We start from the raw sequence: 61,463 nt of genomic DNA, 5'->3' as shown, positions 1-61,463 counted from the left end.
CCAAAAAAAATTAAACATATACAGCCTTATTCTACATAATTAAAAAACTAATCTTTATTTCATGATGGAATAACCTTTGGATGGTAATATATTTTCCTCAAAAAGCATTTTATTAAAAAAATCCGATTTAAATAAAAAAATCCAATTTTTTTGATTTTTAAAAAAAATCATTGATTTTTATCCACCCTGGTATATACATAGTCTACGTTGGACCAATGTAACTATGAAAAAAGTTCCATACCTGGAAATCTTTAACATTCTGGCTCTCTTCTGGGAGATCGCAGAGGATCGCTCACAGGACCTGTAAGACCTTGATGATTACCATAGTAGTGGCAGTTACTACAGGGATTGCCAGCTTCCATAGGGATCCCACAGTTATGGAATATGTACTGTGTACTTACATCAGTCTTAGTTAGACTAATGTATCTACGCAAAAAAAAAACACACACACACATACCTGGAATTCAGCTTCAATGTTTATGATCTCTTTGAAATGTTCTACAGTTTTTCAACTTAATAAAAAATCTAACATCTGAATAGATCAAACCTGCCCTACCTGCTGGAAACGTCACGGAATTCAGAGACTTTATAGCAGTGATACAAGAACACAAGAGACAAGTTCAAGTTTTCTTTAACATATTTTATATCATTTGAGTTTTGGAAACATTTTCTACATGGTACATTTAACTCCATATCAACATCCACTGAACTGTTGTTAAAATGTAACCTACAAATACTTTTCTTCTCCAGCAAGAAGGGTTGTGTGAAATAAACCAGTGTTCTACTTTACTCTAGGAGCGGAAAATGATTGTTGTCAGCATATAGCCCTGGTTCTACATATGGCTCCATGCCAAAAAGATCAACACAGCTGCTGACATAAAGAACAATTCAAACTAAACCCTTCACAGGAAGCATCACTCCTAACCTTTCCCCAGAGGACAGGAATGTTGTATAATGGAAATTGATACATCGGGAAGGAAAAAATATCCATGAATCAGCAAAACTCCATTATATGCTCACCTCCTACAACAACAAAAAAAAAATCAATGAAGACTGGAAAATTATCTCTGTAGTTTAAAGAGAAACGTCACCTGACTATAGGAAAACTAAAGGTCAGCAGCTACAATTACTGTAGGCTCTATGTACACTAGCATTGTGCTCCTAGAAGCTAAATAGTAATATCCTATGTGTTCATGCACACTGCTTCAGGCTCCATGTACACTGCAGCTGATAAACTCACGTTTAGAAGCTTTTCTGCATTTTTTTCAGCAGCCCCTGAACTCTCCCTAATGTTTTCCTATGTGTCCATGTACACATCATCGTTTACAGGCATTTACAGGCAGTTGAGTTTACAGTCGCTTTTTTTTAACGCACCAAACTTGCGTTCAGAAGTAGATTTTATCAGCGTTTCAAACGCTTGTCAACACGGCTAACCACGTTTATAAGCATTTGCAATTTTTCTTTTAACTCTTCCATTTTCAGATGCTGTCCCGAGCCTTTTTTCATCATGAAAAATGCATGCAAAGCGTTTTCCATATACTCAAATGGACCTGGTACACCATACTTTGAGGTTTCGCATGAAAGAAAATATGTTAGACACTGCTGAAATAATTTCTGCACAGAAATGAGCTGGAACACATCCAAACACCACAAAAAAAACAAAAAAAACAGCTAATCTCAACAAATACTGCTCTCTCTGCTTCTGCTCTCTCTATTTCTCTCAAAATGTCTGAAATAGTTCATTTGTTACTGTTTTTCAGTGGATTCTTGGCATTTTGGAAGGTCTCCTGAGGTTATCTTTAAAAAACGCTTCTAAACGCAAACGCTCATAAACACGCATAAACGCAGTATGCAGTGGCGGACTGACAAGTCACGGGGCCCCCGGGCAATAGGGGATCATGGGGTCCCTGTGTCCTTGCCCACACTCAAAGCACACCCAAAAAAGCCTGTAAAAGGTACCAGGGGCATTTCATGGGGCCCCCTACTGACCACCGGGCCATCGGGCAGCGCCCGAGTGCTCGAATGGTCAGTCCGCCCCTGGCAGTATGCAAACGTGGTTAAACAAACGTTTTTAAACCTATGTTTTCCAGCAGTCAGTTTCCATCGTTCAGAAGTGTTCCATGTACATGGAGCCTTAGGCTATTAGCGTTTTTTGAGCTTCAGTGTCTAGGAGCAGAAAAAAAAATTGTTTTTGTAAAGTTTATTGGAGTATTTTTCCAGCCGATTCTCAGCCGGGACTTGGTGATCATTGGCGGAACTGACAGGGGACAGGTCTGTATGTAAACAACACAGATCTCTCCTCTGTCAGCACGAACAGGCTGCTTTGTATTGCTCTGCACAACAGAGCAATACAAAGCAGCTTGTCTCCCTAGTAAATCACACACAGCACACTATGTAAAACACACACAGCACACTATGTAAAACACACACAGCACACAGTTAACCCTTTGATTGCACCAGCTGTTAACCCTTTCCGGCCCAGTGTCATTAGTACAGTCCCAGTGCTTTTTATTAGCACTGATCACTGTATTACTGTCACTGGGGATGTCAGTGGCAGTTTGTTCCCCCCCCCCCCGTGTCAGAATGCCTGACGCGGTCCCGCAATAAGCCGCTGATCACCGCCATTACTAGTAAATAATAAAAACAAAAACTCCAGTATATATACCGCCATTTGTAGATGCTATAACTTTCAGTTAAACTAATTAATTTACACATATTGGGATTTTTTCTTTAGCAAAGACATGTAGCAGAATACATTTTGTCCTACATTTGTGAAGAAAGTTTAATTTTTCCATTTTTTTACTGGATGTTTTATAGCAAAAAGTCAAAAATATTGTTGTTTTTTTTTCAAAATTGTCTGTTTTTTTTTTCTTTATAGCGCAAAAAATTAAAAACACACAGGTGATCAAATACCACAGAAAGAAAGCTCTATTTGTGGGAATAAAGGACATAAATGTAATTTATGTAGAATGTTGCATGACCGCGCCATTGTCTGTTAAAGTAACGCATCGCCATTTCACAAAAAATGGCCTGGTCAGGAAGGGGTGTAAATCTCTTAAGGGCAAGTGGTTAAGAAACAAATAATTAACAGCTTATGAAATCCAGCGCTGTCTTGCATGCACCTAATTCTTCACAAGGCTTCTGATCTTCTGCACTTCCATCTTGGATTTGGGAATTGGCTGCCACTTCTTGATCACTCACAGCCACCCCCTATTGTACATGTGTGTGATCACAGAATGCAGGGAGACTATTCCTGTAAACTTTGCACATTATGGCAGACTTACCTTTTAATCAAAGCTTTCCAGTGGTGTGCTGTTACAGTTTCCATCTTCACCCGGTCTTCCTTTCAGGTCCACGCGCTACAGTCTTTTGATTGTCTGTGCCCTGATGATGTCACTCTCGTGCAAGTGCACGGGAGTCACGATCGTGGCACATCACTTTAAAATGACGGCACACTCCTGTATCCTCATTGCAGAGCACACAACACATGCGCAAGTGATGTCACCAGCAGCTGAAATTTTGAATATTTCCTAAACAGCACAAGTTTAGAGGATATTCACTCTATCTACAGGTAAACTTTATTATTAGCTTACCTGTAGGTACAAGTGAAAAAGCACAGTTTACTACAGCTTTAATAGCATTACATGCCCTTACTGTTGTATATATACACCAAACAGCCATAACTTTATGGCCTCCCACCAAATATTGAGTAGGTCCCTCTTTTGCTGCCAAATCAGCCCTGACCTGTAGAGGTGAGGACTCCCCTACACCTCTGTAGGTATGCTGTGGTATCTAACACCAAGCTGCCAACAGCAAATCCTTTAAGTCCTGTAAATTGTGAGGTGGAGCCTCCATTGGATTGAGGTATGGAGAATTTGGAGGCCAAATCAATGCTTTGAACTCGCTGTTCTGTTCCTCAAACCATTCTTGAACCATTTTTGCAGTGTGGCAGGGCACATCATCTTGCTGAAAGAGGCTGCCATTGGGGAACACCACTTCTATGAAGGGGGATACTTGGTAAGCAACAATCTTTAGGTAGGTGGCTTGTGGCAGAGTAACATCCACCTGAATGGCAGGACAAAGGTTTCTCAGCAGAACATTGCCCAAAGCATAACACTGCCTACACCGCCTTGCCTCCTTTTCATACTGCATCCTGGTGCCATCTCTTCCCCAGGTAAATAAAGAGCATGCACCTGGCCACCCATGTGATGTAAAAAAAAATGGGATTCATCAGACCAGACCATCTTTTTCCATTGCTCTCTAGTCCAGTTCTGATGCTCACATGCCCATTGTAGGTACTTTTGGCTGAGGACATGGGTCAGCATGGCACCCTGACTGATCTACGCAGCTCCACACAAACTGAGAGATCCATTTTTTCTGCTTTTAACACATCAACTTCATGGACAACATGTTTACTTGCCACCTAATATATCCCTCCCACATTCAGGTGCCATTGTAACAACATGATCAATGTTATTCACTTTATTTGTCAGTGGTCATAAAGGTATGGCTGATCAGTGTAATATGTCATCTTTGAGCTTCCTTTTCATACTATCTCCCAGACATACTGCCTGACTCTATACATGTGGGTGCCCCTGTGATTTCTGGGACTTATGGAGTCACATCAAAATATCCACTATGTGTATGCTCCCGTTTAGAACTAGAACCTTAAATGCAGCCATTCCCAGGGCCACACACACAGGAAGAACTAGAGGGACAACCAGGGGTGTATTTACCACAAGGCAAACAAGGCATTTGCCTAGGCTGGCATTTTTCAGGGGGGGCAGCACTGCCCCTTGGGAGAAAAGATGGAAGAAGGGACGGAAGAAGGGACACACGCGGCATGAGGACCTGGTGGGTTTCGAGAGAGGCTGTGGTTTTCATGACGGTGTATGCACAGCCCGACTCTCATTCCTGGGGATGTCTGGAGCTGTGAAAGTGAGTGTTTTTTCCTCTCTTGCCATGGGGGATGGTGGCTGGTGTATGGGGGCAGTGGTAGTGGAAAGCTCAGGAGGAGGGCAGGGGTGTTCTTGGTCAATGTCAGGCTCTTTCTGCGGGCGGTGCACCAATTTTTGTGTTGCCTAGGGCAGCACAAAACCTAAATACACCACTGGGGATAACGAGCCAAAGCCAAAGCATCCTCCTCCACAATAAAGGCTGACAGTCAGATAGACAGTGGCTTTGACCCTGTGTCCTTCTTTGGAATGGCTGAACGCAAGGTTGCAGTTCTAAATGGGAGCACCCATGTAGCTGAGACTTCAGCGGGATTCCGTAGGTCCCAGCAGGCATAGGGACACCCACATACCTGGAGTTGGACGGCATGACAGAGGAAAAAAATTATAATATCAACTGAGTATGTAAGTACTGCTATAAGTGGCTCATTTACCATAAAATGGGCTTATATATAATAATAATAATATCTACAAACGGTGTATAGTAATAAAACTCTATGCACTATCCCTGAACCTGCTGACCTAGGAATTTTACATATTTTTACTCCCTAGAGTTTACAGACAATGGTGAGAAAAATAAAATAAATTCACTGCACGGATATTCTGTGGGTAAAAGACCTTAATGCAGACAAAGCCAAGAAGGGAGAGGAGAATGGGCAGACTAATTCAAGCTGACAGGAAATCCACAACAAATAGCCAATGAACAAAGGCATCTCTCAGTGCTCATTGTGGAAAATAAAGGGTTTGTATGCAATGGATTTGCAGTGTAGGTCCAAGTGCAACATAAGACATAGAGAAGAGAATATACTTTGTTGATATATCTTTATACTTTTATATACATTTAGGGTTCATGTACACTGCAGCTGATAAACTCACGTTTAGGAGTGTTCAGTGTTTTTTTTTTTTTTCAGCAGCCCCTGAACTCTCCCTAATGTTTTCCTATGTGTCCATGTACACATCATCGTTTACAGTCGTTTACAGGCAGTTGAGTTTACAGTAATTTTTTTTAATGCACCTAACTTGCGTTCAGGAGCAGATTTTATCAGCATTTCAAATGCTTGTAAACACATGTAAATGTGGCGTTTATAAGCATTTGCGTTTAGAAGCGTTTTTTTAACTGTTCCATATCCAGATGCTGTCCAGAGCCTTTTTTCATCATCAGAAATGCATGCAAAGTGTTTTCCATGTATTCAAATGGACTCGGTACACCAGCGCAGTCAGTTCCAGGTTTTGCGTGAAGGGAAGAATGGTAGAATGTGCTGCATTATGCTTATGATGGGATCCATAGTGAATACAACCAGAAAAGACAAGTCATCTCAACACATACTGCTCTCTCCGCTTCTGCTCTCTATTTCTCAAAATGTCTGAAATAGTTAATTTTTTACTGTTTTTCAGTGCATTCTGGGCATTTTGGAAGGTCTCCTGAGGTTATCTTAAAAAAACGCTTCTAAACGCAAACGCGCAAAAACACATTATGCAAAGGTGGCTGAACAGACGTTTTTTAACCTACGTTTTCCAGCAGTCGGTTTAGACAGTTTTTAACCTACGTTTTCCAGCAGTCGGTTTAGACGGTTTTTTCCAGCAGTCGGTTTCCATCGTTCGGAAGAGTTTTCCAAACTTCCCGTGTACATGAGCCCTTATACATTGTTTATATACATTTTCAAGAAGACCTGTTCACACCAAAAGTCCTGTATGCCTCATTATAAGTGCACAGAGCTGCAGTTTGCCATTCAAGGCAATATAAAGAAACTCTGCTACATAGATCAAGCAAAGTGCATTAGAGCATTAATTTCATTTCTGGTGTGAAACTAGCCTGATACACAGCCAGGGACAGGGCCACCAATGGGGGGGGGGGTAGAACTGGCCCTCCTGCACCAGGCCCATCAGTTCAACAGGTGCTGGAAAAGGGAGGGGATGTTTTAAATATCTTTGAGTGCATGCATAGTAATCCCACCAGCCATGGCTCCAAGCGATTAAATAACAGTTCCCCGAGCAAAATCAGCTCAGCAGCAGGGGCCATAGGCAGGGAGGGTGCTATTTACTACATTTTCATAAGGGGATGAAACAATTCTCTCTGCTGCAGCTCTTGGAAATTAAATTAAAGTTCTGGCCTCTTCTTCTATATCAATTTGCCAGTACAGGATGGAATTTTAATTAAATTGTTAGGAGCTGCAGCACAGAGGATTACTCTGCTTGATCCCAAAATAGGTAAATAGTCCCCTCTCTATCCCTGCTGCTGACCCAGGTAATTTTTGTTTAATTGCTTAAAAGGCCTGTGGCTGGTGGGAATATTTTGCAAGCACAATTTAATGACAGGCAGGCTGTATGAAACCCCACAGTTTTTCTGGTGGCCCTGGCCATGGACCATGGAGATGCAACAGTGGCCTAGGCTACACTACACTACAGTAGCCTTCTTTCTGCTGAACTACAGCCATTCCCCTTGCTCACTTGTCAGTACTTACACCTTGACAGACCCTTCCGGGACCCAGGGACAAAGGTAAGCAGGGTGGCACTGGACAAGACATGTGACTAACCTTCAGACTAGGAACACTAAGAGTGTTCTGATGAAAAAGGCTCTGCCCTTGAAACGCGTTAGCTGTGCCCTTGAGGATGGGTACCAACTGAAAATCTGAACTGGAATGATTTTATGCTTCCAGTTGTTTGCTTTTGTGAGTATATTATAGTTTTTATTCTTTTACAACAAAATGCTCTGATGATGATGTACTAGGCTGGTGCGCCCATTCTTTGTCTCTGTTTCATCAAGGATCTCCCTTACCTGAAGTGGGCAGCAAGGCCAATGCATTGCAGAGTTGCTTTTTTTTTGTGTGTGTGATGAGATTGAAAAAGGGGCAGTATCTAAGACCGTCTCTATAGACTCATGGACTTGAGATTCCCATTCACCTGTATAGCTGATGTTTGTTCTTTGCTATTTAGAAACACCAAGGGTTAACAGAAGATTATAGAACCACATGGGCTCATGAATACCTGGCCTGAGAAACTAGTAATTAGGATGCTGAAAAACAGCATAACCAATGGCATAGGCATAAATAACTAGGTGATTGCTGGGAGCTACAGGTGAGAATCAGGGTGGATAAAAATCAATGATTTTTAAAAAAAAATTTAAAAAATCGGATATTTTTAATTTAAATCAGATTTTTTTATTTAAATCGGATTTTTTTTAAATAAAATGCTTTTTGAGGAAAATATATTACCATCCAAAGGTTATTCCATCATGAAATAAAGATTAGTTTTTTAATTATGTAGAATAAGGCTGTATATGTTTAATTTTTTTGGTAAATAAATACCATCAATCCATTCACAATGTCATGCTCTTCCAGAGGTTTTTGTAAGATTATTGGGCAGTTTCTCTGCCTACAAGATATTATCACAGATGCTTGGTTTACTTTTGCAGTTCTCAAAACTGAATTTGACTCAGCGGAGATCACATGCCTCTTCTTCACAGCAAAAATGTTATAACATGAACAGAGTTAAGAAAAAAGACCTTAATCCTAACTTCTACAAACCTATGAATACAGAATCAACCCCTTCAGTGCCAAGTTTCAAGAAGTTCAGTGAATAGAATAGAAACAATATTTCTCTGATTGGAGTGGAATAGATCTGCACAAGAAGAAAGTGAAACTAAGTGTGAGGAGGAAGGGGCTGACAGTCTAAGTTTCTTAAAATATATATATTTTGTTTAGCCAAATTAGTTAAGAAACATGGATGTTTGTTTAAGCAAATAACATATGCTGGAATGTTATTGTTTCAGTTGAATAAATCTATTTAAATTGTTATTATTAAGGTAATGATTATTTTTCTCCTTCCTAAGTACAACAGAAAAGTTGTCGAAATATGAATGATTAACCTATTAAACTGGGGATAAAAAAAACTAATATGAAAAGTTGTTATTCTAAAAATCTTCATCTACTTGCATATTAAAGTTATACCAGCAAGAATTAGTCTATGTAGAAAACTAGGATTTAAATCAAGCCTTACTGACTAGTGATTTAAATCGTGATTTAAATCAGTTTGATTTAAATCAAATCCACCCTGGTGAGAATAGAATAGGTCAGACAATCAAGACAAGACTTACAACAAATACAGGACAAATACACAGAGTAAAGCAGCATAGCTTAAAGCTGGCCATAGATGAAGTGATTTTCATTCCTTAAACCAGGGGTTGCAGAAAAAAAAATCACTAGATTTCACCATCAACACATTCAGTGTTGATGGGGTAATCCCTCCCGCAGAGCCATTGTGTTCTCCCGGCGGGGGTGGGGCAGGGGGAGCATGTAAAATCCAACAAGCTGGTACCCAAGTTGATCGATCGATCGATCAACTTGGGTACATTCAGCTTGCCCATACATGGTTGGAATCTTGGTCTGTCCTTGCAGAACCGGACGAGATTCCAACCATTTGCGGCCAGCCTAAAGGTTAAGTTCACCTTTCATAACATATTACATGTTACACCCATATTCAGGGTGTGACAAGTTACGATCAGACCAGCCCCTACTCCTTCATGATCCCCGCTTTGACAGCTATCCGGAGATCTTATCCACCCTCACTAGCTGTCAAATTCTTACAAAAATGTGGCCGTGCAGGGCTCTGTCCACACGGCCACGTCGTTCATTCACAGTCTTCTGTGAATGAGAAACTACAAGTCCGGCAGCCTTAGCAGCTATCAGCTTGCAGTCCTCAATGAGCTACCACGGCATTGTGAAGCACCAGGGTAGTGCATTCATTCTTCCTGTCAGTATATCTGCTTGCTCATACATCCTATATGGGCAAGCACATATACTGACAAATCTGCAGGAGACCTGCATGGCACCAGCGATCTGCTGATTGCTGGTGCAATGGTCTACAGGCTTCTGAAGACAAAAATAATAACTGTACATTTTTTTTACTTGCCAAAAAAATGTGAATTTATTATTTTTTTCTAAAAGGTGAACTTATCCTTTAAGTTGTAGTTTAGTGGTCAGAATGAAAGTACAGGATTGGAAAAGTCCTGACACTAAGAACAGAAAAATGACAGGAACAGAACCACCAAAAATGGACAGATGAAGCCAGAAGGATATTGACTGATCGCAAAGATCTTAAAGGATAGGTTCACCTTTAATAAAAAAATAATAAATGCAAATCTTTTTGCAGGCAAATTAATGTACATTTATTATTTTTTTTATTAGGAGCCTGTAAAGCATTGCACCCATGATCATCAGATCGCGGGTGCAATGCAGGGCTCTTGCAGACTGTCAGTGTAAGCTGTTTGCTCAAACCTTTTATGAGCAGGCAGTTACACACTGACAGGAAGCCTCAATGAACTACCTAGAATGCTCAGCAGCACCTTGGTAGTTCATTGAGAACTACAAGCCGACAGTGGCAAAGGCTGTTGGTACTTGTAGTTCATTCATTGAGAGAAGATCCCCGACCTGCTGCCACAGAGAGTGCGGGGATCAAGAAATGGATGCAGGAGCAGGAACATGTTACATTCTCCTAGATTGTAAGCTCGAAAGAGCAGGGCCCTCGAACCCCTCGTGTATTGTTTTGTTACTGTATTGTCTCATGTACTGTCCCTCACTATAATGTACAGCGCTGAGCAAACTTTTTGGCGCTATATAAACACTGTATAATAATAATAATAATTTTCCACCCTAAAAACGGGTGGAACATGTAACATGTTCCCAAAGGGGAATTTGTCTTTAATTTCTGTAGCACTATGCAGATAGTATGGTCAGAATCCATTCCATCAAGCCAGGCTGCTGGTGGTGTAATGGCATGGTGTATACCTTTTTTGGCACACACTTAGACCCATTAACAAAAGCTGATAAGGTGTGCATCACTTGGATACAAGGGTGCTAGACTTTATTTGAATCCTCAAATAGTTGTCCTTGAACTAGGAATGTTCATCTCTACTAGAATGATAAATATCTGCAAACTGGCATGTGTAAATTAATCACTTTGCCACTTGTTACTGAGATATGTAAATAGAATTATATTATTATTTTTTATACAGGATTCATTTAGTGCCAACAGTTTGTTAAACACTTAAAAAGAAAGACAGTACAGTTACAATACAATTCAAAACAAGAGGGCTAGTTGGGCCCTGCTTATGACGGCTTACCATTTATGCTGGCCATACATGGGTCGAAATTCGACCGATTTTTCATCCGAAAATCGGACCTAAGAATAATCGGCCGATTTCGCTCTGTTAGTGGGTCAATGGCACCGGCCGACTTTCGTGGTTCCTCCCCATTTTGGTGATTGGGCATGTTGGAAAATTTGTGAAAAATTACAGATTTTCGACTCAATGATGGTCAAGTTGTACAATCATTTTTCTGAAAAGAAATGCACGTGAGCCGTGACCTGGAAGGAACAGGAATTTCGTCTGCTACATGGGGTGAACTTTATGACTTGGTTGGCCGATTTTCGAAATCATCGATGGCATCATCGGATTACCAAGCGAACAACGTTTTTCGGTTTTCGGATGAAAAATCATTCGGAATTCGACCCATGTATGGCCAGCATAAAAGTAGTATTTTCATTTGCTAGCTAGATGCAGGATAAGCCTCACTTAAGAATTTTCAGGGATTGCCTAAAGGCAAGCAGGGTAGGAGATAGCCTTAAAGATTGGGACAAGGAGTTCCAGAGGATGAGATAGAGGCTCTGGAGAAGTCCTGTACACAAACATAGGAGGAGATGAGGAGAAAGCTAGAGAGCAAGAGGTCCTGGGTGGAGTGAAATGGATGGTGTGGATGTTATTTGGAGGTGAGATTAGTAATGTAGCTGGGGGAAGAGTTGTAAATGGCTTTGTAAATTGTTGTAATTCTGGAAAGTTCTGTGGATGCTGCTGTAAAGAGCACTGATCACAACTCATCTGATGTCACAATAAGCTGCCACCTCCATATTATTACTCACAGCATATTCCCATGTCACATGAAGCAGCCACTCCTAACCAGGATAAAATACTAACATGATGCAAGCATCCTATGGATCCACATGGTGGAAAATAAGACTCCATTCTCAATTCAGCTAAAATGATGGGTGACAGGCTGCCGAATTTTAATTTAGCAGATGGCAGTATGACACTTTAAAATGGCTCATTTATATACCATATAAGGCCTAATGCACATGGATGGTAAAGGGAGGAAATTATGTCCAGCGTAAAACCCTGGGTGTTCCCCCATACCCAAGAAGCTGTAGGTGCTGCATAAGCCTGCCATGCAAGTGAATGAATGTACACTTGTAACCGTTGATGCTTCTATGCATCGGCATTTACCCATGCAAACACATAAGAGGCATCTTCCTGAAAGCGAAACTCCCACATTTGGAAATTACATCATATATGTATGTGTAGGCAAAAGCCAAAGCACAGCAGTATCAGTGTTTACAGGAGCAGGCTGTACTCCAAAACTGCGGCTCCCCAACCATGAGAAATTGCAAAGCATCGTGGGCGAGGCAATGTGTCTCCTAGATTGTAAGCTCCAAGGATCAGGCCCTCCTATCCCTCTTGTATTGAACTGTATTGTTGCTGTATTGTCTCCCGTTATATTGTAAAGCACTGATCAAACTGTTGGCGCTATATAAATCCTGTATAATAATAATAATGTGTATTCCTTGGACCTGCATCTTGTCCATTTGTACTTGGGTGATCAGGGGGCAGTAAAAATATGGATCACCTGCCTGTTTTTACCACCCCCTGGCAGTTCAAGAACCTTATAGCAAATGTATCCAAAGAAACATATAGGAGCTGACATAGGCTTTAGGCCCCATGTACACGAGACGTTTCTGAACGATGGAAACTGACTGCTGGAAAACGTAGGTTAAAAAACATCTGTTTAGCCACGTTTGCATAACGCGTTTATGTGCATTTGCGTTTAGAAGCGTTTTTTAAAGATAAACACAGGGGAACCTCCCAAATGCCTAGAATGCACTGAAAAGTGGTAAATTATTAACTATTTCAGACTGTTTCAGAGAAATACAGAGAGTAGAAGCAGAGACAGCAGTATGTGTTGACATTAACTAGGTGTGAGTTGCTCATTCACATTTCTTTTGTTTCCAAATGGTGGGAAAGGTGTCTGGTGGAGTGAGTCATTAAGGTCACCTGGCAGGCGGTCTTCCTGAGGAATTTGAGGTGTAAATGGTCATTAACATATCTATTAACATATCTTTTGTTTCCAAGAGTGGGAGAGGTCTGAGGTGTGGATTGTCCATTACCATGTGTGACAAGCATCCTGTATTCAGTGTTTTGTCCATCTGAGCACCTCGAAAACGCTTTGCATGCATTTTTCATGATGAAAAAAGGCTCTGGACAGCATTGGGAACTGGAAGAGTTAAAAAAAATTTAAACCGCTTATAAACGCATTTAGCCGTGTTTACAAGCGTTTTGCATTTGAAACGCTGATAACATCGACGTCTGAACGCAAGTGTAAACTCAACTGCCTGTAAACAACTGTAAACGAAGAGGCGTTCATGGACACATAGGAAAACATTTGGGTGAGTTCAGGGGCTGCTAAAAAAAACGCTGAACAGCTCCTAAACATGGGTTTATCAGCCGCAGTGTACATGAGTCCTTAGTATTATATGAGTTATTGACATGAGTAAGTATGCAGATCAGGTAAGTCAGAAGCCATAATTTGCAGACTAATTTCAAATCAGTGACAAAGTATGGATGCATCTGGGTTAGCATGACATCCATGCAACTAGCCTTTTCATTACAAAATGCCAGCCTCCTTTGTTTTGTTAAAGGATAAATTCACCTTTGGAACATGTTACATGTTCCACCTGTGTTTAGGGTGGAACATGTAACATGCTCCCATAGCCGCAGCAGCGCCCGCTGCCCTCCTTGCCTCTGACAGACAGTAAGGGGAGAAGATTCCCCATACTGTTAGATTTGGCTCCACTCACACAGCCGCATCACCCGTTAACAGTGTTCTGTGAATGAGTGCCTACAAGTCCTGAAAGCCTTATGCAGGCCATAGATGGGGAGAAAACCGGACAATTTTTCTTTAAAAAACGAAAAATCGGTCGTTCAAGCGTCCGATGTTACCAGGAACAGTAAAAAAAAAATTGGCCGATTTTCATCACGTCTACAGCTGGCAAAAAGTGTCCCTGCAGAGAGCTCCGCTATTTCTTTGACAGTTCCTTGACATTTATAGCGGTTGCAACAATGTATCTATTTGTATCCATTTCAGATACAGATGTTTTCATTCGGATACAAATAGATACATTGTTGCAACCGCTATAAATGTCAAGGAACTGTCAAAGAAATAGCGGAGCTCTCTGCAGGGACACTTTTTGCCAGACTGGAATTCTTCTTCTGCTTCATCCTCTTCTTCATCTTTTTCATCCTCTTCTTCATCTTCCTCTTCTTTCTCTTCTTCTTCATCTTCCTCTTCATTCTCTTCTTCTTCTTCCTCTTCATCCTCTTCATCCTCTTCTTCCTCTTCTTCTTCTTCCTCTTCATCCTCTTCTTCTTCGTCATCCTCTTCTTCTTCGTCATCCTCTTCTTCTTCTTCTTCATCCTCCTTTTTCTTCATCCTCTTCTTCTTCTTCTTCATCCTCTTCTTCTTCTTCATCCTCTTCTTCTTCTTTTTCCTCTTCTTCTTCTTCATCCTCTTCTTCTTCTGCTTCTTCTTCTTTTTCCTCTTCTTCTTCTTCTTCTCCTTCTTCTTTTTGTCTTCCTCTTGCAGGTCACTGCTCATGCGCAGACTTTTATCAGTAAAAAGGTCGGCCGATTTGCCCATAATTGCCGCGAAAATCGGCCGATCAGCAAAATCGGCTGATCTTTTTCCAACTTTACCGATAAAAAGAATCTGCCAAAATACCGAAAAACGGCTGAACAATTAGCCCACTAACGATCCGAAAATCGGCCGATTTTATTTTCGGCCGAAAAATCGGCCAATTTTTGATCCACCTATGGCCTGCATTAGACTGCTGGCTTGTAGTTTTCATTGAAGCTTCCTCTCAGTATATCTGCTTGCTCATACATCCTGTACAGCAAGCATATATTCTGACAGGTCTGCAGGAGACCTGCATGGAATCAGTGATCTACTGATCGTTGGTGCAATGCTTTTCAGTCTCCTTTGGAGAAAAATAATAAATGCACATTTTTTTTTACCTGCAAAAAAAATGTACATTTATAATTTTTGTCCAAAAGGTGAACTTATCCTTTAAGGCAGTTTTCCGTTAATTGTGCAGTAGCTTTGATTATGCCATGCTCCTTACAGGCTTTTTTTTTTTTTTTTTTAATTAACCCTTATCTGACAGAATGTCTCATGTTTCACAATGTAAGTCAGATGTTACAATTACATTTGGCTTTTTTATTTATTTATAGGTAGCACGGAGTCTACCATTGCTGAACTTTTGGGAGCATGCTGTGTCCCTGGCTGTCATGTCGATCCCGTGTCTTTAGTACTTTGTAAGTCATTGATTTGGAACAATTATGCAGATTGAACCCAGGCTCACACTGAGGATGTGTGCAAACTAACAGAGGGCGCACGGGCCTAGTGCATTACCTTCTAAAAATGAGATTTATTGAATAAAAGTAGTATACTCACAAAAGAATAAAGTCAAAGGCACATCACAAAAAAGACAGCATGGTCCAATCTCCCTAGATGGTGGCTGTTGGGGGACTGTAGGCCTCCAAATGGCTGATGTGTTTCGAGGCAGAACCTCTTCCTCAGAGCCACTGAGGATGCTGTGTGGCACATCGCATGTGATTCACATAGGATCCACACCGAATTGCTGTGCAAATCACATGCAACGTCTGTGCCATACATTTTGTATAGCTCAAATTGCAATGTATCCACACCAAAAAAGTGCAGGACCCTTTTTTGTCTGCACCAGAATCGGATCGCATGGGTGTTCAAACCCATGCGATCCGATTCTGTACATCGCACCACGTTTTGCAGATTAGTTTTGGGGTGTAAAATATACACCCACAGCGGTTCATATGAGCAGGGTGCGATTATGATACGGTACAGAAATCGCACAGAAATTCTGCACCGCATCAGTGTGAACCCGGGCTTAGGGCCTTGATATACCTGATCTACATACTTTGTCAATTGCAGTGTCGGGGATAGCCATAAACGTCTCATTCAGTACAATTTTTGTAGAACATGCACAAAGTGGTACTAAAATATGCCCTCACTCAAATATAAGCAGGATTTTCTCAATTAAATACAAACGTAATTTTGTAATGCTATCTATACCACTGTTCCAGAATGCAGCAGCATTGCATCTTTAGAACTTTCTATTACCTAAACCAAGACAACAAGCTTAAACAATGCCTATGGAGAGCCCGGTATCTGCCACTCATTGTCAAGATAGATTACATTGCACTAACATTATTGGGCTAAAGCAGTATTGCTGGTTTTGTTGTTACTGAACAGGCTTGCATTGAATACCATGAAAAGCACCTATTCAGTTCAGGAAAACACTTTAGTACCATTGATGTAGATTCATGAGCTTACAACTAAATTCTTTCACAATATTTTTTGGGGGCTTACAACTAATTTCACCTGAATGTTTTCCAGTACAATGCACCAAATTAAAATCATTAAGTGCATTATGTACACTTGATATAGACACATCATGTTTAAAGCTACCCCTCCAAATGTCACACTACTACCAGCCGTAACCTCCGCAACTTTAACCCTGCCCCCTCCACTCTGCAGCTGATCAACTCCATGACAGCATCCTCCCCCTGTCCTGCCCCGACTTGGCTATGACCGCCTACAACATTGCACTCTCAACAGCCCTTGACTCACTAGCGCCTTTAACCACATGCAACATCAGACCCCGACCGCTCCAGCCCTGGCAGACCGATCACACCAAAACCCTCAAACGACACAGTCGTGCCCTGGAGCGACTATGGCGCAAAACCAAAGCCCAACAAGCCTTCGCCTGCTACACATCTGCCTTCCAAACCTACACCTCCTCTCTCCACGCTGCCAAACAAGCCTACTTCCTGACCCTCATCAAGGCCCTCTTCTCCACCTTCAACTCTCTACTCTCGCCACCCCCACCTCCACCCAGCACCTCACTCACTGCCCTTGAGATTGCCAATCACTTCAAAAACAAGATTGACACAATTCGCAAGGACATCGCCGCAACTCACACGCCCTCTCAACCCGTCCCCTCTCACACAGCTACCCCCTCATCCCCCCTCCCCCTCGACATAACCCGCAGGGACTTCGTCGCTGCTCAAACTCCCTCCAACCCCCTTCCCCCTCACTCAGCTACCCCCTCATCACCCCTCTGCCACGGCCCCACCACTGCTCTGACCTCCTATTCCACCCCACCCTACTTTCCTCATACTGAAGCCCCCCCAACACTCCGCACCTTTGACCTTACTACCATCGAGGAAGTCTCCAAGATCCTCTCTGATGCCCGCCTCACCACCTGCCCCCTCGACCCTATCCCCTCACAACTCCTACGACCTCCCTCCCCCTCCATCCATCCTATGCTCCCTCACCCACATCTTCAATCTCTCCCTCTCCTCCGGCACTTTCCCCTCCCCTCTGAAACATGCACACATCACCCCCATACTTAAAAAGCCCTCCCTGGACCCCAATGACCCGAACAACCTCAGACCCATCTCCCTGCTCCCATTTACATCTAAATTCCTCGAGCGCCTAGTCTACACCCGCCTATGCTCTCACCTCAACGACAACAACCTCCTCGATCCCCTACAGTCCGGCTTCCGTCCCCTACACTCCACCAAAACTGCCTTACTCAAACTCTCCAACAACCTGCTAACCGCCAAAGCTAATGGCCACTACTCAGTGCTCATAATCCTTGACCTCTCTGCGGCCTTCGACACAGTCGACCACCCCCTCCTCCCTCGGCCTCAGAGATTCTGCTCTCTCCTGGCTCTCATCCTACCTGTCACAACGCTCTTTCAGCGTTACCTATAATGCTACCACCTCCCTCTCACTCCCCCTCTCTGTTGGGGTCCCTCAAGGCTCCATCCTCGGGCCCCTTCTCTTCTCCATCTACACCTCCTCCCTTGGCCAACTCATACAATCTCACGGCTTCAACTACCACCTCTATGCCGACGACACACAAATCTATCTCTCAACCCCCCCACCTCACCCCCTCAGTCTCCGCCCGAATCACACACCTGCTCAGCGACATATCAGACTGGATGTCGCTCCACTTCCTTAAACTGAACCTCTCCAAAACCTAGTTTCTTGTCTTCCCCCCAGCCCGGACACCACCCCCCATTGACTTCTCTATCACATCGAACAATGCCACCATCAAACCCGCCCCGCAGGCCAGAGTACTTGGTGTCATTCTGGACTCCAACCTATCCTTCCAGCCCCAAGTCTAATCTTTAACAAACTTGTGCAGACTCCACCTCCGCAACATCGCCAAAATCCGCACGTTCCTAACTCCAGAAACCACTAAACAGCTCATCCACTCCCTCATCATATCACGACTCGACTACTGCAACTCCCTCCTCACTGGCCTGCCTCGCCGCTGGCTATCCCTGCTTCAGTCGATCCTGAATACGGCTGCCAGACTCATTTACCTTTCCAACCGCTCCGTCTCCGCCACCCCCCTCTGCCAATCCCTCCACTGGCTTCCGATTGCGCAACGGATCAAATTCAAAATCCTAACGCTGACGTACAAAGCTGTCCACCATACTGCCCCGAACTACATCACTGACCTAATATCCAAGTACCACCCAGCACGCACACTCCGCTCCTCACAAGACCTCCTTCTCTCTAGTTCCCTGGTCTCCTCCTCCCATGCCCGCCTCCAGGACTTCTCCAGGGTGTCACCCATCCTCTGGAACTCCCTGCCCCAACCCATCAGATTATCACCTACTCTCCTCTCCTTTAGGCGCACCCTGAAAACCCACCTCTTCAGGGAAGCCTACCCCACCCCTTGCTAACTTGCCGACCTCCTCCACTCTTCCTACCACTCCATCCCCCACAGCTATCTCCTCCTGTGCCACCATCCCCTCCCTCCTAGATTGTAAGCTTGAAAGAGCAGGGCCCTCAATCCCCTCATGTTTTGCCTTGTATTGGTATTGTTCTGTCACATGTTCTGTCCCCCTTTGTAATGTACAGCGCTGAGTGAACTATTGGCGCTTTATAAATACTGTATAATAATAATAATAAAGCTAAACTCTAGACACAAAAATGTTGATTTAAATGGATACCTCAATATCCACAAATTATATAAATCCACTTTGTGCACCGAATGCCTTTGCAAACCCAGATATCATATTGTAAATGTAGCAGTGACATCATCACTGTGCAGAGCTGTGGGAGGGACCCAACAGGCCCCACCCACTAAAAGTTTTCAGCAGAACACTATTACAGAAAGTTCCTTCCTAGGAGCAATGTTTCATGTTAGGTTACTGCACAGATCTGGAAGAAATACACAAAGTTCACCAAGATTCAAGTATGAGTAAATGTGACTCCTGTATTCACTTATTGTGGAGTTAAAGCAGAACTCCTTGTTGCTGATTTCCTACCTTCACTGAATATGTCATCCATCTTCTGGTTCACTCAGTAGTTGCTCTGAAATAGCCTATTCATTTTCAAATCAAACCTTTAATTCTTTTTGGTTTACTTTTTGTACAGTTGCAAGAAAAAGTATGTGAACCCCTTGGGATTACATAGAGTTTTGCATGAATTGGGCATAAAATGTGCTCTGAACGTCATCTAAGTCACAACAATAGAAGAACACAGTCTGCTGAACACAATACTACACAAACATTAGATGTTGCCATGGTTTAATTGCACATAACATGTAAACATTCACAGTGCAGGGAGGAAAAAGTATGTGAACCTTTGGACTTAATAACTGGTTGACCCTCCTTTGGCAGCAATAACCTCAACCAAACGTTTCCTGTAGTTGCAGATCAGACCTGCACAACGATCTGGAGTCATTTTGGACCACTCCTCTTCACAAAACTGTTTCAGTGTAGCAATATTCTTGGGATGTCTGGTGTGAATCGCTCTCTTAAGGTCATGCCACAGCATTTCAATCGGGTTGAGGTCAGGACTCTGACTGGGCCACTCCAGAAGGCGTATTCTGTGCTCTTGCAGCCATTGTTTCGTTGAATTACTTGTATGCTTTGGGTCATTGTCCTGTTGCATCACCCATCCTCTGCGGAGCGTCAGTTGGCAGACAGATGGTCGTATGTTTTCCTGCAAAATGTCTTGATAAACTCTGGAATTCATTTTCCCATCAATGACAACAATCCGTCCAGGCCCTGAGGCAGCAAAGCAGCCCCAAACCATGATGCTCCCTCTGCCATGTTTTACAGTGGGGATGAGGTTTTGATGTTGGTGTGCTGTGCCTTTTTTTCTCCACACATAGTGTTGTGTGTTCTTCCCAAACAACTCAATCTTGGTTTCATCTGTCCACAGTATATTTTGCCAGTAGTGCTGTGGAACATCCAGGTGCTGTTTTGCAAACTTCAAACGTGCTGCAATATTCTTTTTGGACAGCAATGGCTTCCTCCGTGGTGTCCTCCCATGTACTCCATTCTTGTTTAATGTTTTCCTTATTGTAGATGTGTCAACAAAAATCTTAGCATGTGCCAGAGATTTCTGTAGGTCTTTAGCTGACACTCTGGGATTCTTCTTTACCTCATGCAGCATTCTGCGCTGTGCTCTTGCAGTCATTTTTACAGGACGACCGCGCCTAGGGAGAGTAGCAACAGTGCTAAACTTTCTCCATTTGTAGACAGTCTGTCTTACCGTGGACACATGAACATCAAGGCTTTTGAAGATACTTTTGTAACCCTTTCCAGCTTTATGCAAGTCAACAATTCTTGATCGTAGGTCTTCTGAGAGCTCTTTTCTGCGAGGCATGGTTCACATCAGACAGTGTTTCTTGAAACCAGTAAACCCAAAACAGGTGTGTGTTTTTTAAGGGCAGGACAGCTGTCAGCAACACATCCAATATCATCACACTGATTGGAGTCAAGGTTGGCTCACTCTTGGCTCCAATTAGCTCTGGGAGAAGTCATTAAGCTAGGGCCTCACATACTTTTTCCTCCCTGCACTGTGAATGTTTACATGTTATGTGCAATTAAACCATGGCAACATCTAATGTTTGTGTAGTATTATGTTCAGCAGACTGTGTTCTTCTATTGTTGTGACTTAGATGACGTTCAGAGCACATTTTATGCCCAATTCATGCAAAACTCCACGTAATCCCAAGGGGTTCACATACTTTTTCTTGCAACTGTAAGTCCAGTGGCTGCTATGCCTCCTATTCCCCCAGACACTGGTCTTGGCGCATCCCTTCTGTAGTTCTTTCTTCAGGAAGCAGTGATGTAATTCAGCCCCACTTGCAGTGGTGGGAGGACCGAGACTCTCAGGCACATTCACCATGTACAGGCCTAGTGTACCCACCCACATTCACTACAATTCCCTGTGGTTGATAGGAACTGTAGTTTCCTTTTACTGCAGAGAGAGAGGAGAGGATATGATGTAATCGCTGCTGTTACACCTTCTCCTTGGCAGAGCAGATGCTGTTATCTTTTAAATTACATGCGGTCATGAAAATTCAACTAGAATTTTCTCCTAAATGGTAAGGATTTAAAAAATTTCATTACCGGTTAAGTATTTTGTGTAGGGGGGTGTACTAATGGGTGATTTATTTGCCTATCCTCAAGTTCTTCTTTAAGCTATACCAAAGTATACCAAATGTGAACTTGACTGCTTCCATGTGTAACATACATTTCTCCATGAAGAGAAATTCATACTCTTTACCAGTAAGGCTTCATTCACACCTGAGCATATTGCCATCATAGGTAGAATCACGCAATTCTGCCAGTGATTCCAGAATTGCAAAAAAAGTGACGCATTTGCAGTGCCACTGTTTATTAATGGCACCCCAAATGCAGTGCAATTTTGCCATGATTGTTGTGCGACATAATGCGCAAAAATAGTGTCAAAACACACAATGCCAAATGCACCTCAGTGCCAAGATTTGGTACATTTTTGGAGTGGAGGGAGGTGCATTCAAAATGGAAAATGTTTCTAAGGGATGTGCTTCCAAATAATTAATTGAGGGTGCCAATAATTTTGTCCAGTCAATTTTTGGGGTTTTGCATGGAATGTGTTAGATTTGGCTTTTTGTTTCTCCACTTTTTTGTGTCATACCAATACCAAAAGAAATGAACAATGCCTAAACATTTGTAATTACAACAATTTTCTGGGCAAAGGAGTGCAAATGTGACAGAAACGCAGGGGTGTCAATATTTTCAGCCATGACTGTATAAGTGATTACATGCTCTCTGTTCTCAGCTAAATAATGTTATTTATACTGTTTTTATATGTATAAACAAATGTTTTGCCTTTCATTTCTATTTTAAACTGAATGGGATTTTTACAAGGTGAGGGTTCACATTTTTTTTGTCTTTTTTTAAGCAGCTCATACAAAAATGCAGAAAAAAATGTGATTGTAGAAAAAGACCTACTGTATATTCATAACAAATATACAAGAAACAACAAATATTTGTTTTACACTGTCCTTTTAATTGAAACCTGTAGAGAGTAATAAAGAAGCTGACTTTGTTAAACTCCTTTTAAAAATACAATTTGCCAGGACAGCATTCCATAAAGACAGCTGTGTGTGGCTGCTCATGACAAGTGACTTGGAATAATATTGTGTTGGAATGCATGCTTAAAATTGTCAGATGTTGGTAAACGTAAACATTGGAACTGGAAACACTTTACAGAAATGCAATTTGCCTGGCTTTCTCTGTCTTTATTATGTAGCATCCTCGTAGTGTAGAATGCTAGGCAAATGTAGTTTTTGGCTCCTTCTGTAGTCAAGGGAGCAATGATTGATCTGGCCTATTCAGAGTTTCACAAGCTGGGAGTTTGATTGCTGCCCCCTGCCTCTAGAGGAAGCTTCCAGAATATAGGGATGGAGATTCAAATGACCAAGCCACCCTGAGGTAGCCTGTGGATAGTGTAGCTGTTCTATAGTCCTCAGCTTTGTCAGGGATGAGAGCCTGAAGTGATCTTCTGAGGAGCTGGCTATGGGACTTCACCATAAGGGATTGAGTCTGAAGAAGGATTGTCTTCTTCGGTGGACCATGTCTGGAGGAAACTGGAAGGTGTGCAGCTGTCCGGTGAACTTATGAGTAATGACTCTGAACTGATTCCTGGTGACCATGTGTGCTTTTGGGATATACAGTTGTGTTCAAAATAATAGCAGTGTGTTGAAAAAAGTGAAAAACTCAAAATCCTTCTAATAGCTTTTATTTCCATACACACAAATGCATTGGGAACACTACACATTCTATTCCAAATCAAAACATGCAGAAAAATATGTCAAATTTGTGTTGTTCCTCTAAAAAAAATTGAAGAAAAGTGAATATTAGACTGTTCAAAAAAATAGCAGTGTTTGTATTCTTCTTCACAAACTCAAACATTCACTATATAAACTGAAAAATGTTTGAAGATTTTGCTTTCCTTTGAATCACTTAATTAATATTTAGTTGTATAAGCACTGTTTCTGAGAACTGCTGTACATCTGTGTTGCATGGAGTCAACCAACTTCTGGCACCTGTGAACAGGTATTCCAGCCCAGGATGATTGGACTACATTCCATAGTTCTTCTCTATTTCTTGGTTTTGCCTCAGAAACTGCATTTTTGATGTCACCCCACAAGTTTTCTATTGGATTAAGATCTGAGGATTGGGCTGGCCACTCCATAAAGTCAATCTTGTTGGTCTGGAACCAAGATGTTGCACGTTTACTGCTGTGTTTGGGGTCGTTGTCTTGTTGGAACACACATTTCAAGGGTATTTCCTCTTCAGCATAAGGCAGCACGACCTCTTCAAGTATTCTGATGTATTCAAACTGATCCATGATCCCTGGTATGCGATAAATAGGCCCAACACCGTAGTATGAGAAACATCCCCATATCATGATGCTTTCGCAACCATGCTTCACTGTCTTCACAGTGTACTGTGGCTTGAATTCAGTGTTTGGGGGTCGTCTGACAAACTGTCTCCGGCCACTAGACCCAAAAAGAACAATCTTACTTTCATCAGTCCACAAAATGTTGCGCCATTTCTCTTTAGGCCAGTCAATGTGCTCTTTGGCAAATTGTAACCTCTTCAGCACATGTCTTTTTTTCAACAGTGGGACTTTGCGGGGGCTTCTTGCAGATAGCTTGGCTTCACATAGGCGTCTTCTAATTGTAACAGTACTCACAGGTAACTTTAGACCTTCTTTGATCTTCCTGGAGCTGATTGTTGGCTGAGTCCTTGCCATTTTGGCTATTCTTCTATCCATTCGAATGGTAGTTTTTCGCTTTCTTCCACGTCTTTCAGGTTTTGGTTGCCATTTTAAAGCATTTGCGATCATTTTAGCTGAGCAGCCTATCCTTTTCTGCACTTCTTTATATGTTTTCCCCTCTCCAATCAACTTTTTAATAAAAGGTACGCTGTTCTTCTGAACAATGTCTGGAACGACCCATTTTCCTCAGAATTTGAGAGAGAAATGCACTGTAACCAGCATGTACAACATTTGCTGCATTCCTTCCTTAAATAAGGGCAATAATTGCCACCTGTTTTTCAAAGAATGAATGACCTCACTAATAGAACTCCCCACTGCTATTATTTTAAACATGCCCCTTTCAATTAGTGATTCAATTACACAGAATCAGCAGCATGCATGTCATGACTGTTGGGTCTGTTGCATTTCTATTACTCTACTACACCTGCTAGTAAATTATTTGCCATGTAGAAATATCATTTCTACCAAAAACAGTGATTGATCAGGTTAGTGATGTCTAACTGCTATTATTTTGAACACAACTGTAGGTGCCAGAGGTTGCTTGGACTGAGATGACTCTTACAGAGTACTGTCCTGTCCTCAGCAGAATCCTGGAGTGTGAGCTTAGAGTAGAGTATTTTCTTGTTACTGTGCAGCGTTTTTTGGAGTATCCAGTGCCCTAATCCCTCTACTGTTTAAAGTTTTGCAAGCAATGTATTTCCGTTATTGGATACAGTGTGCATAAACTGGTGCTTGTTGTGGTTAGCAGCCTCTGTACTATTAGGGAAGAACCAGCTATCACTAGCAGCCCCTATGGGGGTAGCACTACAAATACATTAAGACACTGACCTGGAACAAGCATACAAATCAGGAAAGTCAGAACTTATAACCTGCATATTTTTTCAGAGTCAACCACTGAAAAATGGACCAGCATGACAGCCAGACAACTAGAATGGAGATAACAACAGCTTCCATAAGTTCTCAATGCAGGTTTCTTCAAATGGAACTATGGACACTTTAAAACTTCTACAATAAAAAAAAGTGCTTCACTACTGGCCTATAATGATGATGGGTGGTCTGACTGACCAGTAGTTGGGATGTGGCAGTCCTAAGCTCGATCACAGATTTGCAGGACATCACAAGTCTCTAGATGCACTCTGCAAAGTATGTAACAGTACATAAAGGCCTCTTAGGTGCAAGCTTTGCAGTGCTAGGTTCCTTGGTTTGAATCCCAACTATGGCACCACCTGCATATTCTCTCAGTGCTGGTGTGGGTTTCCTCTGAGTACTCTGGTTTTCCCTCGCACTCCAAAAGACATGCTGGTAGGTTAATTGGTGTGTGTGTGTGTGTGTTATGGGGACCTTAGATTGTAAGCTTCCTGAGAGTGGAGACTAATATAAACATAGAATATGTAAAGATCGCTGCATAATTTTTCCATGCTACAGAAATACCTGTAATAAATTAGAGACTGCATCCTGTTCCATAATTGTAAAATGATCACAGGTTCACTTTAATAATGCTAAGCAATCAGTTTGAAAATGTCAGCTACTGTACATATAAATTTTCTTCTCAACTTGTTGGTTTGATTCCTTTATACATAACAAAAACTTTATTTGTGAACGTGATAGAGGTGGATTTTCATACGCATACTTATAACACACACATACAGTCAGGTCCGAAAATATTGGGACATCGACACAATTCTAACATTTTTGGCTCTATACTCCACCAAAATGGATTTGAAATGAAACAAACAAGATGTGCTTTAACTGCAGACTGGCATCTTTAATTTGAGGGTATTTACATCCAAATCAGGTGAACGGTGTAGGAATTACAACAGTTTGCATATGTGCCTCCCACTTGTTAAGGGACCAAAAGTAATGGGACAGAATAATAATCATAAATCAAACTTTCACTTTTTAATACTTGGTTGCAAATCCTTTGCAGTCAATTACAGCCTGAAGTCTGGAACGCATAGACATCACCAGACGCTGGGTTTCATCCCTGGTGATGCTCTGCCAGGCCTCTACTGCAACTGTCTTTAGTTCCTGCTTGTTCTTGGGGCATTTTCCCTTCAGTTTTGTCTTCAGCAAGTGAAATGCATGCTCAATCGGATTCAGGTCAGGTGATTGACTTGGCCATTGCATAACATTCCACTTCTTTCCCTTAAAAAACTCTTTGGTTGCTTTTGCAGTATGCTTTGGGTCATTGTTCATCTGCACTGTGAAGCGGCGTCCAATGAGTTCTGAAGCATTTGGCTGAATATGAGCAGATAATATTGCCCGAAACACTTCAGAATTCATCCTGCTGCTTTTGTCAGTCACATCAATAAATACAAGAGAACCAGTTCCATTGGCAGCCATACAGGCCCACGCCATGACACTACCACCACAATGCTTCACTGATGAGGTGGTATGCTTGGGATCATGAGCAGTTCCTTTCCTTCTCCATACTCTTCTCTTCCCATCACTCTGGTACAAGTTGATCTTGGTCTCATCTGTCCATAGGATGTTGTTCCAGAACTGTGAAGGCTTTTTTAGATGTCGTTTGGCAAACTCTAATCTGGCCTTCCTGTTTTTGAGGCTCACCAATGGTTTACATCTTGTGGTGAACCCTCTGTATTCACTCTGGTGAAGTCTTCTCTTGATTGTTGACTTTGACACACATACACCTACCTCCTGGAGAGTGTTCTTGATCTGGCCAACTGTTGTGAAGGGTGTTTTCTTCACCAGGGAAAGAATTCTTCGGTCATCCACCACAGTTGTTTTCCGTGGTCTTCCGGGTCTTTTGGTGTTGCTGAGCTCACCGGTGCGTTCCTTCTTTTTAAGAATGTTCCAAACAGTTGTTTTGGCCACGCCTAATGTTTTTGCTATCTCTCCGATAGGTTTGTTTTGTTTTTTCAGCCTAATGATGGCTTGCTTCACTGATAGTGACAGCTCTTTGGATCTCATCTTGAGAGTTGACAGCAACAGATTCCAAATGCAAATAGCACACTTAAAATGAACTCTGGACCTTTTATCTGCTCATTGTAATTGGGATAATGAGGGAATAACACACACCTGGCCATGGAACAGCTGAGAAGCCAATTGTCCCATTACGTTTGGTCCCTTAACAAGTGGGAGGCACATATGCAAACTGTTGTAATTCCTACACCGTTCACCTGATTTGAATGTAAATAACCTCAAATTAAAGCTGACAGTCTGCAGTTAAAGCACATCTTGTTCGTTTCATTTCAAATCCATTGTGGTGGTATATAGAGCCAAAAATGTTAGAATTGTGTCGATGTCCCAATATTTATGGACCTGACTGTACTACTTGTATATACGCTTGATTAAAATGATGCTATATATATTTTCTTTAAGGGTACTTGCACACGTATGAACATCAGATTCCTGGCAGAAACTTCATCTGTAAAATTTCCATTAAAATAGGCTGAATATTAAATGTTCATACACATGATTAAAAATTCTTCTAACCTTTTTAGAGTTGCGTTATATGCATAAAATACTGTCCAGCAATACAGATTTTTGCATTTTCTTTTTACTGATCTATGTATACACAGTACAAGTGTATGCCCCTGTGTGCATAGGCCTATTAAGAAACAATGCACTAAATTTAGATCAGTTTAAAAAAAATGCCTGAATGCCTAAAATGTGTTTTTAGGCATCCATGTGCAAGACACCTGAAGTGGAACTGAACATGTAGATGAGTATGTAGCTAGGCCCTAGCCAAGCTGAAGCCTGGGTTTTATTTTCTAGCTTTAAATGCAAAGGAGAGTGATGGCATACCATTTGGAAAAATTAAATAGTTTTTCCTTTCCAATTGAAATGTGACGAATAACAATTCTGAGGAGCATGTGATGATGGTTGAGAAATAATGTTTGAAGTTGAATTTTCAGACTAGAAAAGAGAGAAGCAGCACAAGGAGCCAGTTGTGCTGCAGTGTTGAAGTGCTAACAGTGAATATACTGATAAAAGGAGACATCTAAAGATGTTCATTGGCTTGCTGCTTCTTCTTTCACTGTCCAGTCATAGTTGGTAGAGGAACAAGACCTCTAACATTACTTATTTACAGAAGAAAACAATCAGATCCTTTAAACTGCCAGACAGGGACATGCTGTATGGCAAAGCTGTGTAAATCTAAGGACTTGAGAAAGGAAAAAAAAATCCCTTGGCAGTTAAACGGGTACCCATATACTGTACGTATTTCGCTCTTTCTAGTTTTATTGCAGAATGGGCTGATAGTGGGTGGAGCTGAGCCGCAGGGTGTCATCTGTCCTGTGACATGTGAGGTCACTTCAGTTATCACACATCCTCCCCTTGCAGGCAGTTCAGAGCAGAGTGCACTGCCAATCAGGCATCTGATCCTCCTAGGGGGTGGAGTTAATCCCTGACTCACTCCACTCTGAATGGCCTGGAAGGGAGGGCTGTAATAGCTAAATGATAGCTCTGCCCCCTGTAATAGCTCCACCCCCAGTTGGGCCAGGATGAGAACATGTGACCCCTAGAAAGTAAGCAATGGATAGTTATACACATTTTACTTACTTAGCCAAAAGGGGAGCATGCACACTTTGCAAGCTCATAGAGACTAAAGATCATTGCCACCAGGAAGGAGGACACCCTGGTAATGCCAGGATTACTAGGTAAGTGCTTTTAAAGGAAACCATTATTTTTAAAACTAACAGCACACATAGGCAATACATATATTTAGGAAGGTTTATATTGTTTAGTTTTTTTCCTTGGTTTTAGAATCACTTTATAGGACTGTGTTAAGACTGTGTCCTGGCTCAGAAAGTGTACATATTACCCATCCACAGAAAAAGTGTTGCTAAGGATTTCTGAAAATAATCAAGCTTTGCATTTCATTATCATTTTTTTTTAATACTGGTCCAAGCCTTTGGTACAGTTTTAAAATTAAATAGGTTAATGATACAGTATAGCAGTAACAATGGGTTATACACAAATAATGCAAATGTTTAATAAAGGATTGATGTATTGTATGCTTCAGAATAGTAGAAATAGTAGAATATCTCCATTGCAATCTTTTCTGCAAACAAAAACCTCTATGGTGACATATATCAATAATGCCCAACATGACAAGTTTCTTCGTTCATCACAAGAATGTGACTATTTAACAACAGGAATAAAGTAAAGGTCTAGGTCTGTTAAGAAAAGAGAAAAAAAATATAGATGACAAACTTTAAAGTACACATGTCAATATAATAATATTAAAGTGGCCACAAGATTAAATATAGGCATGGCTTAACTTTAGATGACTCCAAGTATCCAAGGAGCCTCAAATAACAGGGGTACACTAGTATGCAAATTTTAACACTTCCTAGTGCTGTCAAAAGCTTGGCCACTCCCTTCTGCCTCTTGAATTTGCATAGTCAGCCGTCTCTTTTATAGCTGTTGTTGGATTGGTCACAGCAAGTGTGGAAGGGGGGCAAGTTCAACCTCATAACTAGGGTTAGAAAGCACTTAGTAACATGGGACAATGTATTACATGTACTTCACCCCATGAGACAGAAGTGTAAAATAAAAATCATATTGACAGATCTTGTTTAGGTCTATCCTTGCACAGAATGTGACCTTTCAGAAACCTGCCTAACCCATATCCCAAGATATTATAACTACCCAAATACATATAATAGTTGGGAACAGGTACGTTAATGCTCACAAACCAGTACTGGAATAAATGCAGTTAAAAAAATATAGGGGGCAATTCAATAAAGCACCTTTCTTGTGTTATGTCAGAAAATTCTGCACCAAATTCATGAAAGCTGTGTAAGTTTTCTTGCTATTTCTAACATATGCAACAAGTTCAGGTAGTTCTTATGCATGACATGTTTATGTCTATCACTATGGCTGCCAAATCACTGGATATCCATATCAGTATATATTAGAAGTTGAGGTTAATAAGACCTCTTCCATGTTGAAGTTAATTGTGTCACATGAGTACTGTGTTTCAGACAAATGTCTGTCTAGGAGAAAATTCTATCACGATTCATATAAACCTCACTGACAGAAGAATCTGTCACAAGTTGCACCAGTTGTTGCATGTATGGGAGTTGAATTTCTAATGAGTGTCTACTACAGTCTTTATGAATTCCAGAGACAGAATCACCTAGAATTTGACATGGGTATATGATCCATTTGGTTTCTAAAAATCTTACCATGTACTATTGGAATTCTTAGGTTTAGTGCCAATACGGTCAGTCTCTTGAATTTTTGGTTGGTGTGGGCATTCTGCTTCATACTGCAATAGAGACAATATTATAGACATAACAACTAACAGCAAGAACTCTACCATCATCATTTCCTTAGACCTCTACCCTCTGCCTAAACCATTCCACATATACAATTGACTTGTATATACATAGTGTCTCATAGTTTCCTCTGAGGCAACAAGCAGGAAATGCAGATTTCATTTGTGGTGTGATGACTGCAAAAAATACTGCATGCAGTGTCCAACAAGGGATTTATTATTCAAATCAACTCAAAACATATTTTGTACTTTTTTCCCAGGTTGTAGTTTCAGTTTCAGCACACATACATTTTTAAACCCCCCTCTTTTTTTTTTCTTTACAGTTTTTCCTTTCCTTTGGTTCAGGGAAATACTGCATAAAAGTTTAATAACCCTTCTTTGATTTCTCTAATATAATTTTGTAGGCAGCACTGACAGAGCAGTGTAATGCATAGTTTGTTTTTTTCATTGAGGGTGTACATATCTACACACTATTCAAGTCTTTTCAAAGCGGTGACCTGTGGTGCTGCCTGATGAGATGGGAAAATTGCATCATGTCTGCATTTTTCCACACCACATATCACTGTAGTATTGTAAGAGTTGGGCATATATTAGAAACAATTGTTTTCTATGTGCCCTAGTGGTTACCTGCATCGTTTGTTACAGAAACACGCAGGTTACCACATATAGAGTGGAAAAGCACTTATGGAAAGCTCTACACTGCAAAATCACCATAGAGTCTGCTGCGTGCACCCTATTTAAAATAATTGTCTGTCAATTATTTTACTAGTTTCACTGGTCAGGTACATTGTAAATGTCATTTTTTGTCTTTTAAGTGTTTTTTTTTACCCAAAAGGGGAAGTTCCGCTTTAAGGACTGCTCCCCCACTCCCCATTAAGGATTAGCACCTTTGGGGGGGCGGGGGGAGCGGGTACCTGAATTTGACAGGTACCCACTCCCACTTTCGGTCCGATCGCCTAGGCGTTCGGAAGTGGAAGGTGTCCTCCTTCCCTCCCTGTAGTCTTTTGGGACATATGACAGGTCCCAGAAGACTACAGGACCATTCATGAAGTGCTACTCGCGCATGCGCAATGGGTACCCAGCTGTGAAGCCGCAACCTATCACAGCCGGGTGCCCACTGAAGATGCCGGCCTCCTGGAATACAGGACGGCCAGTAAAACGGACTTCAGGGGACCCACCGCGGGACCGAGGGACAGGTAAGTGGCTGTTTTTTAAAAGTCAGCAGCTACAGTTTTTGTAGCTGCTGACTTATTTTTTGACAGCATGAGTGGAACTCCACTTTAAAGAGACTGTCTTCATGTTGAAAAGAATGTAAAAAAATGGATCTACAATAGAAAAGGGTTTATACTCACCTATCCTATTAACTGTTCCTCTGATCTACTCTCTGTGTAAAAGCCATGGCTGCCTGAAAAATCTTCACATCTAGGACTTCTAGGACCATCAGTTCCCCCATGAGCAGTGGTTCCTTCTACTGTTCTCTGTGCCACTACTGTGGTGATATAGAGGCTGACAGGAGGAACCAATGAGCACAGCAGGGGACCAGGCAACTAACGCTGTAGGAAGTGTGCTGGATTGGAAGAGGCCATTGTTCTTTAAGAGAGCAAAGAACAGATGAATGGGACAGGTGAGTATAATCTTTCTTCAGCAGGTTCCGTTTTTTTTTTTTTTTTATTAACTTGGCCAGAAAAAAAAAACAACATTCGAAGATGACAGTTTGTGATGTACATGTACAATAGCAGGTCTAGTTTTTTAAAGTAATTTTAAAAGATTGCCCCAAAATGTAAAATAATTTTTTTTCTCAAATGAGTGCGTCATTTATTGCCAGCCCAAAATGAGGTGTGCATTTTGGTTTTTATGGGTCTGTTTTTCTATGGCAGATTTCATACTGAATTCTCAGAGTCGCTCTAATGTCAGAACACTAGAAATGGCACAAAAATTAATTCAACTAGAAATCCCATAGGGTATTTATCAAGGTATGAAGGAAAAATGTAATCTTCTTGAATTTAAACAATTAAAATGTTACTACTAGCCCAGTCAATTAAGTGGTAACATAAGTAGTTTGTAATTTAATGTCTACATCCAAAATAAGTGAACACTACAGAAAAAGTTGTGTTTGCCATTTTTGACTTACCTCCTGGCTGGAGCCACAGTGTGAGGTAGAAAGGAGACTGCTGAGTTCAATATCTGCAACAAGTTGTCGAGACTCCACTAACAAGCGTTGCAATTTCATTGTTGGTGAGCACATATTTTGCTATGAAGTAACAATAATAAGCAAAATCAGTATTATTCTTTACCATCAATTAGTGCACAAAGATGAGGCTCACCACTGTCTGCCAAGTCCTGTGCCAAGCAGCTGCCCTTCTGCATAGTGAATACAGGAAGGCGCTCACTCTGCATGGAAACATGGAAGGTGTTTGGTAAATGAGGGCTGTGCTGAGCAAGCAACCCCCTGGAGATGGGGGACAGCAGCGTAAATAAAAGAGGAGGAACACAGGAAGGGGGAGAGGAGCTCGGGCAAAGAAAGGCGGGGGTAGGAAAAGGAAGAGCAAAGCTTAAAGAGAGTGTAAATTTTTATAAGAAGGAGCCATATTCTGTGCTATGTCAGAAATCTAACCAAGTTTTCCTGCATGTTTTATCTTGGCAATAGAGGGATGCTGTAAGGCGTTTCTTTTGCATGGTGTCATTGATTCCAGGATGGTGGGGTTGTTTCCACAAGGTTAGAATGCAAGCCCGTGCAACATGAATTAAATTAATCAATAATGAATTTATACATTTCTTAGTGGAGAGAGAGTTAACATGGAGCAGAAAGGTTGTCACTCAATAAGTTTATGACATCAAAACGGTTTTGCACTAATTTCTCAAAACAGAGCATTGCCAAAATATAAGTAGGAGTTTTCTCTGATAGTGTTTGTATCCCTAACTTACAGGAGGGCATTGTAGGTACATGATCTGGAAGCGAACTGAAGTCTAAAAACACCTAGTCAGTAATTTGCACAGATTCTTGGGGCTAGAGTATTCATGAGCCAATCACAGCAGTCACATGATTGGAATGCCCGCCTCCACCTGCTGGCATTTAGATTCTCTTAAAGAGATGGGAGGCGAGAAGGAGTTAACATTATAGAAACAATTACAACATTTTATCCCAGAAAAAGTGTCGATGAACTATTTCCTGCAGTATTTAGCTGCAAAATTATGAGGTAATGGCAAGCATGCCATGGGGGGGATCACTATATAGATTTAAAAAAAAAAATTAATTTCAGTCTTCCTTTCAGTATGACTGATTACTATGAGCAAGGCTTCCCCTTTCCTCTTAGCTGGTCTTACAAATGGGCCTCTGTATTGCACAGCGCCATCTGCAGCAGTTCAAGTGTGTTCTCAAATTCTCATGCAATAATTTAAGGACATGGTTGGAAGATTCAAAAGGTGCAAAGGTTGAAAAAAACGACATGTCCATCTAGTTCAACCTATAGAAAATAAATAAATAAATAGAAATCCACCATATACACAATCCTATACCCTCAGTTGATCCAGAGGAAGGCAAAAAACCCCTATCCTATGTTTATTATTATATCTTGAACAAAAATAAAAACAGTCAGTCTGGCTGCAGCATAGAACAATTTCTCTTATATGCAGATCCATTTGTTTAACAAAAAAAATGTTTTTTTTTCTAGGATATGTAATAAAAGAATTATATGGATTGATATAATGTGGATGTGCCCAACTGGCCACTGGATTCCAATTTTTTTACTAAAGAATTTGGGTTGAGGAGTAGAATCTTAGCCAGGTTTTTATTTTGACTTTTTGCATCCACTAGATGTGCACCAGCGAGTCATCCTCTGTAGTTGTAATTTGTGGGTATATTGGTGGGATAATGGACTTTGAAGATCTTTTTTGTTAATATTAAAAAATATCTTGCCAGAAAGTGAAATTGTCCTATAAAATGTCAGAACTATGAAATAATCAGTTTATTTATGGGTTAACATAAGTTATTTTTATGGTCTTCATTCCTCTTTAATCTAAAAATGTACCCATGAAACTTTAGTCAGATAACCTGATAAAGACTGTGGAAAACATACTGGCATGCACACATTAGGTTCCTATCTGGAATAATTTAGTGGTTTAATTTTGCAGGATCATATCATGAATTTGGCTACCAAGTAAATAGAGAGGTAAATGATTAACAATAAACTACATGATGGACAATAGATTAAAAGGAGAAAATACTGAAATTAGGTGACCTGGCAATAATGAAGTTCATCTTTAAACTTGATTTAGAACTATGACACACAGATAATTATCTGCTAGCTATGAGCCACTCGTAACTTTCTGCAAGCAGTGAGTCCTCATTTGTTTATAGCGCGCATAAAATTACATGGCACTTGGTACAAGGATAAACAAGGTCAAGGCAACTGGTTGTATGCAAAGAAGGGCTGTGGCACTGACGGATGGTTGGAAAGCACATGCAACCACATAAACACCATGGAGACAATATTGGAAGCTCACCATCAGGATTCTCTATGGGTAATAAGTTTCGGCCACTTTACACAATCTGGTTGATGCATACACGAGCTATGGAAACACGAGCTGTTTAATCTTTTTATTTCTTATAAATCAATATTTTACTACATAACTTTAGTGGCTCCATTTCCTGAGACGCTTCTCTGTCGATGCCGAATAGACGTTAGTGTCCTTTTTAGTAACTGAGTGCTATGGTTCCTGCTGAAGGCCCCTACATTACTATTGTGTCCTGTAGTGAGGTAGGGGCTTTTGGGAGGAACCACAGTGCATGGCGGGTGACCAGGAATCAGACACTCTCAGAAGTGTCAGATTTAAAGGATTTTTTCAAGCAGCATATTTTCTGCAATATGGCAGCAATTGGCAACATGGGAAGCAGGACAGGCCAATAATAAATATCTGCTATGAAGGGGACACATTTTTAAAGAAGAACTCCAGGCAAAATTATTTTCCCATGCACTGGGCTATACCCACACTGCATGGGTTAAATGCTCGTTTTTTCTAGGGGCTCAGAACACAAAGAAATACTTACCTAATCCGCTGATCCTTCAAGCGGAAGACAGGTCCTCGCCGCTCTTGCCACCCCACATGCTAGCTGTCCTGTGAATTGCCTGTTCTTGACATCATCACACCCATAGACCAGCTCTGGACATGAGGATGGCAGGAACAGTCCACCGCTGGATGTGGGGGAGCGCAGTTTTCCAGCGGAATGGATAAGTACAGCTGTTCCCTGAGCCCCTGGACAAAACAAGCATATAACCCATGCAGTGTGGGCACAGCCAGCACTGCATTGGAATATAAAAGTTTTGACCGGAGTTCTGCTTTAACTATTTTTATTTTAGCACTCTATTGAGTCACTCTAAAGGACAGAAAACCCTGCCATAATCTTTGTGAACTGACTTTTATTAAAAAAAAAAAAGATTAAAATATATAAAATTATATGAGGGGTCTTCAAAAAGTTGTCACACTTATATAATCGAGTTTAAAAAAGTGTGAAAACTTTTAAAAAAACTCTTATATATATATATATATATATATACACACAATGGGGATCGAAAGTTTGGGCACCCCAGCTAAAAATTTGTATTAATGTGCATAAAGAAGCCAAGGAAAGATGGAAAAATCTCCAAAAGGCATCAAATTACAGATTAGACATTCTTATAATATGTCAACAAAAGTTAGATTTTATTTCCATCATTTACACTTTCAAAATAACACAAAACAAAAAAATGGCGTCTGCAAAAGTTTGGGCACCCTGCAGAATTTATAGCATGCACTGCCCCCTTTGCAAAGCTGAAACCTGCCAGTGTCATGGATTGTTCTTAATCATCATCTGGGAAGACCAGGTGATGTCAATCTCAAAAGGTTTTAAATGCCCAGACTCATCTGACCTTGCCCCAACAATCAGCACCATGGGTTCTTCTAAGCAGTTGTCTAGAAAACTGAAACTGAAAATAGTTGACGCTCACAAAGCTGGAGAAGGCTATAAGAAGATAGCAAAGCATTTTCAGATGTCAATATCCTCTGTTCGGAATGTAATTAAGAAATGACAGTCATCAGGAACAGTGGAAGTTAAAGCAAGATCTGGAAGACCAAGAAAAATATCAGACAGAACAGCTCGCAGGATTGTGAGAAAAACAATTCAAAACCCACGTTTGACTGCACGATCCCTTCAGAAAGATCTCGCAGACACTGGAGTTGTGGTACACTATTCCACTATAAAGAGATACTTGTACAAATATGGTCTTCATGGAAGAGTCATCAGAAGAAAACCGCTTCTACGTCCTCACCACAAAAATCATCGTTTGAACTTTGCAAATGAACATATAGACAAGCCTGATGCATTTTGGAAACAAGTTCTGTGGACCGATGAGGTTAAAATTGAACTTTTTGGCCGGAATGAGCAAAGGTACGTTTGGAGAAGAAGGGGCACAGAATTTAATGAAAAGAACCTCTGTCCAACTGTTAAGCATGGGGTTGGATCAATCATGCTTTGGGGTTGTGTTGCAGCCAGTGGCACAGGGAACATCTCAGGAGTAGAAGGAAAAATGGATTCAATAAAATTTCAGCAAATTTTGGATGGTAACTTGATGCCATCTGTGAAAAAGCTGAAGTTAAAGAGAGGATGGCTTCTACAAATGGATAATGATCCTAAACCCACCTCGAAATCCATGGGGGATTACATCAAGAGGCGTAAACTGAAGGTTTTGCCATGGCCTTCACAATCTCCTGACCTCAACATAATTGAAAATCTATGGATAGACCTTAAAAGAGCAGTGCATGACAGACAGCCCAGAAATCTCAAAGAACTGGAAGACTTTTGTAAGGAAGAATGGGCAAAGATACCTCAAACAAGAATTGAAAGACTCTTGGCTGGCTACAAAAAGCGTTTACAAGCTGTGATACTGTCAGGGCAGGAGCTGAGGAACGGACAGGCAGGCCTAACAATGTAACGCACTGGCTGACGACAACCACCACCCACAGACCAAAGTCCCTCAGGGCGCGGAGTCTAAGTCCCAGGCTGCCCTTCACCAGGGCCCCTGATGGTGGGGATGGACTTGACGCAGCCAGGAACCAGGTCGCGGCCCCCGAGACACCTCAGCTGCGGTAATGGCCGCCGCCAATGGCGTGTAGCTGGTGGAAGAGACAAAAGAGTAGTCAGACAAGCCGGGGTCAACAACAACAGGACAGAACAGTACAGGACAGCAGACGAGAATCACAGGTCACGAGCCGGGTTCAGCAACAGAGGGTCAGATCAAAGGAGAATACAAAGAATAGTCAAGACAAGCCGAATCAGATACCAGGAGAGTCACGAGAGTCAGAACAGAGTAACAGCAACACAAAGACACAAGACACAAGTGCAAAGAGCATGCGCGGGCCACAGGCCCATACGTCACCAGCCACACCCCTCCGGAGGATGGACCACAGAAACCCGAAGGCACAAAAGGACTCCCATCATGCACAGCAGAACCCAAGATGGACACCAGCACACGAAGCAACACAACCACAGGAAAAAGGTAGGACCTTGACAGATACTTGCCAAAGGGGGCAGTACAAGATACTAACTCTGCAGGGTGTCCAAACTTTTGCAGACGCCATTTTTTTGATTTCTGTTATTTTGAAAGTGTAAATGATGGAAATAAAATCTAACTTTTGTTGACATATTATAAGAATGTCTAATCTGTAATCTGATGCCTTTTGGAGATTTTTCCATCTTTCCTTGGCTTCTTTATGCACATTAATACAAATTTTTAGCTGGGGTGCCCAAACTTTCGATCCCCACTGTATATATATATAAAAAAAAAACCAAAAACAAATATATACAAAATAACACATGCATGTATGAAAATGCTGCAGAAATTAACCATTTGTGAACTGGGTTATACAGAATATATATTTATGTTGCTAATCAGGTGCTATAGCAACTTCCTGACTTCTAATCTGTCAACGTTGATTTAGCATCCACTCATTAAAAAGGTTAACCTTTTTTCTACATTTATTAGATATACATGTCAAAATGATCAACATAATGTAAATAATCTTATCAAAGTGTGTTAATGTGTGAAATCCATTTTTCCTCCCTACAGTTTGTAAACATGAATGCAGCCATATTAGCTCATTACATACTGTATGTAGGTGATTTCTACTACACAGGAACTCACTACTGCTGTCTCTCAGTTCAAGTCTATTGCTGGCCATACACCAGGCAATGTTCATCACTTTCAAACATCTTCAATGCAACCAATCACTACAGTTTACTTTTTTTTAATAAACATTATTGGTGGTAGATTGCCCTGCTCAATGTCAGCAATTTTTATAAAAGAATGCCTTCTAAAAAAAAAAAAAATCAGCTACATTCCATTCTAGCAACAGGCAACATGCATAATGATTTCCTGGCTTCTACCTAGTTTGTTGAAACTACAAAATAAATTTGTCCATGTGGCTATTGGTAATGGCATGTGACTACTAAAATGTTATAAAAAGGATGGTGTTCAGGGACTTTTTTTTTGTCCCCGTGGCTTCCCCCATATACAGGCTAGGTTTAAGCCCAATGTATGATGGGTTGGATGTATTTTGACATATCCTCCTCTAAGTCTGATGAAGAAGATTTGATATCTGGGAGATACATTGGAGTATACTGTCCCTATCCCACTGCATGAATTGGCTCCAAATTGCAGGAAATGTTAGGTTGCAGCTGTGCACACAGGCTTTGCACCCCTAAAGTGTTCTAACACCTGTCCTGATGAAGTGGCCACTTTGATACCACAAAATGTGTGGATTGTATATTGTATTTTACTGTCTCAGCAATAAATATCTACCTTCCGAAGAGAAAAAAATGGTTGCATTCATCAGAAAACTACCCAAGTGTATGGCTAGCATATAGACAAAATCTGAATGATAAGAAAAGCACTTTTAGTTAACCAGGCCATACAAGTAGCAATTCCCAGGCAATTGCAAAAAGTTTTTTTTTATTACTAATATGATGGAAAGTGATTAAAAGAACCTACCATTACCAAACGATGTGTCCTGGGTCTGATGCCTGGTGCCTAGTGAGACCTAACAGAGCAAGTCACTCTGACAGTCAGAGTCACTTGCTTTGTTGTATGCAGGCAGCTTTGGGCAGAGGGATATCCAGCTAGGTCCTGCCTCTGGCCATAGAGCAAAGATCCACGAGGAACCAAGATTTATTTATTTATTTCAGGTACTTATATAGTGCCGTCAATTTACGCAGCGCATTACATATATATTGTACATTCACATCAGTCCCTAACCCTCAAGGGGTGTACAATCTAAGGTCTCTAACTCATATTCATACATACAGATACTAGGGCCAATTTAGACAGGATCCAATTAACCTACCAGCATGTCTTTGGAGTGTGGGAGGAAACCGGAGTACCCAGAGGAAACCCACGCAGGCACAGGGAGAACATGCAAATTCCAGGCTGGTGGTGCCGTAGTTGGGATTTCAACCGACGACCCTAGTACTGTCAGGCAGAAGTGCTAGCCATTTAGCCACTGTGCTGCCCACAAGATGAGAGCTCTGCAGTGTTTCACGGGTTGTAATGTGTTACAATGCAAGCTGATGTGCATCAACATGTGTCTTAACAAATGTGGTGACATTAGTTTTAATGCAGTTCTATTTATTTACTTAGAATCACATCAAGGAGAAACACATAGGTACAGACAAGCCCTTAACTGGAATTTGTAAAGTTTTTGAGAATTTCGACAATCAGTGATATTAAATGTACACCCCAAAATACTGACTTGCCATTTGAAAGGTCCTGAGTCTTTTAGGCTTGACTGCATCAATGGAGCCTTTAGGTCTGATAAGAAGTTGGAATGGAGGCTTTGAGGACTCCCAACAAACTCATCCCTTTCATTGGAGACCAAAGAACTGAGGTTTAATGGAACACTGCATGGGGAAAAAAATGGTATAGTCATATTCACAATATCCAGAGAAGATAAACTGAATACAAACCAAATATAACTTAGGATGCTTTACATTCTCAGTGCTACATTATGTTTTAGTATAGCTTACCTGATGTACTAACAGGTAAACCGTCAAAAATGAATTATGAAAAACAATATAAAATTATAAAATTCCTGAATCTTAACCTACTGACACTTAAGAGTAACAATACTCAATACAGTGAATCCATATATACTGTTTAATATATATATATATATATATATATATATATATATAAATTAAACACAGTAATTATACAGTCAAAAGGTGTACTATCTACCATAAGCATTCAAAGTCTTGTGATGAAATTGCACTGGCAGTACTCTTTTCATGAGAGAAATATGGAGGATGCCATTGCTGGTCTCCTTCTAGAAATGCTAGTTGCCTGACAGTCCATGCCTTTTATACCTCTCAGTGGCAGGCTGTTAACAAGCATGCAGTAAATGGAAGCAACAGAAAAGTAAAAATTCCCCATTTCTATGATAGTTCCAGGTCAATGAATCAAACTATTGGTAGCCATGCATCAGCATAACAGTCAGGCAATAAGTATTTTCAGAAAATAAGTTCAACTATACCAGTCCACATAGTTTTCTTAAAAAAACATTGCCACAATGAAGTACAACTAAAGTATGCAGGAAACAAACTCCTTGGCACCTCCCCTTTGTACATCTTGCCAAGTTAAATAAAGCAGCAGACTTATCTGCTCACTTTGGACTGAAATTAAAGTGTACTGCACCCACCTATTTTCCTCTTATTGATATGACAAAAATTAAACAGATTTATTTGGTTCTGCATCCTTTCATAAAAGAAACCAGTATGCTGCTGTATTGGATTTCAGCCTGAAAATATTTTAGTTGCCTGTAGGTCATACTGGTCCCTTGGCTTCAATACTTTCATAGTCAATGACCTGGAACAAATATGCAGATCCGGTATTCTGATTTCACGGTGTGTCACATGCTTTCTCTTTGTTCTGGGTCAGCCCGACAATACTATTACAAGGTTTTCTTTTTTTTTTTTTGTGTTCGCTGTGCTATGGTATAACAATATTAACAATAAATATAATAAAAATAGTGATCTGTATGCATTTATGGACTGCCGCTGTTCATTAACAGCCTGAACCAGGTTATCCACATGTACTACTTATTCCTACACAGAGTTGTCTCCACCTCAACTGGATCATACATATTTGAGTGTAATGAATTTTTCTTTTATCCAATAAATATTTTACTACACTGTGGCGGTTCCCGCTTTTGCTGCCCCATTATCTATTTGAACCCCCAGGAGGACCAGACGCGCAGCCATGGTGGAAAGAGTTGAAGGACAACAGCAGAGGAGTACAGAGACAGAAAACCATTGGAAAAGCCTCTAAGGATAAAAATCCACAAGTGTGTGAGACTTACATGCTGACAAGTTTGTTTTTTGCATGAAGCACAAAGAAGAAGATATATGGATTAAGGCTGGCCATACACTATACAATTTTCTGTCCAATTTTGCCCAATTTTCTTTAGATTTACCTTCAACTGTGTAGTGCAAGGGCCCGCCTAATTGGATACAATTGAAAGTGTTGTTTAGGTTTGACCTCATATTATATGGTTTTTGGTAAATCTACAGCAATTTTCTAAAGAAAACTGTATAGTGTATGGCCAGCCTAAGACTGCACTGGTGAATGGTTTATAAGAAGGAGCACTTAATATTGGATGGGACTTTTGGTGGTTAAACACGTTCTCATTGTCTATGTATACACATTTCGAGTTCTTTAAATATATATATTATTACAGGTACTTATATAGTGCTGTCAATTTACGCAGCACTTTACATATATATTGTACATTCACATCAGTCCCTAACCCTCAAGGGGCGTACAATCTAAGGTCCCTAACTCATTCATACATACACATACTAGGGCCAATTTAGACAGGATCCAATTAACCTACCTGCATGTCTTTGGAGTGTGGGAGGAAACCGGAGTACCCGGAAGAAACCCACACAGGCACAGGAGAACATGCAAACTCCAGGCAGGTGGTGCCCTGGCTGGGATTCGAACCAACGACCCTAGTACTGCCAGGCGGAAGGGCTAACCATTTATATACTGTATATATTTGGCGTTATTTTAATGATTTAGAGATAATAGCACATTTTCAGTTGAGAGGTGGAGACAGCACTGTGCGAATAGTAAACGCTTGATACAGCTTTTATTGCTGTTTTATGTCAGACACTGCTGCAATTCTTTAATGACTGCAATGCACCAAATTGAGCATCAGTTAAAACTATTTACAGTATGTTAGAGACAGGCATTTTCTGACCCACTTTAACCACTACAATACCGGGCACTTTCACCTCCTTCCTGCCTAAGCCAATTTTCAGCTCAGCTTTCAGCGCTGTCGCACTTTGAATGACAATTGCACGTCATGCAACACTACACCCATATAAAATTGTTATTTTTTTTTTTAGACAGATAAAGCTTTCTTTTGGTGGTATTTAATCACCTCTGGGTTTATTATTTTTTGATAAACAAACCAAAAACAACTGAACATTTTTTTAAAAAATGGTCTTAGTTTCTGTTATAAAATTTTGTAAATTAATAATTTTTCTCCTTCACTGATGTGCACTAATGCGGCTGCACTGATGGGCACTGATAGGTGGCACTGATGAGGAGGCACTGGTAGGTGCCACTGATGGGCATTGACAGGCATCACTGGTGGGCACTGAAAGGCAATACTCATATATGGCACTGATAGGCAGCACCGACTGGCACTGATAGGTGGCACTGACTGGCATTGTTAGGTGGCACTATTAGGTGGCACTGACAAGCGGCACTGATAGTTGGCACTGATTGGCAGCACTGACTGGCACTGAAAGGCAGCACAGATGGGCACTGATATGTGGCATTGATGTGCACTGGTAGGTACTGATATGTGGCACTGATGTGCACTGACAGGTGGCACTTATGGGGCTACAGTGATCATCAGTGCCCTGATGATCAGTGTAGATGTCCCCTCTGAGAAATGCCAATTACCAGCTCTCCTTACAAGCTGTCAGCGTGACAGCTCGTGAGGAGAGAAATGCTGATAACCGGCATTTACTTATTTACATGCGATCAGCTGTGATTGGACACAGCTGATCACGACAGAGCCAAAGTCATCGGCTCTTTCCACCGATCACCGTGCGAGTGGGAGGACGTCATATGACATCCCAGAACGAGAACTGCCTTGCACCCGTCATTTCCTTATATGGCGGACGGGAGGTGGTTAAAGGTTCTACATTTGGTCATTCGTAAATAAAATTACTCATTATAATACCTCAATCCACCCAATTACAGAAACGGAAATAGGATGAGCACAGTTGACATGATGTATAACTGAAGGCAACTGAGGAGTATTCTTACTTACCTGGCATCTGCGTCTGTCTGTGCTCTATCATTGGACTCCAAATTCAGATGAAGAAATTGTAAATCATGTTGCTGCTTCATGTAAATCTATCACAAAATGAAAAACCATATGTGACCAATATGAATGCCAGTATGCATCATGCAAACAGTCGCCTATACGTTTCTATTTAAAATTTAAAGGATAAGTGCATCTTTGGGAGCATGTTACGTGTTCCACCCATTTTTTGGGTGAAACGTACTATGTTCCTAATGCTGCAGCCGCTGCCTGAACACCCCTGAAACAGTCACTGTCAGACTGTCACTTTTTAAAAACAGCACGGCCGTGCAGGGCTCTGCCCACATGGCTGCATCATTCATTCACAGTGTCCTGTGAATGAATGAACTACAAGTCTCAACAGCCTTTGTGACTATTGGCTTGTAGTTCTCAATGAACTACCACAGCACTTTGGAGTGGCGTGGTAGTTCATTGAATCTTCCCATCAGTATATATACTGACAAGTCTGCAGAAGATCTGCATGGCACCAGCGATCTGCAATGCAACCAAAAATAATAAATGCACATTTTTGTACCTGCAATAAAATGTGCATTTATTATTTTTGGTCAAAAGGTGAACTTATCCTTTAAAGTGAAACTGTCAGGCACAAAGTGTGTAAGCCAACAGTCCTGGTAAAATGCAGGCCCTATCTAGTATCTAAACACCAGTGATTGCCTTTAGGTCAGTTGCTTTACATCTGTTAGGGGCCCTGTGTTCTAGATGCAGGCCACATACACAGCCATATATCTTCTCTGCAGGCTGAGATTAAGCCCAGCCCAATGTCATTCAACTGTCAAACTGTAGAACCACTATTGACCACATGGGCTGTGATATTTGAATGGTAGTGGTGGAATTGGCATCAGAACGAGTCAAGTTTAATTTTGAGTTCAAGGCGATGTATGAAGCCTGGGCATACAGTCCAGTGTCCTCATAAGGTACCAGGCAAATGATCTAAAGCAGTTGTTGTAAACTTATGAGGTAATGGGGGCCTCAAATGCAGCCCCTGATATCACCAAAGGCCACATATAATGTTCAATATACAGTATCTCACAGAAGTGTGTACACCGCTCACATTGTTGTAAATATTTTATTCTATCTTTTCATGTGACAACACTGAAGAAATGACACTTTGCTACAATGTAAAGTAGTGAGTGTACAGCTTGTATAAATTTGCTGTCCCCTCAAAATAACTCAACACACAGCCATTAATGTCTAAACCGCTGGCAACAAAAGTGAGTACACTTCTGTGAGATACTGTATGTAATGCTTGAGGACTGTCAGAAACTGCAAACTTAATAAAGGAAATGATGGTCAGAGAGTGTGGACCTGCCACGTTTTTGGCTGGGGATATGCTGCAGAAGAAAATATGAAACTGGAAACATATTACATGAGGCTGGTAGAAATCAATGTCTAGATCCAAGGCATGCACATCATATACCAAAGGGTAGCAGGTTGGGCACCAGGGATCTAAAATCATAGGTATTTGAAATAAATCTGTCATGAGAAATGCATAGGAGGGCTTTCATAAAAGTAAGAAGTCCTTATTTGTATGCATGTTCCAAGTCAATAACTCACATAGGAGGGAAACTAGGGGCCCAGTCTGACAGACAGGCAGCTAGCATCTTCAGATGGTGACAGTCCCCAATTCTCTCATATAACATGTTTCCTTTAAAGCATCGGGGGCTTTATCAGTAATGTTAGTTTATACACTTTGGTGACATGACAGGTTCACTTTATGTAAAAAGAAAGGACTGTGAGGTAAATAACATAATCAGGACTTGTGAATGGCTGCTATGGCTTACTGCCATATTAAGTAATAAAATACTGGGTCCTCGGCACCCATAGCAGATGGTTTCCAGACACCGGCTCCCCTTTATCACCACCAGGTACAATTTATAAGCCGTATACCTGATATCTGGAGACAGGTGGTCAAGAAATGTTTAAAAAAGCAAACAGATGACTCAATGGATTTAAGGGTAGCTCTACTAATAAAACTGCTGCTGAACAGATTATGAAAATAAATCTGGATGAGATCAGAAAAGAATTGACCTAAACGTCATCTGTGATCTTATATCCTTACCTGCCGCAGGTTTTGCAGCTCTATGTCTGTTCGGTCTTGTTTTGATTTTGCCAGTTGAAGCAGTTGATCTTTTCGCTTTTCTCTTTCAGCTATAAGAAGAATCATTGATTCTGACTGTAAACATCAATTCCAGTGATTAAATATTCATGAAAACATTCATATACAGCATACTGTATGCTGTACAGACTGAGATAAAAACTATGAGAACCATCAGTGCTACAGGGGAGATGGCTCATTTATCTATTACTGGAAATCTTTAGGGCCAATTCAAACCAGAAGCTGGGCAAAACGCACAGTGGCTGGTGTGCGCTAAGAGGACATGGTGCTGAAGCACCATTTCCAGCGCATTGCACTATTTTCAATTTTCTTTTGTTGGAACTTTATTGAAATGTCACAAGTCACATTTCATTAGGTTCTATTCATACAGCAGTTTTGGGATGTGGTGGTTTCTGCTGCAGCCCGCTGCGCTGAAAAAAAATACTGCATGTAGTACTCTTTATCAGCTCACACCACTGCAACGCAGTGATGTGAACTGACACCATAGGCAACAATGCATTTTGCCTTGTCTTTGCACTGAGATTGTGTTGGAAAAGGCTGGCAAATGCATCCCACCACAAATGATGTAAGTGAGCCCTTACTCATTAAGGCCTTTGCACGCAGGAGTAAAAAACACACCACAAACACAGGTGCATTATTGTCTATGGAACAATGTACACAGCTGCCTAAAGATACATAGACATGCATTTATTGCAACACTGGCAATTAGAAAAGGATGAAGGAGACTTTTGCACATGTCTACATGCCTATACACGTGTTGATGAAAGGTCTTTATGCAACTTTTATTCAGGATCCTTCAGTCAACAAAATCTGGAGTATAAACATCTGTAAATTACTACGTCCACGTGCAATGGTCTGACAGTTACTTGACTTCAGAGTGATATGAGGTGTACTTTTTGTATTTGAATGCTACCTGGGCAGACATTTAAGCCCCGTACACACGATGAGAATATTTTTTTTTGCATGCTATTCTCATATCATTAATGAAAAGGTTGCTAGACTTACAAAAATTATCATAGGACAGAATAAAAATTTGGAAGTGATGTCATGTATTGTAATTTATTTTCAGACCAAAGCTGTACTGATTAAAACAAAAATAGTATGATCTGGTATCGTACGAGCAAAATATTTGTGCTTCTCCTTTCGAATAATTTCAAACGAAAGCTGTGTACTAACGATCAGATTAACGTACAATCGCATCAGAAGCGGTATTTTTTGTACAATTTTCTGATCGTCTGTACTAAGCTTTATAATGTAAAATACAAGAACAAGCCATTGGATTTGGTACCATCCTGTATTCTACCACACCGGAGGTAAAATATCAAAGCTCCAAGGATCAGCCCCTCCTATCCCTCTTGTATTGAACTGTATTGTTGCTGTATTGTCTCCCGTTATATTGTAAAGCACTGAGCAAACTGTTGGCGCTATATAAATCCTGTATAATAATAACAAATAATGCGTTCCTAATATCTAATCAATGCTTTCTGACATCTGACAAGGATGCTGCTCTTCTGGCAAGGTGAACAGGTAATTCTTGTATTTGCAGAAAACGTTTTTAGCTCGAAAGAAAAATTGCAGCCACCACATGTAAGAACTGTAAGCTGCAATGTATTGCATTTTCGTTCTCGGGTTTAGTTAGCCTTTAAGGACTGCGCCATAGTAAAAAAAGTTTGTAGACTTCAGGGCTATGCGTCAGATGTGCTGACTTTGTCAAGTCAATGTGTGTTATGATTATGCAAAGAAAAGATCCACTTAAAAATGCTAAGAAGTTATTAACAGAATTCCTGAGAGTAGAGAGAGTTCCTGAAGAACAATTTGCTGATTTAACTCTCCAGCATCTTCTCAAAACTGAAAAAAAGTAGTTCTGGTTGAACTACTTCTATATGTTGATTTCAATTCATGATCAACGGTATTGCTGTAAGTGAACTTTGGAACCGGTGATCAGTACAATGAACTTAATGATGAAAAAGGATCACAAGAGATTCATATAGTTATTCTTTGTTACTTTTTATTTGTGGAAAGAAATCCACTGACCTGCAAAGACCAGTTCAGCCTGTAAGTAGGCACTTTCCTGTTTTAGGCGGATGACTTCTTCCCTCTGCTCATTGTTTTCCACTGTCTTCTGGCTCAGGTCATCTTAAATGTACAAGTATAATTACTACACGGTTAATACAATTCACATACTGAAAAGCTGCAGTGAAGTTTATTCATACAAGACAATATTCAAAGGATGTGGGTGTGGATAGGTAAAGTATAAAACCAATCCTGGGCACAACCCAGAATACTGTACATAGACCAAATAACTGCATACATTATATCAGAAGTTGATAAGTTACTTCAAAATCCCAGCTATCAAATCTAGGAGCCAACAGCCACTTTTAGGAGCCAGGGAATATATCCAGACAAACTGGATATTTGTCCAGCCCTGGCTAATCTATTCTTTAGCATCATTTGCACAAAGTACATTATGTACCCTGATTTTTAAAACAAGAGGTTTTTTTAGAAAAATATATTAAGTGAAATCTAGGGACTAATGTAAAAAAATGTTTGAATAAAAAAAAAAAATGCCTATTGTAGATATACAAGTTATAAAAAAAAATTTGTATAACAAATACAAAATCTTATGCCTTTTAGCTTATAAACTTCAGTCTTCAGCCCTTTGAGCTTGGGAGCAAGATCTTGTGTTTCCCTCATACGCGTAGTTTCCCTAAGTCTGGTCTTGCGCAATTCTGCTTCTAAATCCTTAAATCGAGATGTAAACTCTCCGATGTGTTCAGTAGCTTCTATGATGTCTTTATCCTGCAATGGAACAGTGATAGAACAACACATATTAAAATGTGGCCATAATAGATAAATTAATGAAGGAGATGTACATCATCTCAATACATTTCAAAATGTCTTTAATCTCAACTTTAGAATCTGAAAAACCTACCAAGCTGTAAGGTCAAAGGTGGAGAAACTCAAAGCCTCAGGGATCAGGACTCCCAAGGCAGAACATTTGTCCCAGGTTACAGACTAATGCCTGCTAGAAAAATGTTAGTAATAACCTACTGTATGTTCTACATATGTACCTTCAACTTTAATAAAGTGGAAAGCTCTTCTTCTTGGGCCTGTAGCTGCCCAACTTGTCCTGACAACTTCAAGACCGATTCGCTCAAGCGTCGATTTTTTCCCTATAAAAAGCCAAAAAAGGACATTTATAGAAATTACACCATTATTTTTTTTTAAAGTTCAGTCTAGCATTTGCTGATTCAGCCTTACTACTTCCTGGATCAACTCCCTGCCAATTGGACAGAGATGATAATCTGATTAATTTCCCAGTGAGCAGGCAAGAGCAGAGATGATAACGGAAACTACATCGCTAAACCTTTGAATTAGGCTGCTTTAACACTGAAAAGTTTTTCAAGCGTTTTTGGGTTAAAAAAAGCGCCTAAAAAGCTCAAGAAAACTGCTTCCCTGTGTATGTATATCTATGTGATTTCACATTGACTCGTTGCGGTGCAGTGTAAAAACTCCTGCTTGCAGCATCTTTGGGGCATGTTCGGAGAATTAAAAACAAAAACGCCCCAAAAAGCCTCTTCCCATTGAAATTGATGGAAAATGCCTGAAAAGCGCCTCTGAAAAGAATTGTCGGTACAGTTTTTAAGTCACATCTCCTTTAAGAACACTCAAAGTGTGGCAAAAGCACGGTAAAAACGCCTATGCATTTTTGCAGTGGATCAGTGTGAAAGTAGCCTTAGTCTGTAGGCTACCAGGTTATGCAGTACTGCAATATGTTTAAATGGCAATACTGGCTGAACAGAATTACAAACCAATTAGCAGATAAAACAGTATAGCTGTGTTTAAAATGTGTGTTCACCTGTTTTCTACTGATTTCTGAGGAGGCCCAGTATTCTCTTTTTGCTGACAACACACGAATAGTGAATATTCCTAAGAGCCATGCCACAGTGATAATCCTGTAGCTAAGGACAACCAGAAATGGATCACTAGAAAGGAAGAGATTGCTCACCTGTTTCCACAGCATTATTCCCTCACTGGCCAGATGAGCAAAGTGTCGCACCCTCGCTGACAGAAATACTGCAGCATCTTCCTCACCAGCAATAATGCAATGATATGGAAACAGATGAGTATTTCTCTGCCTTTTGTAGTGATGGGATTTCAAGTGTGCCATGGGCATATAGGTAACCTGGATGGGTCTAAACTGATTGCCAGTTTGCTGCTGTTGACCGCTTTCCATCCATGCATTCAGCTGTAGTACTTTGAGGCAACTGGTGTCAACTAAAGGGATGGTACAATAATGTAGACAGGAGTGAAGGAGTATGTTCTAAGGCAGCCTCTCTCAACCTTTTCAACACAAAGCCATAGTAGTGCACAACTGGCTCAGCTGAGTATTTGTGTCATCACTGCAGACAGGCAAGGCAAAAAGGTCCCCCCACTTCTCTCAGGAGCAGAACAACCGTGATCAGGGCCAGTTTGCGGTGTAATCACTGCAGATATGCAGGGAAAAAAGGTCAAAAGGGTCCCCCCACTTTTTTCGGGGGGGAATTGTGATCAGGGCCAATTTGCTTCTGTTGACCACTTTTCACCCATGCATTCAGCTACAGTATTTTAAAGCAACTGGTGTCAACTGAAGGCAGGGCACATTAATGTAGAAAGGAGTGGTAGAGTATGTGCTAAGGTCCAATTAGCACAATTTTATCTCAATTTCCATTTATGAGATCACTGATCTCCAAAACCAACGACCCAGAATCATTTAAGGCACAGCCATGAAATAGTGAGGATTAGCAGTTGGATAAGGGGCTATTTTTTTTTTTTACCCCTTTGCACTTGTATGAAAGAGCCGTTTTTCTAAAAATTAATTTGTGTTATGTTGTAACTTGCAAAAAGTGCTTCATACATCTATCCAAGATGTCCAAAGAAAAAGAAGGGCACTCATCATGCAGGCAGAATCGGACTCTCTGTCCTGAACCTGGCTTTTCCATAGTAGTGAATGACTGGGCTCAGCTGAGTATTTGTGTCATTACTGCAGATAGGCAGGGCAAAAAAGGTCCCCTTGCTTTTCTCTGGGGCGGGGGGACAATAGTGATCATGGCACACATTTTCTAACCTGCCCAAGTATTGTACATATAACCCAATTTATGGGTAAATATGTTTCATGCCTATGGGTTGCCTAGCTATATTAATAAAGATATTTTAGTTGGCTATGTGATCTCACCCTGTAGTACTTCTTGGTTTGTATATCTGCTGAGCATAAAGTTTTTCTTTTGCAGAAGCACAAAGATTGTTCCTCTCTTAACACCAAATAGTTTACCTCCAAGTCTTGACAATGATTATTAGCTTCTGTTGCTATGAGAGAGATCTCCTGAAGTTGCTGCTGGGTGTTCTCCAAGTTTGTCCTCCGATCCTGGTGTTGATCTTCCAGAACTTTTATCCTTTTGGTTAATGATTTGATTATGTTGTTTCTTTTGTGCAGATCACCTAGCAATTAAACATATATATCTCATTACTGCTACCATCAACGTGTGATTTTCCAGCAATTAAAACCCCCAATATCTAAAATCAGCTCAGAGCATGTAAAATTGTGGAGTCTTTAATGTAGACTCAACATCTCTAATGGGCCAAGCATTACTATTCTAGCTTTGCTTAGTAAAAAGCATACAGAAGTTACAAGAGAAAAATGCCAACAATTGGGGTAGATATTATGTCATCAGTAGAGCCAACACCAAACCAATTATAAATGTATTCCTTTACATGTTTATAGAAATTCATAAAGAAAGAAACACCCAAATTTTCTGTGTATCTTTCCAAACTATTTCCTCATATTCTAAATAAATGATTTTAAGAATAATTAATTTTAAAATATTTAAAATACATTACCTTTTTAATACAGCCAGTGGTGTGTTTGGGGAGAAGTGCTGTAAGCACATGTGCATGTCAATACAGATGCAGAAGTCATCTGAGTTTACCCAAGTATGGCTGCACATAACCATTCGCTTGTATTGGCGGCAGTACGAAACATGTGTGGCTCCTGGGGTTCCAGAAAGAGCTGGGGATTTTATGTCTCAGCACATCAGAGCTGCTGAGCATTTGTCTGAATGAAGCCTAAAAGTTGACCTTCCCTTGTCTGCAAAGTGACAGGCAGATTTTCCCTTGGTTACTGTAGGGGCATGAAGATTGCACCTGGGTCCCTTGGACATTCACCAGGCATTAGGCTCATGCCTAGTTTGCCTTGTAGATGATCCAGCTCTGTCTCAGCAGTTTTGTTGTCCATCTCTGGACTCTCTCATCAATATCTTTTTGTAAGTGAGGTCTCCAGAAGTGGACACAGTATTGTAAATGAGGTCTAACTAAAGATTTATAGAGGATTCAGAACCTCCTTCTTAGTGACCCTGCTAGCGAGCCCGCAACTTCTGCACCAGGTTTTGTATATGCTTCCAGACATTCATTGGATGACTTGTGTTGTATTGGAATAATGCTTATGGCTGCTGACATTGTCTTAATCAGCTAGGGGTAAAATACGTTTTTTTTGGCTATGTATGTGCATTCTCTCTGTAAATGAAATTTATCCTAAAAAAAACCCAAAAAAACCCAAAAACATAAAAACAACCTACTTTCCAGTCTGGCACACTTTTGCTCCAGTGTAAGAATTTTTTGTCGATCATTTTCCCAAGCAACCAGCTGCCTTTGTTGCAGTGATACAATATCATTGAGCTCCTTATCTCGATCCTTCAGCTCAACAATCAGCAACTGCAGTTCTTTTCTTTGTTTTTGGATAGTAGAATTTTCCAGATCTGTGGATAAGAACTTAAGATAAAAAAAAATTAAATCTACAGTTATGAAGGATAGATTTCCACACCCATGCAGTGAATTGTAAGCACGACCCAGCAATATAGGAGACAAAAACAAGGTCATGTGTCCTATCATATACTGTATACTAAGTGTTAAAGGACTAGTCAATCTCTGAAGTCCACCGAGCAGATCCAATGTTAAAATGTATTTCTACTTTTGCAGTCAAATTTGAGAAAACTCCACTATATGTTTATGTGCTCCTATTCACACAGTATACCTAAATTAAAAAACAAAACAATGGGATTTATTTATCACCTAGATTCAGACCTGCCTCACTGACTGAATATTGAGGCCTTTCAACCACTTGAGTCCCCCACACTTCAACCCCTCTCTCTCCCTTGTCCTTCTTTTGACTCTCGTTACTCTCATTCTCTTCTGAGGGTAAAGAAGGTCCGGAACTATCATGACAACCCTCAGTCCCCCCTTCCCGTTTAACCGTATCCACTAAGGGTGCTTTCACACATGCTTTTTTGGTGCATTTCCAGTGCGTTTTCTGGTTGTCATGCACCAATGAAACATGGACATGTGCATTTTTTACATGTTTTTGATGCCTTTTACAATCATTTCAATGTAGAGCTAAGTGTTTGGTGCAGTTTTGAAAAGTGCACCAAAGATGCAGCATGCAAAATGCACTGCACCCGTAGAGCAGTTGTGTGAAGAGTCCCATAGGATTTAAAGTGGAATTACATCCAAAAGGGAAAGTTCCACTCTTCTTCCTCCTCATCTATTGGGGAGTAGCGGATACTGGTTTTACCCCCTACTTCTGCTTGCATTGCCTAGGCAATCTGAGTGGAAATTCTCATCCCCCCTCACTGCCCACAGATTTCTGGGACACTTCACAGGTCCCAGAAAGCTAAAGGACCACTCACAGGGAGCAGCACGGCTCAAGCATTCGCATGCAGCTGTGAACAGTTAACATGCTGGCAGTAGGATCTGAAGACCGATGAAGAAACTGGTTCGGGTGAGGACAGCACTAGATCCCTGGACAGGCAAGTGTCTGTTTATTGAAAGTCAGCAGCTACAGCTTTGTAGCTGCTGAATGACTGAAGCCCACTTTAAAAGGTAAATACTTTTATTGCATTTTTCGTGTGTATGTAGCAAGGTAAAAACACAGCAAAAACGTGTCAGTGTGAAAGGGCCCTCAGTCTGGCTATTTGTTTCTTTTCAGAAACTATTGTATTGTATTACTGTATTACGACCCGAACAACCTCAGACCCATCTCCCTGCTCCCATTCTCATCCAAACTCCTCAAGCGCTTAGTCTACAATCGCCTAAGCTCCCACCTCAATGACAACAACCTCCTCGATCCCCTACAGTCCGGCTTCCGTCCCCTACACTCCACCGAAACTGCCTTACTCAAACTCTTCAGCGACCTTCTAACCGCCAAAGCTAATGCCCACTATTCCTTTGCTCCCTCTGCCAATCCCTCCACTGGCTTCCGATTGCACAATGGATCAAATTCAAAATCCTAACACTGACATACAAAGCTGTTCATCATACTGCCCCGAACTACATCACGGACCTAATATCCAAGTACCACCCAACACGCACACTCCGCTCCTCTCAAGACTTTCTTCTCTCTAGTTCCCTGGTCTCCTCCTCCCATGCCCGCCTCCAGGATTTTTCCAGGACATCACCTATCCTCTGGAACTCCCTACCCCAATCCATCAGACTATATACCTACTCTCCTCTCATTTAGGCGCACCCTGAAAACCCATCTCTTCAGGGAAGCCTACCCCACCCCCTGCTAATTGCCGACCTCCTCCACTCTTCCGACCACTCCATCCCCCACAGCTATCTCCTCCTGTACCACTATCCCCTCCCTCCTAGATTGTAAGCTCGAAAGAGCAGGGCCCTCAAACCCTCATGTATCACATTGTATTGTTTTCTTACTGTCGCACGTTCTGTCTCCCTTTGTAATGTACAGCGCTGGGCGAACTGTTGGCACTTTATAAATACTGTATAATAATAATTACTGTAGTTGTTATAGCATAGTTTCAATATCTTTCAGACGATGAGCTATTTTATACAAAATCAGGTTCCTCACACTCTGTACTATGACCGATTATGCATAGTATGTGCTTTATTTTTCTGCATACAAAAAAAAGTTTATTGAAAAATCAATTTAGAATAACAAATGACCTGTGTGTTTGTTTGGAGCAGGCACAGGGCAAGCTGTAAGCTGCTCTGAACAATTTGAAATGAGAGTCATATTGAGTTTCCTATCATTAACAAACAATGCATAAGGAGAACTTATACAATCTTTAAAGTTTTGTAAGGACAAACAATATTCAAATCTCATTTACAACTGATAATGAGATCTGCCAGCACAATACAGACAGTATTAAAACCTAATTCCAGGTTTTCTTGCTCTTGCCTTTCTTTGTACTTGTTTGGAGCAGGCCTGGGGCAAACTGTTCCTCTTAACAATTTGAAATGAGAAGAAACTCCATCTGCCCCAGATTCACACTGAGTTCCCCATTATTAATAAACAATACAGAAGGCTCTCTTTTAAAATGTTTTAGGCCCCTTGCAGATGGAATAGACCCATCAACAGATCCGCCTGCTCAGCGGGGGATCTCTCTCCTGATCCCTACTGAGCAGGCAGAGGACAGCTGTGTGTCCGCTCCACTGCCGCAGAGAGGATACAGACATAGCCCGCTGACTTCTAGGGGGCAGTCAGATGTAAAAGGACCACTTGTCCATTTCCACCCGACTATCATCTGATCTACCAGATGGATAGGAAATGGATTCCCATCTGTGTTTTTGGCGTACAGGATCGGATCAGATGCAGATGGGTGTCAGCGGACACTTGTTCGCTGACACCCCGGCGGGTGTCCACAGAGGTCTATGGATGGTAAAATCGGGTCTACCTGAAAAACTGGCAAGCAGATCCGATCGGACTGTCAGTGTGAAAGGGGCCTAACTCTTTGTTAAGACCAGCATCAGTATGTAGCATGCAGCATTGTATACAAAGCTCCCTTTATATGAGTTGGAAATCCTGAAGTCATCTGTCCGCCTCAGCCAATCAGAATGGAGAATTGGCTGAACACTACTCAGCCCAACTATTTTGTTCCTGGAGTGAGATGGGGAGTTCCCATCCCACTGCCAGAACAGAGCTGTGTACTGTATGTAGTTGAGGCTACATACACCTAATCCAGCATGCCCAGCAAGCTCACCTGTTAGTGCAGTAAATCATTTGTTTGGTCCCACTTGGCCCAAACAAACTATTTTAAAAAGGGACTATGTGCCATATTTCCTAGCTTTGTTCCCACACATCTTGCAGTGATACAAACCACACTATTTAACTCATTAGCAAAATGAATTTGCTCAGTTGAGGTGGTATGACCATTTTTTGTTATGAAAACCTTACTATGTTTTTTCTTAGGCCTAATTCACGCCAATGCGTTTTTTAGTGCCTTTTGCAGAAAAACACTACAGTCCGTTTAACATGGTTTTCTATGGGACACGTTCACATCTATGCTTTTTTTAGCCGCTTCGTTTTTGGAAAGGGTCAGGGACATTTTTAAAAGCAAAACTTTGCGTTTTTGGTTCAATAGACTTCAATGGAGAATGCTGCAGAAAACGCATGTAGTGCATTTTGCGTTTTGAATCTACCCAGCAAGTTAACTCCCCCCTCCAAAAATAAAAAATAAACAAATTAAAAAAAAACCCAGCAAAATCCATCATAAAAAATGTACGTGAAAACCAAAACACACCACAAAAAGCATTGCAAAATGGACCAATGCATACTGCATTGCTGTGAACCAGCCTTAAATCATGTACAGTATGAAGCTGAAGGGGGCAGCTAGTCTGTGATTAAAAGAAGAATGTTCCTCAACTGCCTGCTGACAGTCCTTGGGGATTTAAAGGCCGCTCAGAAAAATACAACTCAACCAATGAACTTTTTCAGTGGGAGCAGTCTGGCTTGGTATGTCCTTTACAGTGGCAAAGAGCCCATATACTTTACAATATTCACAAACTCAAGCAGATCTTTTGAGTTTATGTGGCTATAATTTTTACTTGCTGTGCAACACTTTACTAAATTCAAAGGCATCTATATACATTAGAAGGTTTTTTTGCTGGATTGTATTACAATTGTTATACCTATGACTTCTTACTAGAGCTGCCCCTGGATGCTTCATTTCAGAAAAAGTCAGACATGTTTGAAGCTCATAGGCAGGGACTGCACTCTTAAGGTGGGAATACACGATTAGAAAATCAACCGATCGGTCATCCGACGACCAAGAGGCGTTCGTTCCTTGGTCGAAATTGTGTCCCACATTAACCATCTAAAAAAATTGTTCGTTGGGCAATACATAGTGTTGACATCTTCCGTACAAGTGGAAGTGATGCGGTGTGCGTGTGACCTTGTAGCCACGCCCTTCCGGCCAGAACGAGCGATATACATAACAATTACCAGCAATGAGTATAATATAGTTTATTACATTATCTATATACATAAATAGTGATACATAAAATATAATATGCAGAATTCTGGTTTCAGTATCTCATTAGGCTAATCTACTTTTAACATTTGGATTTTTCGTTTGTGTTTAAGAAGATTCTTTGGACATAAACATCTGAGTCATCTTCTGTTTCCGCTCAAGCGTGATAGCGCTTGATAGATTTTTTTCATACGACCGTCATACCACCGCATAGAAAATCGGTCGTTCGTATGCAAAATGACAACATTTTTCATTGTTGTTCAACCGGATTTTTTCGTTCACAATATCGTAATCGGTTAAAACTTCCTGCTCATCAACGAAGAGAAAATCATTCGACCAGTGGTTCCGCAAAGGTTTTCATACGATTTTCTTATCTGGTGTACGGGGCATTAGGGCTGGGGTACACAAGCCGTGTGCAGTGCGATCCAGCGGAGCTCAGCACAGTGATGATGTGCTGAGCTCGGCAGTTTCCTTTTTTTTTATATAAGGAACTTTATTGAGATTTCACAAAGACATCTATTAAAGTTCAGATGCTGACCGTGCAGTGCAAAGCAGTGGATTTCTTCTCACCATGCCATGCAGTACTTTTTTTTTTTTTTAGCACACTGTGCCTGCACACCACCACAACGCAGAGATGTGAACTGGGCAAATTGTAGACAAGGCATTTTGCCTTATCCATGCGGCTGGACTGTGCTGTTATAGCTGCCCAACATAGTCCCACTGCTTCTGGTGTGAACCCGCCCTTAATAATGCTGAAGAGGTTCAGCTTCACTTCCCAAGAACTAGAATGCATCCTTCAGACTGAGAGAGGCAGACTCCATTTGAGACAGATACTTTTCTTTGCAAAAGATTTCTAATCCAGGAGCTCAATCAGACGTGCGGCCATGGGGTGGTAAAAGCAGACCTCTGACCACCCACCTAAACAAAGGTATGCAGCCGCTCAAGGCTGGACACATGCTGCGGCGCTTTGCTTCATGGCAAAAGTTAAAGCGAAAGTCTCATTTGACGGTGGTAACATTGCTGAATGCGACCAATTCAAGTGAATGGGGCCATGCCAAAACTGCCCTATAACCAGTTGCTATGCATGCAGCTGTGGTATGGTGGGTCACCATTTTCAGGGTTAAAACAGATGGTGAGTAGGTGACATATATATGTGCCTGCGTGGGTTTCCTCCGGGTACTCCGGTTTCCTCACACACTCCAAAAGACATGCTGGTAGGTTAATTGGATCCTGTCTAAATTGACATTTGTATATGAATGTGAGTTAGGGACCTTAGATTGTATGCCCCTTGAGGGTTAGGGACTGATGTGAATGTACAATATATATGTAAAGCGCTGCATAAATTGACGGCACTATATAAGTACCTGAAATAAATAAAATAAATATCCACTCCTCATCGCCTGTCAAAATCTTTTAAAAAGTGACCAACCACAGAACGATTTTCAAGTGGTAGCAAGGGCTGTCGCACATGAGAACAAACCCTAGCTTGTGAGACACTCCTGTGTATACAAATAATTGTCTGTACCTTTGGTGATGGAAGATCAGAGATGTTCATGGGGCTCTTTGATGGTCACACCTTCAGATAATGAAACAACTGTGGATATATAAGAAAAGCAGCATTAACACAGTCATTACCAGTAATTAGGGATTCAGTTGTCCCATAAACTATACACATACCCCTTGCTCAAAAACAATATTGCTCATCCTACCACAATTTTAAAGGTAACATGGCAAATTCTAATGAAGTGCTTATCTTTGCTCTGTCCATGTTATTTCACTTTAACAACAGAGAAATAGCAGATTGTGTCATTTGTATCAACCTTTCTAGAGCCCAGGCACCAAAATCTAGCAATGCTCCTGCTTTTCACTCCTTTCATTATCTCCTTATACCAGGTAAGGGCCTGTTACAGCTTGTCAGTCCTTCCTGTAGTTTATGGGGGCCAGAGCCTTGGAACAGATACTGGCTAAGGTTTTGTAACAGCAGGACCGGGGTTGCGTACTATTTGGGGTATCCAGACTTACATGAATCCTGTCATGAAATTCATGAGGGGAAAACCATTATTGTTGTCTGGCTGGTATGCTGACCCACTGGCTTCAGTCCATTCTGTGTCACTGACCTGAAACAAATATTCAGATTAGGAAAGTCAGAAGTTCTCATCTGAAAGTGGAGTTCCACCCAAAAGGGGAAGTTCCGCTTTGAAGATTGGTCCCCTGCTCCCCATTAAGGATTGGCACTTTTGGGGAGTGGGGGGGGAGAACGGTTACCCAAATTTGACAGGTACCCGCTCCCACTTCTGCTGCAATCAGAAGTCGTCCTCCCACCCTCCCCTCCCCTCCCCGAAGTCTTGTGGGACACGTGACAGGTCCCAGAAGACAACGGGGCCATTCAGTAAGTGCAGCACTACTCGCGCATGCGCAGTGTGAAGCCGCAAGCTGTCACAGCGGGGTGCCCACAATGAAGATGCCAACCCCTGGAATACAGAACGGCCGGTTAAACGGGCTGCAGCGGGGCAACCCGGGATCTTGCGACAGGTGAGTGGCTGTTTTTTAAAAGTCAGCAACTACAGTTTTTGTAGCTGCTAATTTAAATTTTTTTACAGAGTGAGTGGAACTCCGCTTTAAGGTTCATTTAGTCCATGGAAAAACTGATTGAGAGGGTGAGAAAGACTTGGTGGCGTTGCACTGAAGCTGGATATGAGGAAGAGTTGCCCCGCCGGCACAGGAAGAGAGGGGAGTAGTGTCCCAAAGCCGTTACGGAAACTTGAATGGGATGAGAGAAAAGGACGATGCTCAGAACTAACCCTGGGAGTCAGTAAGGTATATGGGATGGCCTCAGCCTCTACTCTAGCTACGGCCACTGACGTGTTTCACCCCGCCCTTTGGGGCTTGATTGAGAGGGTGAATATGTTAAAAGAGAAGTCCGGGATTTCAAAATAATAAAAACCCATACTCACCTAGGTCCAATATTGCATCTGTCCCCTGCCACAAGTCCGAGAACTGAGCGATCAAAATAACTTTGGTCCTATTTCTCCTTTAGGTTCACCATACACAGCTAGATTTTCTTGTTACGGGTTAAAATGAATCGATTCCCCAAATTCACATTAAAGAGCGGGAATGGAAAAATCTCCACTGCCGCCTACTATTATCAGCCGCAGCACTTGCAGCCAAACAGTGACTGTGTTGTTCAGCTGATCATTTTCCACCCAGTGTAGTCAGTTTTTGACTTTTGCTGCTTGCAGTGCCACCCATGGCTCTCTGGAATGTCTGCTGCATCAGCCAAAAAACAAGCCATGGGTAGCAGTACCCAGCTCAACAAAGGTTTTAAATAAAATGTAAAAATTGATTGAGCTGGGTAGAAAATTATCGGCCATCTATGGTCAGTCATAATGCGTGTTTTTCATTTATAAAATGTAAGCAGTCCAGTGAATTTACAAATCCTCTCGGACATACAGACTCACTTTGTTACCTTGCAGGAAGCAGCGGCATACTCTTCTGTGTGTGGATGCACTGTTGTTCAACTCGATGTCTTGTAGTAAGCCAGCCAAGTTACCCTGTATTAAGAAAAGCACAAAAGTGAGCCTAATTGTGGCTGATGACAGCTTGGGATCAAGCTCACTCTGTTTAACTGGATCTAGAAGCAGCCTGCCTCATTAGGAGGTCTGCTTTGCAGCAAAATAGACAGCGGCAGTGTTTCCTCACTCTGAGTTTCTGTGCTCTCCATTACATCCAACTCTGATACTATTCAGGAAGGCGGGTAGGCGGGGTCATGCATACCATAGGCACGCTGAACAAGGACTGAACACTAGAGGCTGATCTACATTTATTAGTATAGCAGGCTACAGGAAAATGGTGGCTTTACAGCTATTTTATCATTGCATAGCAAGGACTTAAAGCGGAGTTCCACTCACTCTGTAAAAAAATAAAAGTCAGCAGCTACAAAAACTGTAGCTGCTGACTTTTAAAAAACAGCCACTTACCTGTCCCACGATCCCGCGTTGCCCCCGCCTCAGCCCGTTTCACCGGCCGCCCTGTATTCCAGGCGTCGGCATCTTCAGTGTGGGCGCCCGGCTGTGACAGCTTGCGGCTTCACAGCCGGGTGCCCACTGTGCATGCACGAGTAGCGCTGCGCTTCATGAATGG

General features: G+C 41.3%; 1 protein-coding gene across 7 annotated transcripts; it reads right to left on the bottom strand.

Moving 5' to 3' along the window:
- Nucleotides 1-29,074: 29,074 nt before the first annotated feature.
- Nucleotides 29,075-61,096, bottom strand: CCDC62 (coiled-coil domain containing 62). Of its 7 annotated transcripts, none has more exons than XM_089661978.1 (15): nucleotides 61,023-61,096; nucleotides 60,782-60,874; nucleotides 59,346-59,440; nucleotides 58,849-58,917; nucleotides 52,638-52,830; nucleotides 51,338-51,504; nucleotides 49,098-49,199; nucleotides 48,654-48,825; nucleotides 48,061-48,162; nucleotides 45,970-46,058; nucleotides 43,857-43,942; nucleotides 40,263-40,410; nucleotides 32,614-32,733; nucleotides 30,391-30,473; nucleotides 29,075-29,376 (listed from the first exon to the last, which is right to left on the bottom strand). In XM_089661978.1, coding segments are annotated over exons 4-15 (1,293 nt in total). In that variant the 5' UTR covers nucleotides 58,879-58,917; nucleotides 59,346-59,440; nucleotides 60,782-60,874; nucleotides 61,023-61,096; the 3' UTR covers nucleotides 29,075-29,375. The 7 variants fall into 7 exon arrangements, 6 of the variants coding, with proteins under 6 accessions (XP_089518104.1, XP_089518102.1, XP_089518103.1 ...); XM_089661976.1 differs by having other exon boundaries at nucleotides 60,790-60,874; XM_089661977.1 differs by lacking the exon at nucleotides 59,346-59,440.
- Between the last annotated feature and the right edge of the window lie 367 nt (nucleotides 61,097-61,463).

The sequence above is a fragment of the Staurois parvus genome, unplaced genomic scaffold (genome assembly GCF_062004578.1).
Source record: "Staurois parvus isolate SC_StPar_1 unplaced genomic scaffold, SC_StPar_1.0 ptg001418l, whole genome shotgun sequence".
Classification (NCBI taxonomy): domain Eukaryota; kingdom Metazoa; phylum Chordata; class Amphibia; order Anura; family Ranidae; genus Staurois; species Staurois parvus.
This window is presented reverse-complemented; position numbering and strand designations above follow the sequence as displayed.

Excerpts from the sequence above, each read along its gene's own strand:
- CCDC62 (XM_089661978.1), bottom strand. The coding sequence starts at position 58,878 with ATGAACATCTCTGATCTTCCATCACCAAAG. Across the intron at positions 49,200-51,337 it reads ATCATTGTCAAGACTTGGAG|GGAAAAAATCGACGCTTGAG; the intron begins GTAAACTATTTG and ends GGCTTTTTATAG. Across the intron at positions 32,734-40,262 it reads CAGGACCTTTCAAATGGCAA|CAAAATATGTGCTCACCAAC; the intron begins GTCAGTATTTTG and ends GTTACTTCATAG.